Source organism: Peromyscus maniculatus, chromosome 11 (genome assembly GCF_049852395.1).
Source record: "Peromyscus maniculatus bairdii isolate BWxNUB_F1_BW_parent chromosome 11, HU_Pman_BW_mat_3.1, whole genome shotgun sequence".
NCBI lineage: Eukaryota > Metazoa > Chordata > Mammalia > Rodentia > Cricetidae > Peromyscus > Peromyscus maniculatus.
In genome coordinates, this window is record NC_134862.1 from 4,197,121 (window position 1) to 4,269,209 (window position 72,089).

Consider the following 72,089-nt stretch of genomic DNA (forward strand, 5'->3'; position numbering starts at 1 on the left):
GGAACAGATGGGAATGCTATTTGTACTTTGTATGGCCAGAATAGCACAAGTGTGCTGTTCTTAGCCTGAATGAACACTTGCTGCTAGAACTTGAATCTCAACCTGATTCAACTCCGTTTAGGAAGTTTAATTGAACCGTAGTGTGCCAGCAAGAAAAACACTGTTTTAGAGAAAACAGCATTCTTGCACTCTACTGTGTTTTCTATAGACCCCGTACAGTGAGCAAGCTCAGAACAAAAGAACTGTGCTTCCTACACAAACGGGCCATATCTAGTTCAACTCAGTATTGGAAACTGAGTAAAACAGGAGCTTCTTTTCAGTCCAATACACTGTACTGGCTGGGAACAGACGCAAAAGCTTTTTGCACTGTATATGTCTAGAATAGCACATGTGTGCTGTTCTTAGCCTGAATGAACACTTGCTGCAAGAACTGGAATCTCAATGTGATTCAACTCCGTTTAGGAAGTTTAATTGAACCCTAGTGTGCCATGCAAGAAAAACACTCTGTTTTAGAGAAAACAGCATTCTTGCACTCTACTGTGTTTCCTATAGGGCACGTACAGTGAGCTAGCTCAGAACAAAAGAACTGTGCTTCCTACACAAACGGGGCATATCTAGTTCAACTCAGTATTGGAAACTGAAATAAAACAGGAACTTCTCTTCAGTCCAATTCACTGTACTGGCTGGGAACAGACGCGAATGCTATTTGCACTGTATATGGCCAGAATAGCACAGGTGTGCTGTTCTTAGCCTGAATGAACACTTGCTGTTAGAACTTGAAACTCAACGTGATTCAACTCCGTTTAGGAAATCTAATTGATCCCTAGTGTGCCATGCAAAAAAACACTCTGTTTTAGAGAAAATAGCATTCTTGCACTCTACTGTGTTTCCTATAGAGTCCGTACTGTGAGCTAGCTCAGAACAAAAGAACTGTGCGTCCTACACAAACGGGGCATATCTAGTTCAACTCAGTATTGGAAACTGAGTGAAACAGGAGCTTCTCTTCAGTCCAATGCACTGTACTGCCTGGGAACAGACATGAATGCTATTTGCACTGTATATGGCCAGAATAGCAAAAGAGTACTTTTCTTAGCCTGAATGAACACTTGCTGCTAGAACTGGAATCTCAAAGTGATTCAACTCCGTTTAGGAAGTTTCATTGAACCCTAGTGTGCCATGCAAGTAAAACACTCTGTTTTAGAGATAACAGCATTCTTGCACTCTACTATGTCCTATAGGGCCCGTACAGTGAGCAGGCTCAGAATAAAAGAACTGTGTTTCCTACATAAACGGGGAATATCTAGTTCAACTCAGTATTGGAAACTGAGTAAAACAGGAGCTTCTCTTCAGTCCAATACACTGTACTGGCTGGGAACAGACGCGAATGCTATTTGCACTGTATATGGCCAGAATAGCACAAGTGTGCTGTTCTTAGCCTGAATGAACACTTGCTTATAGAACTTGAATCTCAACGTGATTCAACTCCGTTTAGGAAGTTTAATTGAACCCTAGTGTGCCATGCAAGAAAAACACTCTGTTTTAGAGAAAACAGCATTCTTTCCCTCTACTGTGTTTCCTATAGGGCCCGTAAGTGAGCTAGCTCTGAACAAAAGAACTTTGCTTCCTACACAAACGGGGCATATCTAGTTCAACTCAGTATTGGAAACTGCGTGAAACAGGAGCTTCTCTTCAGTCCAATACACTGTACTGGCTGGGAAGAGACACGAATGCTATTTGCACTGTATATGGCCAGAATAGCACAAGTGTGCTGTTCTTAGCCTGAATGAACACTTGCTGCTAGAACTTGAATGTCAACGTGATTCAACTCCGTTTAGCAAGTTTAATTGAACCCTAGTGTGCCATGCAAGAAAAAAACTCTGTTTTAGAGAAAACAGCATTCTTGCACTCTACTGTGTTTCCTATAGAGCCCGTACAGTGAGCTAGCTCATAACAAAACAACTGTGCTTCCTACACAAACGCGGCATATCTAGTTCAAGTCAGTATTGGAAACTGAGTGAAACAGGAGATTCTCTTCAGTCCAATACACTGTAGTGGCTGGGAACCGACGCGAATGCTATTTGCACTGTGTATGGCCAGAATAGTAAAAGAGTACTGTTCTTAGCCTGAATGAACACTTGCTGCTAGAACTTGAATCTCAACGTGATTCAACTCCGTTTAGGAAGTTTAGATGAACCATAGTGTGCCATGCAAGAAAAACACTCTGTTTTAGAGAAAACACCATTCTTGCACTCTACTGTGTTTCCTATAGGGCCCGTACAGTGAGCTAGCTCACAACAAAAGAACTGTGCTTCCTACACAAACGGGGCATATCTAGTTCAACTCAGGATTGGAAACTGAGTAAAACAGGAGCTTCTCTTCAGTCCAATACACTGTACTGGCTGGGAACAGACGTGAATGTTATTTGCTCTGTATATGGCCAGAATAGCACAAGAGTGCTGTTCTTAGCCTGAATGAACACTTGCTGCTAGAACTGGAATCTCAACGTGATTCAACTCCGTTTAGGAAATATAATTGAACCCTAGTGTGCCATGCAAGAAAAACACTCTGTTTTAGAAAACAGCATTCTTGCACTCTACTGTGTTTCCTATAGAGCCCGTTGAATGAGCTAGCTCAGAACAAAAGAACTGTGCTTCGTACACAAACGGGGCATATCTAGTTCAACTCAGTATTGGAAACTGAGTGAAACAGGAGCTTCCTTCAGTCCAATATACTGTACTGACTGGGAACAGAGGCGAATGCTATTTGCACTGTATATGGCCAGAATAGGACAAGTGTGCTGTTCTTAGCCTGAATGAACACTTGCTGCTAGAACTGGAATCTCAACGTGATTCAAATCCGTTTAGGAAGTTTAATTGAACCCTAGTGTGCCATGCAAGAAAAACACTCTGTTTTAGAGAAAACAGTATTCTTGCACTCTACTGTGTTTCCTATACAGCCCGTACAGTGAGCTAGCTCAGAACAAAAGAACTGTGCTTCCTACACAAACGGGGCATATCTAGTTCAACTCCGTATTGGAAACTGAGTGAAACAGGAGCTTCTCTTCAGTCCAATACACTGTACTGGCTGGGAACAGACACGAATGCTATTTGCACTGTATATGGCCAGAATAGCACAAGTGTGCTGTTCTTAGCCTGAATGAACACTTGCTGCTAGAACAGGAATCTCAACGTGATTCAACTCCGTTTAGGAAGTTTCATTGAACCCTAGTGTGCCATGCAAGTAAAACACTCTGTTTTAGAGATAACAGCATTCTTGCACTCTACTATGTCCTATAGGGCCCGTACAGTGAGCAGGCTCAGAATAAAAGAACTGTGTTTCCTACATAAACGGGGAATATCTAGTTCAACTCAGTATTGGAAACTGAGTAAAACAGGAGCTTCTCTTCAGTCCAATACACTGTACTGTCTGGGAACAGACGCGAATGCTATTTGCACTGTATATGGCCAGAATAGCACAAGTTTGCTGTTCTTAGCCTGAATGAACACTTGCTGCTAGAACTGGAATCTCAACGTGATTCAAATCCGTTTAGGAAGTTTAATTGAACCCTAGTGTGCCATGCAATAAACACACTCAGTTTTAGAAAACAGCAGTCTTGCACTCTACTGTGTTTCCTATAGAGCCCGTACAGTGAGCTAGCTCAGAACAAAAGAACTGTGCTTCCTACACAAACGGGGCATATCTAGTTCAACTCAGTATTGGAAACTGAGTGAAACAGGAGCTTCTCTTCAGTCCAATACACTGTACTGGCTGGGAACAGACGCGAATGCTATTTGCACGGTGTATGGCCAGAATAAAAAAAGAGTATTGTTCTTAGCCTGAATGAACACTCGCTGCTAGAACTAGAATCTTAACGTGATTCAACTCCGTTTAGCAACTTTAATTGAATCCTAGTGTGCCATGCAAGAAAAACACTCTGTTTTAGAGAAAACAGCATTCTTGCACTCTTCTGTGTCCTATAGGGCCCGTACAGTGAGCTAGCTCAGAACAAAAGAACTGTGCTTCCTACATAAACGGGGAATATCTAGTTCAACTCTGTATTGGAAACTGAGTAAAACAGGAGCTTCTCTTCAGTCCAATACACTGTACTGGCTGGGACCAGACGCGAATGCTATTTGCACTGTATATGACCAGAATAGCACAAGTGTGCTGTTCTTAGCCTGAATGAACACTTGCTGCTATAACGTGAATCTCAACCTGATTCAACTCTGCTTAGGAAGTTTAATTGAACCCTAGTGTGCCATGCAAGAAAAACTCTCTGTTTTACAGAAAACAGCATTCATGGTCTCTACTGGGTTTCCTATAGAGCCCCCACAGTGAGCTAGCTCAGAACAAAAGAACTGTGCTTCCTACACAAACTGGGCATATCTAGTTCAACTTATTATTGTAAACTGAGTAAAACAGGAGCTTTTCTTCAGTCCAATACACTGTACTGGCTGGAAACAGACGCGAATGCTATTTGCACTGTATATGGCCAGAATAGCACAAGTGTACTGTTCTTAGCCTGAATGAACACTTGCTGCTAGAACTTGAATCTCAACGTGATTCAACTCCGTTTACGAAGTTTAATGGAACCCAGGTGTGCGATGCAAGAAAAACACTCCGTTTTAGAGAAAAGAGCATCTTGCACTCTACTGTGTTTCCTGGAGAGCCCGTATTGTGAGCTAGCTCAGAACAAAAGAACTGTGCTTCCTACACAAACGGGGCATATCTAGTTCAACTCAGTATTGGAAACTGAGTGAAACAGGAGCTTCTCTTCAGTCCAATACACTGTACTGGCTGGGAACAGAGGCGAATGCTATTTGCACTGTATATGGCCAGAATAGCACAAGTGTGCTGTTCTTAGCCTGAATGAACACTTGCTGCTAGAACTGGAACCTCAATGTGATTCTACTCCGTTTAGGAAGTTTAATTGAAGCCTAGTGTGCCATGCAAGAAAAACACTCTGTTTTAGAGAAAACAGCATTCTTGCACTCTACTGTGTTTCCTGTAGATCCCGTACAGTGAGCAAGCACAGAACAAAAGAACTGTGCTTCCTACACAAACGGGGCATATCTAGTTCAACTCAGTATTGGAAACTGAGTAAAGCAGGAGCTTCTCTTCAGTCCAATACACTGTACTAGCTTGGAACAGACGAGAATTCTATTTGCACTGTATATGGCCAGAATAGCACAAGTGTGCTGTTCTTAGCCTGAATGAACACTTGCTGCTAGAACTTGAATCTCAACGTGATTCAACTCCGTTTACGAAGTTTAATTGAACCCTAGTGTGCCATGCTGAAAAACACTCTGTTTTAGAGAAAACAGCATTCTTGCACTCTACTGTGTTTCCTATAGGGCCCGTAGAATGAGCTAGCTCAGAACAAAAGAACTGTGCTTCCTACACAAACGGGGCATATCTAGTTCAACTCAGTATTGGAAACTGAGTAAAACAGGAGCTTCTCTTCAGTCCAATACACTGTACTGGCTGGGAACAGACGCGAATGCTATTTGCACTGTATATGACCAGAATAGCACAAGTGTGCTGTTCTTAGCCTGAATGAACACTTGCTGCTAGAACTTGAATCTCAACGTGATTCAACTCCGTTTAGGAAGTTTAATTGAACGCTAGTGTTCCATGCAAGAAAAACACTCAGTTTTAGAGAAAAGAGCATTCTTGCACTCTACTGTGTTTCCTATAGAGCCCGTAGAGTGAGCTAGCTCAGAACAAAAGAACTGTGCTTCCTACACAAACGGGGCATATCTAGTTCAACTCAGTATTGGAAACTGAGTGAAACAGGAGCTTCTCTTCAGTCCAATACACTGTACTGGCTGGGAACAGACGCGAATGCTATTTGCACTTTGTATGGCCAGAATAGCAAAAGAGTACTATTCTTAGCCTTAATGTACACTCGCTGCTAGAACTTGAATCTCAACGTGATTCAACTCCGTTTAGCAACTTTAATTGAACCCTAGTGTGCCATGCAAGAAAAACACGATGTTTCAGAGAAAACAGCATTCTTGCACTCTACTGTGTTTCCTATAGGGCCAGTACAGTGAGCTAGCTCAGAACAAAAGAACTGTGCTTCCTACACAAACGGGGCATATCTAGTTCAACTCAGTATTGGAAACTGAGTAAAACAGGAGCTTCTCTTCAGTCCAATACACTGTACTGGCTGGGAACAGACTCGAATGCTATTTGCACTGTATATGGCCAGAATAGCACAAGAGTGCTGTACTTAGCCTGAATGAACACTTGCTGCTAGAACTTGAATCTCAACGTGATTCAACTCCGTTTAGGAAGTTTAATTTAACCCTAGAGTGCAATGCAAGAAAAACACTCTGTTTTAGAGAAAAGAGCATTCTTGCACTCTACTGTGTTTCCTATAGAGCCCGTACAGTGAGCTAGCTCAGAACAAAAGAACTGTGCTTCCTACACAAACGGGGCATATCTAGTTCAACTCAGTATTAGAAACTGAGTGAAACAGGAGCTTCTCTTCAGTCGAATACACTGTACTGGCTGGGAACAGACGCGAATACTATTTGCACTGTATATGGCCAGAATAGCACAAGTGTGCTGTTCTTAGCCTGAATGAACACTTGCTGCTATAACTTGAAACTCAACGTGATTCAACTCGGTTTAGGAAGTTTAATTGAACCCTAGTGTGCCTTGCAAGAAAAACACTCTGTTTTAGAGAAAACAGCATTCTTTCACTCTACTGTGTTTCCTATAGGGCCCGTACAGTGAGCTAGCTCAGAACAAAAGAACTGTGCTTCCTACACAAACGGGGCATATCTAGTTCAACTCAGTATTGGAAACTGAATAAAAGGGGAGCTTCTCTTCAGTCCAATACACTGTACTGGCTGGGAACAGACGCGAATACTATTTGCACTGTATATGGCCAAAATAGCACAAGGGTGCTGTTCTTAGCCTGAATGAACACTTGCTGCTAGAACTTCAATCTCAACGTGATTCAACTCCGTTTAGGAAGTTTAATTGAACCCTAGTGTGCCATGCAAGAAAAACACTCTGTTTTAGAGAAAACAGCATTCTTGCACTCTACTGTGTCCTATAGGGTCCGTACAGTGAGCTAGCTCAAAACAAAAGAACTGTGCTTCCTACACAACGGGGCATATCTAGTTCAACTCAGTATTGGAAACTGAGTAAAAGGGGAACTTCTCTTCAGTCCAATACACTGTACTGGCTTTGAACAGACGCGAAAACTATTTGCACTGTATATGGCCAGAATAGCACAAGTGTCCTGTTCTTAGCCTGAAAGAACACTTGCTGCTATAACTTCAATCTCAACGTTATTCAACTCCGTTTAGAAAATTTAATTGAACCCTAGTGTGCCATGCAAGAAAAACACTCTGTTTTAGAGAAAACAGCATTCTTGCACTCTACTGTGTTCCTACAGGGCCTGTACAGTGAGCTAGCTCAGAACAAGAGAACTGTGCTTCCTACACAAACGGGGCATATCTAGTTCAACTCAGTATTGGTAACTGAGTGAAACAGGAGTTTCTCTTCAGTCCAATACACTGTACTGGCTGGGAACAGACGCGAATGCTATTTGCACTGTGTATGGCCAGAATAGCAAAAGAGTACTATTCTTAGCCTGAATGAACACTCGCTGCTAGAACTTGAATCTCAACGTGATTCAACTCCGTTTAGCAACTTTAATTGAACCCGGGTGTGCCATGCAAGAAAAACACTCTGTTTTAGAGAAAACAGCATTCTTGCACTCTCCTGTGTTTCCAATAGGGACCATATCGTGAGCTAGCTCAGAACAAAAGAACTGTGCTTCCTACACAAACGGGGCATATCTAGTTCAACTCAGTATTGGAAACTGAGTGAAACAGGAGCTTCACTTCAGTCGAATACACTGTACTGGCTGGGAACAGACGCATATGCTATTTGCACTGTATATGGCCAGAATAGGACAAGTGTGCTGTTCTTAGCCTGAATGAACACTTGCTGCTAGAACTTAAATCTCAACGTGATTCAACTCCGTTTAGGAAGTTTAATTGAACCCTAGTGTGCCATGCAAGAAAAACACTCTGTTTTAGAGAAAACAGCATTCTTGCACTCTACTGTGTTTCCTATAGAGCCCGTACTGTGAGCTAGCTCAGAACAAAAGAACTGTGCTTCCTACACAAACTAGGCATATCTAGTTCAACTCAGTATTGGTAACTGAGTGAAACAGAAGCTTCTCTTCAGTCCAATACACTGTACTGGCTGGGAACAGACGCGAATGCTATTTGCACTTTGTATGGCCAGAATAGCAAATGAGTACTATTCTTAGCCTTAATGTACACTCGCTGCTAGAACTTGAATCTCAACGTGATTCAACTCCGTTTAGCAACTTTAATTGAACCCTAGTGTGCCAAGCAAGAAAAACACGATGTTTTAGAGAAAACAGCATTCTTGCACTCTACTGTGTTTCCTATAGGGCCAGTACAGTGAGCTAGCTCAGAACAGAAGAACTGTGCTTCCTACACAAACGGGGCATATCTAGTTCAACTCAGTATTGGAAACTGAGTAAAACAAGAGCTTCTCTTCAGTCCAATACACTGTACTGGCTGGCAACAGACTCGAATGCTATTTGCACTGTATATGGCCAGAATAGCACAAGAGTGCTGTTCTTAGCCTGAATGAACACTTGCTGCTAGAACTTGAATCTCAACGTGATTCAACTCCGTTTAGGAAGTTTAATTTAACCCTAGTGTGCAATGCAAGAAAAACACTCTGTTTTAGAGAAAAGAGCATTCTTTCACTCTACTGTGTTTCCTATAGAGCCCGTACAGTGAGCTAGCTCAGAACAAAAGAACTGTGCTTCCTACACAAACGGGGCATATCTAGTTCAACTCAGTATTAGAAACTGAGTGAAACAGGAGCTTCTCTTCAGTCGAATACACTGTACTGGCTGGGAACAGACGCGAATACTATTTGCACTGTATATGGCCAGAATAGCACAAGTGTGCTGTTCTTAGCCTGAATGAACACTTGCTGCTATAACTTGAAACTCAACGTGATTCAACTTGGTTTAGGAAGTTTAATTGAACCCTAGTGTGCCTTGCAAGAAAAACACTCTGTTTTAGAGAAAACAGCATTCTTTCACTCTACTGTGTTTCCTATAGGGCCCGTACAGTGAGCTAGCTCAGAACAAAAGAACTGTGCTTCCTACACAAACGGGGCATATCTAGTTCAACTCAGTATTGGCAACTGAGTAAAAGGGGAGCTTCTCTTCAGTCCAATACACTGTACTGGCTGGGAACAGACGCGAATACTATTTGCAATGTATATGGCCAGAATAGCACAAGTGTGCTGTTCTTAGCCTGAATGAACACTTGCTGCTAGAACTTCAATCTCAACGTGATTCAACTCCGTTTAGGAAGTTTTTTTGAACCTTAGTGTGCCATGCAAGAAAAACACTCTGTTTTAGAGAAAACAGCATTCTTGCACTCTACTGTGTCCTATAGGGCCCGTACAGTGAGCTAGCTCAAAACAAAAGAACTGTGCTTCCTACACAACGGGGCATATCTAGTTCAACTCAGTATTGGAAACTGAGTAAAAGGGGAACTTCTCTTCAGTCCAATACACTGTACTGGCTTTGAACAGACGCGAAAACTATTTGCACTGTATATGGCCAGAATAGAACAAGTGTCCTGTTCTTAGCCTTTATGAACACTTGCTGCTAGAACTTCAATCTCAACGTGATTCAACACCGTTTAGAAAGTTTAATTGAACCCTAGTGTGCCATGCAAGAAAAACACTCTGTTTTAGAGAAAACAGCATTCTTGCACTATACTGTGTTCCTATAGGGCCTGTACAGTGAGCTAGCTCAGAACAAGAGAACTGTGCTTCCTACACAAACGGGGCATATCTAGTTCAACTCAGTATTGGTAACTGAGTGAAACAGGAGTTTCTCTTCAGTCCAATACACTGTATTGGCTGGGAACAGACGCAAATGCTATTTGCACTGTGTAGGGCCAGAATAGCAAAAGAGTACTATTCTTAGCCTGAATGAACACTCGCTGCTAGAACTTGAATCTCAACGTGATTCAACTCCGTTTAGCAACTTTAATTGAACCCGGGTGTGCCATGCAAGAAAAACACTCTGTTTTAGAGAAAACAGCATTCTTGCACTCTCCTGTGTTTCCTATAGGGACCATATCGTGAGCTAGCTCAGAACAAAAGAACTGTGCTTCCTACACAAACGGGGCATATCTAGTTCAACTCAGTATTGGAAACTGAGTGAAACAGGAGCTTCACTTCAGTCGAATACACTGTACTGGCTGGGAACAGACGCGTATGCTATTTGCACTGTATATGGCCAGAATAGCACAAGTGTTCTGTTCATAGCCTGAATGAACACTTGCTCCTAGAACTTAAATCTCAACGTGATTCAACTCCGTTTAGGAAGTTTAATTGAACCCTAGTGTGCCATGCAAGAAAAAAACTCTGTTTTAGAGAAAACAGCATTCTTGCACTCTACTGTGTTTCCTATAGAGCCCGTACTGTGTGCTAGCTCAGAACAAAAGAACTGTGCTTCCTACACAAACTAGGCATATCTAGTTCAACTCAGTATTGGTAACTGAGTGAAACAGGAGCTTCTCTTCAGTCCAATACACTGTACTGGCTGTGAACAGACGCGAATGCTATTTGCACTTTGTATGGACAGAATAGCAAAAGAGTACTATTCTTAGCCTTAATGTACACTCGCTGCTAGAACTTGAATCTCAACGTGATTCAACTCCGTTTAGCAACTTTAATTGAACCCTAGTGTGCCATGCAAGAAAAACACGATGTTTTAGAGAAAACAGCATTCTTGCACTCTACTGTGTTTCCAATAGGGCCAGTACAGTGAGCTAGCTCAGAACAAAAGAACTGTGCTTCCTACACAAACGGGGCATATCTAGTTCAACTCAGTATTGGAAACTGAGTGAAACAGGAGCTTCTCTTCAGTCCAATACACTGTACTGGCTGGGAACAGACGCGAATGCTATTTGCACTGTATATGGCCAGAATAGCACAAGTGTGCTGTTCGTAGCCTGAATGAACACTTGCTGCTAGAACTGGAATCTCAACGTGATTCAACTCCATTTAGGAAGTTTAATTGAACCCTAGTGTGCCATGCAAGAAAAACACTCTGTTTTAGAGAAAACAGCATTCTTGCACTCTACTGTGTCCTATAGGGCCCGTACAGTGAGCTAGCTCAAAACAAAAGAACTGTGCTTCCTACACAACGGGGCATATCTAGTTCAACTCAGTATTGGAAACTGAGTAAAAGGGGAACTTCTCTTCAGTCCAATACACTGTACTGGCTTTGAACAGACGCGAAAACTATTTGCACTGTATATGGCCAGAATAGCACAAGTGTCCTGTTCTTAGCCTGAATGAACACTTGCTGCTAGAACTTGAATCTCAACGTGATTCAACTCCGTTTAGCAACTTTAATTGAACCCGGGTGTGCCATGCAAGAAAAACACTCTGTTTTAGAGAAAACAGCATTCTTGCACTCTACTGTGTTTCCTATAGGGACCATATCGTGAGCTAGCTCAGAACAAAAGAACTGTGCTTCCTACACAAACGGGGCATATCTAGTTCAACTCAGTATTGGAAACTGAGTGAAACAGGAGCTTCACTTCAGTCGAATACACTGTACTGGCTGGGAACAGACGCGTATGCTATTTGCACTGTATATGGCCAGAATAGCACAAGTGTTCTGTTCATAGCCTGAATGAACACTTGCTGCTAGAACTTAAATCTCAACGTGATTCAACTCCGTTTAGGAAGTTTAATTGAACCCTAGTGTGCTATGCAAGAAAAACACGATGTTTTAGAGAAAACAGCATTCTTGCACTCTACTGTGTTTCCTATAGAGCCCGTACTGTGAGCTAGCTCAGAACAAAAGAACTGTGCTTCCTACACAAACTAGGCATATCTAGTTCAACTCAGTATTGGTAACTGAGTGAAACAGGAGCTTCTCTTCAGTCCAATACACTGTACTGGCTGGGAACAGACGCGAATGCTATTTGCACTTTGTATGGCCAGAATATCAAAAGAGTACTATTCTTAGCCTTAATGTACACTCGCTGCTAGAACTTGAATCTCAACGTGATTCAACTCCGTTTAGCAACTTTAATTGAACCCTAGTGTGCCATGCAAGAAAAACACGATGTTTTAGAGAAAACAGCATTCTTGCACTCTACTGTGTTTCCTATAGGACCATTACAGTGAGCTAGCTCAGAACAAAAGAACTGTGCTTCCTACACAAACGGGGCATATCTAGTTCAACTCAGTATTGGAAACTGAGTAAAACAGGAGCTTCTCTTCAGTCCAATACACTGTACTGGCTGGGAACAGACTCGAATGCTATTTGCACTGTATATGGCCAGAATAGCACAAGAGTGCTGTTCTTAGCCTGAATGAACACTTGCTGCTAGAACTTGAATCTCAACGTAATTCCACTCCGTTTAGGAAGTTTAATTTAACCCTAGTGTGCAATGCAAGAAAAACACTCTGTTTTAGAGAAAAGAGCATTCTTGCACTCTACTGTGTTCCTATAGGGCCCGTACAGTGAGCTAGCTCAGAACAAAAGAACTGTGCTTCCTACACAAACGGGGCATATCTAGTTCAACTCAGTATTGGAAACTGAGTAAAACAGGAGCTTCTCTTCAGTCCAATACACTGTACTGGCTGGGAACAGACGCGAATGCTATTTGCACTGTATATGGCCAGAATAGCAAAAGACTACTGTTCTTAGCCTGAATTAACACTCGCTGCTAGAACTTGAATCTCAATGTGATTCAACTCCGTTTAGGAAGTTTAATTGAACCCTAGTGTGCCAAGCAAGAAAAACACTCTGTTTTAGAGAAAACAGCATTCTTGCACTCTACTGTGTTTCCTATAGAGCCCGTACAGTGAGCTAGCTCAGAACAAAAGAACTGTGCTTCCTCCACAAACGGGGCATATCTAGTTCAACTCAGTATTGGAAACTGAGTGAAACAGGAGCTTCTCTTCAGTCCAATACACTGTACTGGCTGGGAACAGACGCGAATGCTATTTGCACTGTATATGGCCAGAATAGCACAAGTGTGCTGTTCTTAGCCTGAATGAACACTTGCTGCTAGAACTGGAATCTCAACGTGATTCAACTCCATTTAGGAAGTTTAATTGAACCCTAGTGTGCCATGCAAGAAAAACACTCTGTTTTAGAGAAAACAGCATTCTTGCACTCTACTGTGTCCTATAGGGCCCGTACAGTGAGCTAGCTCAAAACAAAAGAACTGTGCTTCCTACACAACGGGGCATATCTAGTTCAACTCAGTATTGGAAACTGAGTAAAAGGGGAACTTTTCTTCAGTCCAATACACTGTACTGGCTTTGAACAGACGCGAAAACTATTTGCACTGTATATGGCCAGAATAGCACAAGTGTCCTGTTCTTAGCCTGAATGAACACTTGTTGCTAGAACTTCAATCTCAACGTGATTCAACTCCGTTTAGAAAGTTTAATTGAACCCTAGTGTGCCATGCAAGAAAAACAATCTGTTTTAGAGAAAACAGCATTCTTGCACTCTACTGTGTTCCTATAGGGCCCGTACAGTGAGCTAGCTCAGAACAAGAGAACTGTGCTTCCTACACAAAGGGGGCATATCTAGTTCAACTCAGTATTGGTAACTGAGTGAAACAGGAGTTTCTCTTCAGTCCAATACACTGTACTGGCTGGGAACAGACGCGAATGCTATTTGCACTGTGTATGGCCAGAATAGCAAAAGAGTACTATTCTTAGCCTGAATGAACACTCGCTGCTAGAACTTGAATCTCAACGTGATTCAACTCCGTTTAGCAACTTTAATTGAACCCGGGTATGCCATGCAAGAAAAACACTCTGTTTTAGAGAAAACAGCATTCTTGCACTCTACTGTGTTTCCTATAGGGACCATATCGTGAGCTAGCTCAGAACAAAAGAACTGTGCTTCCTACACAAACGGGGCATATCTAGTTCAACTCAGTATTGGAAACTGAGTGAAACAGGAGCTTCACTTCAGTCGAATACACTGTACTGGCTGGGAACAGACGCGTATGCTATTTGCACTGTATATGGCCAGAATAGCACAAGTGTTCTGTTCATAGCCTGAATGAACACTTGCTGCTAGAACTTAAATCTCAACGTGATTCAACTCCGTTTAGGAAGTTTAATTGAACCCTAGTGTGCTATGCAAGAAAAACACGATGTTTTAGAGAAAACAGCATTCTTGCACTCTACTGTGTTTCCTATAGAGCCCGTACTGTGAGCTAGCTCAGAACAAAAGAACTGTGCTTCCTACACAAACTAGGCATATCTAGTTCAACTCAGTATTGGTAACTGAGTGAAACAGGAGCTTCTCTTCAGTCCAATACACTGTACTGGCTGGGAACAGACGCGAATGCTATTTGCACTTTGTATGGCCAGAATATCAAAAGAGTACTATTCTTAGCCTTAATGTACACTCGCTGCTAGAACTTGAATCTCAACGTGATTCAACTCCGTTTAGCAACTTTAATTGAACCCTAGTGTGCCATGCAAGAAAAACACGATGTTTTAGAGAAAACAGCATTCTTGCACTCTACTGTGTTTCCTATAGGGCCAGTACAGTGAGCTAGCTCAGAACAAAAGAACTGTGCTTCCTACACAAACGGGGCACATCTACTTCAACTCAGTATTGGAAAATGAGTAAAACAGGAGCTTCTCTTCAGTCCAATACACTGTACTGGCTGGGAACAGACGCGAATACTATTTGCACTGTATATGGCCAGAATAGCACAAGTGTGCTGTTCTTAGCCTGAATGAACACTTGCTGCTATAACTTGAAACTCAACGTGATTCAACTCGGTTTAGGAAGTTTAATTGAACCCTAGTGTGCCTTGCAAGAAAAACACTCTGTTTTAGAGAAAACAGCATTCTTTCACTCTACTGTGTTTCCTATAGGGCCCGTACAGTGAACTAGCTCAGAACAAAAGAACTGTGCTTCCTACACAAACGGGGCATGTCTAGTTAAACTCAGTATTGGAAACTGAGTAAAACAGGAGCTTCTCTTCAGTCCAATACACTGTACTGGCTGGGAACAGACGCGAATGCTATTTGCACTGTGTATGGCCAGAATAGCAAAAGACTACTGTTCTTAGCCTGAATTAACACTCGCTGCTAGAACTTGAATCTCTTTTGGATTCAACTCCGTTTAGGAAGTTTAATTGAACCCTAGTGTGCCAAGCAAGAAAAACACTCTGTTTTAGAGAAAACAGCATTCTTGCACTCTACTGTGTTTCCTATAGAGCCCGTACAGTGAGCTAGCTCAGAACAAAAGAACTGTGCTTCCTACACAAACGGGGCATATCTAGTTCAACTCAGTATTGGTAACTGAGTAAAAGGGGAGCTTCTCTTCAGTCCAATACACTGTACTGGCTGGGAACAGATGCAAATACTATTTGTACTGTATAAGGCCAGAATAGCACAAGTGTCCTGTTCTTAGCCTGAATGAACACTCGCTGCTAGAACTTGAATCTCAACGTGATTCAACTCCGTTTAGCAACTTTAATTGAACCCGGGTGTCCCATGCAAGAAAAACACTCTGTTTTAGAGAAAACAGCATTCTTGCACTCTACTGTGTTTCATATAGGGCCCATATCGTGAGCTAGCTCAGAACAAAAGAACTGTGCTTCCTACACAAACGGGGCATATCTAGTTCAACTCAGTATTGGAAACTGAGTGAAACAGGAGCTTCACTTCAGTCGAATACACTGTACTGGCTGGGAACAGACGTGAATGCTATTTGCACTGTGTATGGCCAGAATAGCAAAAGAGTACTGTTCTTAGCCTGAATTATCACTCGCTGCTAGAACTTGAATCTCAACGTGATTCAACTCCGTTTAGGAAGTTTAATTGAACCCTAGTGTGCCATGTAAGAAAAACACTCTGTTTTAGAGAAAACAGCATTCTTGCACTCTACTGTGTTTCCTATAGAGCCCGTACTGTGAGCTAGCTCAGAACAAAAGAACTGTGCTTCCTACACAAACTGGGCATATCTAGTTCAACTCAGTATTGGTAACTGAGTGAAACAGGAGCTTCTCTTCAGTCCAATACACTGTACTGCCTGGGAACAGACGCGAATGCTATTTGCACTGTGTATGGCCAGAATAGCAAAAGAGTACTGTTCTTAGCCTGAATTAACACTCGCTGCTAGAACTTGAATCTCAACGTGATTCAACTCCGTTTAGGAAGTTTAATTGAACCCTAGTGTGCCATGCAAGAAAAACACTCTGTTTTAGAGAAAACAGCATTCTTGCACTCTACTGTGTCCTATAGGGCCCGGACAGTGAGCTAGCTCAAAACAAAAGAACTGTGCTTCCTACATAAACAGGGAATATCTAGTTCAACTCAGTATTGGAAACTGAGTAAAACAGGAGCTTCTCTTCAGTCCAATACACTGTAGTGGCTGGGAACAGACGTGAATGCTATTTGCACTGTATATGGCCAGAATAGCACAAGTGTGCTGTTCTTAGCCTGAATGAACACTTGCTGCTATAACTTGAAACTCAACGTGATTCAATTCGGTTTAGGAAGTTTAATTGAACCCTAGTGTGCCTTGCAAGAAAAACACTCTGTTTAAGAGAAAACAGCATTCTTTCACTCTACTGTGTTCCTATAGGGCCCTACAATGAGCTAGGTCAGAACAAAAGAACTGTGCTTCCTACACAAACGGGGCATATCTAGTTCAACTCAGTATTGGAAACTGAGTAAAACAGGAGCTTCTCTTCAGTCCAATACACTGTACTGGCTGGGAACAGACGCGAATGCTATTTGCACTGTATATGGCCAGAATAGCACAAGTGTGCTGTTCTTAACCTGAATGAACACTTGCTGCTAGAACTTGAATTTCAACGTGATTCAACTCCGTTTTTGAAGTTTAATTGAACCATAGTGTGCCATGCAAGAAAAACACTCCGTTTTAGAGAAAACAGCATTCTTGAACTCTACTGTGTTTCCTATAGGGCCCGTACAGTGAACTAGCTAGAACAAAAGAACTGTGCTTCCTACACAAACGGGGCATGTCTAGTTAAACTCAGTGTTGGAAACTGAGTAAAACAGGAGCTTCTCTTCAGTCCAATACACTGTACTGGCTGGGAACAGACGCGAATGCTATTTGCACTGTGTATGGCCAGAATAGCAAAAGAGTACTGTTCTTAGCCTGAATTAACACTCGCTGCTAGAACTTGAATCTCAATGTGATTCAACTCCGTTTAGGAAGTTTAATTGAACCCTAGTGTGCCAAGCAAGAAAAACACTCTGTTTTAGAGAAAACAGCATTCTTGCACTCTACTGTGTTTCCTATAGAGCCCGTAGAGTGAGCTAGCTCAGAACAAAAGAACTGTGCTTCCTCCACAAACGGGGCATATCTAGTTCAACTCAGTATTGGTAACTGAGTAAAAGGGGAGCTTCTCTTCAGTCCAATACACTGTACTGGCTGGGAACAGATGCAAATACTATTTGCACTGTATAAGGCCAGAATAGCACAAGTGTCCTGTTCTTAGCCTGAATGAACACTCGCTGCTAGAACTTGAATCTCAACGTGATTCAACTCCGTTTAGCAACTTTAATTGAACCCGGGTGTGCCATGCAAGAAAAACACTCTGTTTTAGAGAAAACAGCATTCTTGCACTCTACTGTGTTTCCTATAGGGCCCATATCGTGAGCTAGCTCAGAACAAAAGAACTGTGCTTCCTACACAAACGGGGCATATCTAGTTCAACTCAGTATTGGAAACTGAGTGAAACAGGAGCTTCACTTCAGTCGAATACACTGTACTGGCTGGGAACAGACGCGAATGCTATTTGCACTATGTATGGCCAGAATAGCAAAAGAGTACTGTTTTTAGCCTGAATTAACACTCGCTGCTAGAACTTGAATCTCAATGTGATTCAACTCCGTTTAGGAAGTTTAATTGAACCCTAGTGTGCCAAGCAAGAAAAACACTCTGTTTTAGAGAAAACAGCATTCTTGCACTCTACTGTGTTTCCTAGAGCCCGTATAGTGAGCTAGCTCAGAACAAAAGAACTGTGCTTCCTCCACAACCGGGGCATATCTAGTTCAACTCAGTATTGGAAACTGAGTAAAAGGGGAGCTTCTCTTCAGTCCAATACACTGTACTGGCTGGGAACAGACGCAAATACTATTTGTACTGTATAAGGCCAGAATAGCACAAGTGTCCTGTTCTTAGCCTGAATGAACACTTGCTGCTAGAACTTGAATCTCAACGTGATTCAACTCCGTTTAGGAAGTTTAATTGAACCCTAGTGTGCCATGCAGAAAAACACTCTGTTTTAGAGAAAACAGCATTCTTGCACTCTACTGTGTTCCTATAGGGCCCGTACAGTGAGCTAGCTCAGAACAAAAGAACTGTGCTTCCTACACAAACGGGGCATATCTAGTTAAACTCAGTATTGGAAACTGAGTGAAACAGGCGCTTCTCTTCAGTCCAATACACTGTACTGGCGGGGAACAGAGGCGAAAGCTTTTTGCACTGTGTATGGCCAGAATAACACAAGTGTGCTGTTCTTACCCTGAATGAACACTTGTTGCTAGAACTGGAATCTCAACGTGATTCAACTCTGTTTAGGAAGTTTAATTGAACCCTAGTGTGCCATGCAAGAAAAAAACTCCGTTTTAGAGAAAACAGCATTCTTGCACTCTACTGTGTTTCCTATATGGCCTGTACAGTGAACTAGCTCAGAACAAAAGAACTCTGCTTCCTAAACAAACGGGGCATGTCTAGTTAAACTCAGTATTGGAAACTGAGTAAAACAGGAGCTTCTCTTCAGTCCAATACACTGTACTGGCTGGGAACAGACGCGAATGCTATTAGCACTGTTTATGGCCAGAATAGCAAAAGAGTACTGTTCTTAGCCTGAATTAACACTCGCTGCTAGAACTTGAATCTCAACGTGATTCAACTCCGTTTAGGAAGTTTAATTGAACCCTAGTGTGCCAAGGAAGAAAAACACTCTGTTTTAGAGAAAACAGCATTCTTGCACTCTACTGTGTTTCCTATAGAGCCCGTACAGTGAGCTTGCTCAGAACAAAAGAACTGTGCTTCCTCCACAAACGGGGCAAATCTAGTTCAACTCAATATTGGAAACTGAGTAAAAGGGGAGCTTCTCTTCAGTCCAATACACTGTACTGGCTGGGAACAGACGCGAATACTATTTGCACTGTATATGGCCAGAATAGCACAAGTGTCCTGTTCTTAGCCTGAATGAACACTTGCTGCTAGAACTTCAATCTCAACGTGATTCAACTCCGTTTAGGAAGTTTAATTGAACCTTAGTGTGCCATGCAAGAAAAACACTCTGTTTTAGAGAAAACAGCATTCTTGCACTCTACTGTGTTTCCTATAGAGCCCGTACAGTGAGCTAGCTCAAAACAAAAGAACTGTGCTTCCGACACAACGGGGCATATCTAGTTCAACTCAGTATTGGAAACTGAGTAAAAGGGGAACTTCTCTTCAGTCCAATACACTGTACTGGCTTTGAACAGACGCGAAAACTATTTGCACTGTATATGGCCAGAATAGCACAAGTGTCCTGTTCTTAGCCTTTATGAACACTTGCTGCTAGAACTTCAATCTCAACGTGATTCAACACCGTTTAGAAAGTTTAATTGAACCCTAGTGTGCCATGCAAGAAAAACACTCTGTTTTAGAGAAAACAGCATTCTTGCACTATACTGTGTTCCTATAGGGCCTGTACAGTGAGCTAGCTCAGAACAAGAGAACTGTGCTTCCTACACAAACGGGGCATATCTAGTTCAACTCAGTATTGGTAACTGAGTGAAACAGGAGTTTCTCTTCAGTCCAATACACTGTATTGGCTGGGAACAGACGCAAATGCTATTTGCACTGTGTAGGGCCAGAATAGCAAAAGAGTACTATTCTTAGCCTGAATGAACACTCGCTGCTAGAACTTGAATCTCAACGTGATTCAACTCCGTTTAGCAACTTTAATTGAACCCGGGTGTGCCATGCAAGAAAAACACTCTGTTTTAGAGAAAACAGCATTCTTGCACTCTCCTGTGTTTCCTATAGGGACCATATCGTGAGCTAGCTCAGAACAAAAGAACTGTGCTTCCTACACAAACGGGGCATATCTAGTTCAACTCAGTATTGGAAACTGAGTGAAACAGGAGCTTCACTTCAGTCGAATACACTGTACTGGCTGGGAACAGACGCGTATGCTATTTGCACTGTATATGGCCAGAATAGCACAAGTGTTCTGTTCATAGCCTGAATGAACACTTGCTGCTAGAACTTAAATCTCAACGTGATTCAACTCCGTTTAGGAAGTTTAATTGAACCCTAGTGTGCCATGCAAGAAAAAAACTCTGTTTTAGAGAAAACAGCATTCTTGCACTCTACTGTGTTTCCTATAGAGCCCGTACTGTGAGCTAGCTCAGAACAAAAGAACTGTGCTTCCTACACAAACTAGGCATATCTAGTTCAACTCAGTATTGGTAACTGAGTGAAACAGGAGCTTCTCTTCAGTCCAATACACTGTACTGGCTGTGAACAGACGCGAATGCTATTTGCACTTTGTATGGACAGAATAGCAAAAGAGTACTATTCTTAGCCTTAATGTACACTCGCTGCTAGAACTTGAATCTCAACGTGATTCAACTCCGTTTAGCAACTTTAATTGAACCCTAGTGTGCCATGCAAGAAAAACACGATGTTTTAGAGAAAACAGCATTCTTGCACTCTACTGTGTTTCCAATAGGGCCAGTACAGTGAGCTAGCTCAGAACAAAAGAACTGTGCTTCCTACACAAACGGGGCATATCTAGTTCAACTCAGTATTGGAAACTGAGTGAAACAGGAGCTTCTCTTCAGTCCAATACACTGTACTGGCTGGGAACAGACTCGAATGCTATTTGCACTGTATATGGCCAGAATAGCACAAGTGTGCTGTTTTTAGCCTGAATGAACACTTGCTGCTAGAACTGGAATCTCAACGTGATTCAACTCCATTTAGGAAGTTTAATTGAACCCTAGTGTGCCATGCAAGAAAAACACTCTGTTTTAGAGAAAACAGCATTCTTGCACTCTACTGTGTCCTATAGGGCCCGTACAGTGAGCTAGCTCAAAACAAAAGAACTGTGCTTCCTACACAACGGGGCATATCTAGTTCAACTCAGTATTGGAAACTGAGTAAAAGGGGAACTTCTCTTCAGTCCAATACACTGTACTGGCTTTGAACAGACGCGAAAACTATTTGCACTGTATATGGCCAGAATAGCACAAGTGTCCTGTTCTTAGCCTGAATGAACACTTGCTGCTAGAACTTCAATCTCAACGTGATTCAACTCCGTTTAGAAAGTTTAATTGAACCCTAGTGTGCCATGCAAGAAAAACAATCTGTTTTAGAGAAAACAGCATTCTTGCACTCTACTGTGTTCCTATAGGGCCCGTACAGTGAGCTAGCTCAGAACAAGAGAACTGTGCTTCCTACACAAACGGGGAATATCTAGTTCAACTCAGTATTGGTAACTGAGTGAAACAGGAGTTTCTCTTCAGTCCAATACACTGTACTGGCTGGGAACAGACGCGAATGCTATTTGCACTGTGTATGGCCAGAATAGCAAAAGAGTACTATTCTTAGCCTGAATGAACACTCGCTGCTAGAACTTGAATCTCAACGTGATTCAACTCCGTTTAGCAACTTTAATTGAACCCGGGTGTGCCATGCAAGAAAAACACTCTGTTTTAGAGAAAACAGCATTCTTGCACTCTACTGTGTTTCCTATAGGGACCATATCGTGAGCTAGCTCAGAACAAAAGAACTGTGCTTCCTACACAAACGGGGCATATCTAGTTCAACTCAGTATTGGAAACTGAGTGAAACAGGAGCTTCACTTCAGTCGAATACACTGTACTGGCTGGGAACAGACGCGTATGCTATTTGCACTGTATATGGCCAGAATAGCACAAGTGTTCTGTTCATAGCCTGAATGAACACTTGCTGCTAGAACTTAAATCTCAACGTGATTCAACTCCGTTTAGGAAGTTTAATTGAACCCTAGTGTGCTATGCAAGAAAAACACGATGTTTTAGAGAAAACAGCATTCTTGCACTCTACTGTGTTTCCTATAGAGCCCGTACTGTGAGCTAGCTCAGAACAAAAGAACTGTGCTTCCTACACAAACTAGGCATATCTAGTTCAACTCAGTATTGGTAACTGAGTGAAACAGGAGCTTCTCTTCAGTCCAATACACTGTACTGGCTGGGAACAGACGCGAATGCTATTTGCACTTTGTATGGCCAGAATATCAAAAGAGTACTATTCTTAGCCTTAATGTACACTCGCTGCTAGAACTTGAATCTCAACGTGATTCAACTCCGTTTAGCAACTTTAATTGAACCCTAGTGTGCCATGCAAGAAAAACACAATGTTTTAGAGAAAACAGCATTCTTGCACTCTACTGTGTTTCCTATAGGGCCAGTACAGTGAGCTAGCTCAGAACAAAAGAACTGTGCTTCCTACACAAACGGGGCATATCTAGTTCAACTCAGTATTGGAAACTGAGTAAAACAGGAGCTTCTCTTCAGTCCAATACACTGTACTGGCTGGGAACAGACTCGAATGCTATTTGCACTGTATATGGCCAGAATAGCACAAGAGTGCTGTTCTTAGCCTGAATTAACACTTGCTGCTAGAACTTGAATCTCAACGTGATTCCACTCCGTTTAGGAAGTTTAATTTAACCCTAGTGTGCAATGCAAGAAAAACACTCTGTTTTAGAGAAAAGAGCATTCTTGCACTCTACTGCGTTTCCTATAGAGCCCGTACAGTGAGCTAGCTCAGAACAAAAGAACTGTGCTTCCTACACAAACGGGGCATATCTAGTTCAACTCAGTATTAGAAACTGAGTGAAACAGGAGCTTCTCTTCAGTCCAATACACTGTACTGGCTGGGAACAGACGCGAATACTATTTGCACTGTATATGGCCAGAATAGCACAAGTGTGCTGTTCTTAGCCTGAATGAACACTTGCTGCTATAACTTGAAACTCAACGTGATTCAACTCGGTTTAGGAAGTTTAATTGAACCCTAGTGTGCCTTGCAAGAAAAACACTCTGTTTTAGAGAAAACAGCATTCTTTCACTCTACTGTGTTTCCTATAGGGCCCGTACAGTGAGCTAGCTCAGAACAAAAGAACTGTGCTTCCTACACAAACGGGGCATATCTAGTTCAACTCAGTATTGGAAACTGAGTAAAAGGGGAGCTTCTCTTCAATCCAATACACTGTACTGGCTGGGAACAGACGCGAATACTATTTGCACTGTATATGGCCAGAATAGCACAAGTGTGCTGTTCTTAGCCTGAATGAACACTTGCTGCTAGAACTTCAATCTCAACGTGATTCAACTCCGTTTAGGAAGTTTAATTGAACCCTAGTGTTCCATGCAAGAAAAACACTCTGTTTTAGAGAAAACAGCATTCTTGCACTCTACTGTGTTCCTATAGGGCCCGTACAGTGAGCTAGCTCAGAACAAAAGAACTGTGCTTCCTACACAAACGGGGCATATCTAGTTCAACTCAGTATTGGAAACTGAGTAAAACAGGAGCTTCTCTTCAGTCCAATACACTGTACTGGCTGGGAACAGATGCGAATGCTATTTGCACTGTATATGCCCAGAATAGCACAAGTGTGCTGTTCTTAGCCTGAATGAACACTTGCTGCTAGAACTTGAATTTCAATGTGATTCAACTCCGTTTTTGAAGTTTAATTGAACCATAGTGTGCCATGCAAGAAAAACACTCCGTTTTAGAGAAAACAGCATTCTTGCACTCTACTGTGTTTCCTATAGGGCCCGTACAGTGAACTAGCTCAGAACAAAAGAACTGTGCTTCCTACACAACGGGGAATTATCTAGTTCAACTCAGTATTGGAAACTGAGTAAAAGGGGAACTTCTCTTCAGTCCAATACACTGTACTGGCTTTGAACAGACGCGAAAACTATTTGCACTGTATATGGCCAGAATAGCACAAGTGTCCTGTTCTTAGCCTGAATGAACACTTGTTGCTAGAACTTCAATCTCAACGTGATTCAACTCCGTTTAGAAAGTTTAATTGAACCCTAGTGTGCCATGCAAGAAAAACAATCTGTTTTAGAGAAAACAGCATTCTTGCACTCTACTGTGTTCCTATAGGGCCCGTACAGTGAGCTAGCTCAGAACAAGAGAACTGTGCTTCCTACACAAAGGGGGCATATCTAGTTCAACTCAGTATTGGTAACTGAGTGAAACAGGAGTTTCTCTTCAGTCCAATACACTGTACTGGCTGGGAACAGACGCGAATGCTATTTGCACTGTGTATGGCCAGAATAGCAAAAGAGTACTATTCTTAGCCTGAATGAACACTCGCTGCTAGAACTTGAATCTCAACGTGATTCAACTCCGTTTAGCAACTTTAATTGAACCCGGGTGTGCCATGCAAGAAAAACACTCTGTTTTAGAGAAAACAGCATTCTTGCACTCTACTGTGTTTCCTATAGGGACCATATCGTGAGCTAGCTCAGAACAAAAGAACTGTTCTTCCTACACAAACGGGGCATATCTAGTTCAACTCAGTATTGGAAACTGAGTGAAACAGGAGCTTCACTTCAGTCGAATACACTGTACTGGCTGGGAACAGACGCGTATGCTATTTGCACTGTATATGGCCAGAATAGCACAAGTGTTCTGTTCATAGCCTGAATGAACACTTGCTGCTAGAACTTAAATCTCAACGTGATTCAACTCCGTTTAGGAAGTTTAATTGAACCCTAGTGTGCTATGCAAGAAAAACACGATGTTTTAGAGAAAACAGCATTCTTGCACTCTACTGTGTTTCCTATAGAGCCCGTACTGTGAGCTAGCTCAGAACAAAAGAACTGTGCTTCCTACACAAACTAGGCATATCTAGTTCAACTCAGTATTGGTAACTGAGTGAAACAGGAGCTTCTCTTCAGTCCAATACACTGTACTGGCTGGGAACAGACGCGAATGCTATTTGCACTTTGTATGGCCAGAATATCAAAAGAGTACTATTCTTAGCCTTAATGTACACTCGCTGCTAGAACTTGAATCTCAACGTGATTCAACTCCGTTTAGCAACTTTAATTGAACCCTAGTGTGCCATGCAAGAAAAACACGATGTTTTAGAGAAAACAGCATTCTTGCACTCTACTGTGTTTCCTATAGGGCCAGTACAGTGAGCTAGCTCAGAACAAAAGAACTGTGCTTCCTACACAAACGGGGCATATCTAGTTCAACTCAGTATTGGAAACTGAGTAAAACAGGAGCTTCTCTTAAGTCCAATACACTGTACTGGCTGGGAACAGACTCGAATGCTATTTGCACTGTATATGGCCAGAATAGCACAAGAGTGCTGTTCTTAGCCTGAATGAACACTTGCTGCTAGAACTTGAATATCAACGTGATTCCACTCCGTTTAGGAAGTTTAATTTAACCCTAGTGTGCAATGCAAGAAAAACACTCTGTTTTAGAGAAAAGAGCATTCTTGCACTCTACTGTGTTTCCTATAGAGCCCGTACAGTGAGCTAGCTCAGAACAAAAGAACTGTGCTTCCTACACAAACGGGGCATATCTAGTTCAACTCAGTATTAGAAACTGAGTGAAACAGGAGCTTCTCTTCAGTCCAATACACTGTACTGGCTGGGAACAGACGCGAATACTATTTGCACTGTATATGGCCAGAATAGCACAAGTGTGCTGTTCTTAGCCTGAATTAACACTCGCTGCTAGAACTTGAATCTCAATGTGATTCAACTCCGTTTAGGAAGTTTAATTGAACCCTAGTGTGCCAAGCAAGAAAAACACTCTGTTTTAGAGAAAACAGCATTCTTGCACTCTACTGTGTTTCCTATAGAGCCCGTACAGTGAGCTAGCTCAGAACAAAAGAACTGTGCTTCCTCCACAAACGGGGCATATCTAGTTCAACTCAGTATTGGAAACTGAGTGAAACAGGAGCTTCTCTTCAGTCCAATACACTGTACTGGCTGGGAACAGACGCGAATGCTATTTGCACTGTATATGGCCAGAATAGCACAAGTGTGCTGTTCTTAGCCTGAATGAACACTTGCTGCTAGAACTGGAATCTCAACGTGATTCAACTCCATTTAGGAAGTTTAATTGAACCCTAGTGTGCCATGCAAGAAAAACACTCTGTTTTAGAGAAAACAGCATTCTTGCACTCTACTGTGTCCTATAGGGCCCGTACAGTGAGCTAGCTCAAAACAAAAGAACTGTGCTTCCTACACAACGGGGCATATCTAGTTCAACTCAGTATTGGAAACTGAGTAAAAGGGGAACTTCTCTTCAGTCCAATACACTGTACTGGCTTTGAACAGACGTGAAAACTATTTGCACTGTATATGGCCAGAATAGCACAAGTGTCCTGTTCTTAGCCTGAATGAACACTTGTTGCTAGAACTTCAATCTCAACGTGATTCAACTCCGTTTAGAAAGTTTAATTGAACCCTAGTGTGCCATGCAAGAAAAACAATCTGTTTTAGAGAAAACAGCATTCTTGCACTCTACTGTGTTCCTATAGGGCCCGTACAGTGAGCTAGCTCAGAACAAGAGAACTGTGCTTCCTACACAAAGGGGGCATATCTAGTTCAACTCAGTATTGGTAACTGAGTGAAACAGGAGTTTCTCTTCAGTCCAATACACTGTACTGGCTGGGAACAGACGCGAATGCTATTTGCACTGTGTATGGCCAGAATAGCAAAAGAGTACTATTCTTAGCCTGAATGAACACTCGCTGCTAGAACTTGAATCTCAACGTGATTCAACTCCATTTAGCAACTTTAATTGAACCCGGGTATGCCATGCAAAAAAAACACTCTGTTTTAGAGAAAACAGCATTCTTGCACTCTACTGTGTTTCCTATAGGGACCATATCGTGAGCTAGCTCAGAACAAAAGAACTGTGCTTCCTACACAAACGGGGCATATCTAGTTCAACTCAGTATTGGAAACTGAGTGAAACAGGAGCTTCACTTCAGTCGAATACACTGTACTGGCTGGGAACAGACGCGTATGCTATTTGCACTGTATATGGCCAGAATAGCACAAGTGTTCTGTTCATAGCCTGAATGAACACTTGCTGCTAGAACTTAAATCTCAACGTGATTCAACTCCGTTTAGGAAGTTTAATTGAACCCTAGTGTGCTATGCAAGAAAAACACGATGTTTTAGAGAAAACAGCATTCTTGCACTCTACTGTGTTTCCTATAGAGCCCGTACTGTGAGCTAGCTCAGAACAAAAGAACTGTGCTTCCTACACAAACTAGGCATATCTACTTCAACTCAGTATTGGTAACTGAGTGAAACAGGAGCTTCTCTTCAGTCCAATACACTGTACTGGCTGGGAACAGACGCGAATGCTATTTGCACTTTGTATGGCCAGAATATCAAAAGAGTACTATTCTTAGCCTTAATGTACACTCGCTGCTAGAACTTGAATCTCAACGTGATTCAACTCCGTTTAGCAACTTTAATTGTACCCTAGTGTGCCATGCAAGAAAAACACGATGTTTTAGAGAAAACAGCATTCTTGCACTCTACTGTGTTTCCTATAGGGCCAGTACAGTGAGCTAGCTCAGAACAAAAGAACTGTGCTTCCTACACAAACGGGGCACATCTACTTCAACTCAGTATTGGAAAATGAGTAAAACAGGAGCTTCTCTTCAGTCCAATACACTGTACTGGCTGGGAACAGACGCGAATACTATTTGCACTGTATATGGCCAGAATAGCACAAGTGTGCTGTTCTTAGCCTGAATGAACACTTGCTGCTATAACTTGAAACTCAACGTGATTCAACTCGGTTTAGGAAGTTTAATTGAACCCTAGTGTGCCTTGCAAGAAAAACACTCTGTTTTAGAGAAAACAGCATTCTTTCACTCTACTGTGTTTCCTATAGGGCCCGTACAGTGAGCTAGCTCAGAACAAAAGAACTGTGCTTCCTACACAAACGGGGCATATCTAGTTCAACTCAGTATTGGAAACTGAGTAAAAGGGGAGCTTCTCTTCAGTCCAATACACTGTACTGGCTGGGAACAGACGCGAATACTATTTGCACTGTATATGGCCAGAATAGCACAAGTGTGCTGTTCTTAGCCTGAATGAACACTTGCTGCTAGAACTTCAATCTCAACGTGATTCAACTCCGTTTAGGAAGGTTAATTGAACCCTAGTGTGCCATGCAAGAAAAACACTCTGTTTTAGAGAAAACAGCATTCTTGCACTCTACTGTGTTCCTATAGGGCCCGTACAGTGAGCTAGCTCAGAACAAAAGAACTGTGCTTCCTACACAAACGGGGCACATCTACTTCAACTCAGTATTGGAAACTGAGTTAAACAGGAGCTTCTCTTCAGTCCAATACACTGTACTGGCTGGGAACAGATGCGAATGCTATTTGCACTGTATATGGCCAGAATAGCACAAGTGTGCTGTTCTTAGCCTGAATGAACACTTGCTGCTAGAACTTGAATTTCAATGTGATTCAACTCCGTTTTTGAAGTTTAATTGAACCATAGTGTGCCATGCAAGAAAAACACTCCGTTTTAGAGAAAACAGCATTCTTGCACTCTACTGTGTTTCCTATAGGGCCCGTACAGTGAACTAGCTCAGAACAAAAGAACTGTGCTTCCTACACAAACGGGGCATGTCTAGTTAAACTCAGTATTGGAAACTGAGTAAAACAGGAGCTTCTCTTCAGTCCAATACACTGTACTGGCTGGGAACAGACGCGAATGCTATTTGCACTGTGTATGGCCAGAATAGCAAAAGACTACTGTTCTAAGCCTGAATTAACACTCGCTGCTAGAACTTGAATCTCTTTTGGATTCAACTCCGTTTAGGAAGTTTAATTGAACCCTAGTGTGCCAAGCAAGAAAAACACTCTGTTTTAGAGAAAACAGCATTCTTGCACTCTACTGTGTTTCCTATAGAGCCCGTACAGTGAGCTAGCTCAGAACAAAAGAACTGTGCTTCCTACACAAACGGGGCATATCTAGTTCAACTCAGTATTGGTAACTGAGTAAAAGGGGAGCTTCTCTTCAGTCCAATACACTGTACTGGCTGGGAACAGATGCAAATACTATTTGCACTGTATAAGGCCAGAATAGCACAAGTGTCCTGTTCTTAGCCTGAATGAACACTCGCTGCTAGAACTTGAATCTCAACGTGATTCAACTCCGTTTAGCAACTTTAATTGAACCCGGGTGTCCCATGCAAGAAAAACACTCTGTTTTAGAGAAAACAGCATTCTTGCACTCTACTGTGTTTCATATAGGGCCCATATCGTGAGCTAGCTCAGAACAAAAGAACTGTGCTTCCTACACAAACGGGGCATATCTAGTTCAACTCAGTATTGGAAACTGAGTGAAACAGGAGCTTCACTTCAGTCGAATACACTGTACTGGCTGGGAACAGACGTGAATGCTATTTGCACTGTGTATGGCCAGAATAGCAAAAGAGTACTGTTCTTAGCCTGAATTAACACTCGCTGCTAGAACTTGAATCTCAACGTGATTCAACTCCGTTTAGGAAGTTTAATTGAACCCTAGTGTGCCATGTAAGAAAAACACTCTGTTTTAGAGAAAACAGCATTCTTGCACTCTACTGTGTTTCCTATAGAGCCCGTACTGTGAGCTAGCTCAGAACAAAAGAACTGTGCTTCCTACACAAACTGGGCATATCTAGTTCAACTCAGTATTGGTAACTGAGTGAAACAGGAGCTTCTCTTCAGTCCAATCCACTGTACTGCCTGGGAACAGACGCGAATGCTATTTGCACTGTGTATGGCCAGAATAGCAAAAGAGTATTATTCTTAGCCTTAATGTACACTCGCGGCTTGAACTGGAATCTCAACGTGATTCAACTCCATTTAGGAAGTTTAATTGAACCCTAGTGTGCCATGCAAGAAAAACACTCTGTTTTAGAGAAAACAGCATTCTTGCACTCTACTGTGTCCTATAGGGCCCGGACAGTGAGCTAGCTCAAAACAAAAGAACTGTGCTTCCTACATAAACAGGGAATATCTAGTTCAACTCAGTATTGGAAACTGAGTAAAACAGGAGCTTCTCTTCAGTCCAATACACTGTAGTGGCTGGGAACAGACGCGAATGCTATTTGCACTGTATATGACCAGAATAGCACAAGTGTGCTGTTCTTAGCCTGAATGAACACTTGCTGCTATAACTTGAAACTCAACGTGATTCAATTCGGTTTAGGAAGTTTAATTGAACCCTAGTGTGCCTTGCAAGAAAAACACTCTGTTTTAGAGAAAACAGCATTCTTTCACTCTACTGTGTTCCTATAGGGCCCTACAATGAGCTAGGTCAGAACAAAAGAACTGTGCTTCCTACACAAACGGGGCATATCTAGTTCAACTCAGTATTGGAAACTGAGTAAAACAGGAGCTTCTCTTCAGTCCAATACACTGTACTGGCTGGGAACAGACGCGAATGCTATTTGCACTGTATATGGCCAGAATAGCACAAGTGTGCTGTTCTTAGCCTGAATGAACACTTGCTGCTAGAACTTGAATTTCAACGTGATTCAACTCTGTTTTTGAAGTTTAATTGAACCATAGTGTGCCATGCAAGAAAAACACTCCGTTTTAGAGAAAACAGCATTCTTGAACTCTACTGTGTTTCCTATAGGGCCCGTACAGTAAACTAGCTAGAACAAAAGAACTGTGCTTCCTACACAAACGGGGCATGTCTAGTTAAACTCAGTGTTGGAAACTGAGTAAAACAGGAGCTTCTCTTCAGTCCAATACACTGCACTGGCTGGGAACAGACGCGAATGCTATTTGCACTGTGTATGGCCAGAATAGCAAAAGAGTACTGTTCTTAGCCTGAATTAACACTCGCTGCTAGAACTTGAATCTCAATGTGATTCAACTCCGTTTAGGAAGTTTAATTGAACCCTAGTGTGCCAAGCAAGAAAAACCCTCTGTTTTAGAGAAAACAGCATTTTTGCACTCTACTGTGTTTCCTATAGAGCCCGTAGAGTGAGCTAGCTCAGAACAAAAGAACTGTGCTTCCTCCACAAACGGGGCATATCTAGTTCAACTCAGTATTGGTAACTGAGTAAAAGGGGAGCTTCTCTTCAGTCCAATACACTGTACTGGCTGGGAACAGATGCAAATACTATTTGCACTGTATAAGGCCAGAATAGCACAAGTGTCCTGTTCTTAGCCTGAATGAACACTTGCTGCTAGAACTTGAATCTCAACGTGATTCAACTCCGTTTAGCAACTTTAATTGAACCCGGGTGTGCCATGCAAGAAAAACACTCTGTTTTAGAGAAAACAGCATTCTTGCACTCTACTGTGTTTCCTATAAGGCCCATATCGTGAGCTAGCTCAGAACAAAAGAACTGTGCTTCCTACACAAACGGGGCATATCTAGTTCAACTCAGTATTGGAAACTGAGTGAAACAGGAGCTTCACTTCAGTCGAATACACTGTACTGGCTGGGAACAGACGCGAATGCTATTTGCACTATGTATGGCCAGAATAGCAAAAGAGTACTGTTCTTAGCCTGAATTAACACTCGCTGCTAGAACTTGAATCTCAATGTGATTCAACTCCGTTTAGGAAGTTTAATTGAACCCTAGTGTGCCAAGCAAGAAAAACACTCTGTTTTAGAGAAAACAGCATTCTTGCACTCTACTGTGTTTCCTATAGGGCACGTACAGTGAGCTAGCTCAGAACAAAAGAACTGTGCTTCCTACACAAACGGGCCATATCTAGTTCAACTCAGTATTGGAAACTGAGTAAAAGGGGAGCTTCTCTTCAGTCCAATACACTGTACTGGCTGGGAACAGACGCAAATACTATTTGTACTGTATAAGGCCAGAATAGCACAAGTGTCCTGTTCTTAGCCTGAATGAACACTTGCTGCTAGAACTTGAATCTCAACGTGATTCAACTCCGTTTAGGAAGTTTAATTGAACCCTAGTGTGCCATGCAGAAAAACACTCTGTTTTAGAGAAAACAGCATTCTTGCACTCTACTGTGTTCCTATAGGGCCCGTACAGTGAGCTAGCTCAGAACAAAAGAACTGTGCTTCCTACACAAACGGGGCATATCTAGTTAAACTCAGTATTGGAAACTGAGTGAAACAGGCGCTTCTCTTCAGTCCAATACACTGTACTGGCGGGGAACAGAGGCGAAAGCTTTTTGCACTGTGTATGGCCAGAATAACACAAGTGTGCTGTTCTTACCCTGAATGAACACTTGTTGCTAGAACTGGAATCTCAACGTGATTCAACTCTGTTTAGGAAGTTTAATTGAACCCTAGTGTGCCATGCAAGAAAAACACTCCGTTTTAGAGAAAACAGCATTCTTGCACTCTACTGTGTTTCCTATGGGGCCTGTACAGTGAACTAGCTCAGAACAAAAGAACTCTGCTTCCTAAACAAACGGGGCATGTCTAGTTAAACTCAGTATTGGAAACTGAGTAAAACAGGAGCTTCTCTTCAGTCCAATACACTGTACTGGCTGGGAACAGACGCGAATGCTATTAGCACTGTTTATGGCCAGAATAGCAAAAGAGTACTGTTCTTAGCCTGAATTAACACTCGCTGCTAGAACTTGAATCTCAACGTGATTCAACTCCGTTTAGGAAGTTTAATTGAACCCTAGTGTGCCAAGGAAGAAAAACACTCTGTTTTAGAGAAAACAGAATTCTTGCACTCTACTGTGTTTCCTATAGAGCCCGTACAGTGAGCTTGCTCAGAACAAAAGAACTGTGCTTCCTCCACAAACGGGGCAAATCTAGTTCAACTCAATATTGGAAACTGAGTAAAAGGGGAGCTTCTCTTCAGTCCAATACACTGTACTGGCTGGGAACAGACGCGAATACTATTTGCACTGTATATGGCCAGAATAGCACAAGTGTCCTGTTCTTAGCCTGAATGAACACTTGAAGCTAGAACTTGAATCTCAACGTGATTCAACTCCGTTTAGGAAGTTTAATTGAACCCTAGTGTGCCATGCAAGAAAAACACTCTGTTTTAGAGAAAACAGCATTCTTGCACTCTACTGTGTTCCTATAGGGCCCGTACAGTGAGCTATCTCAGAACAAAGAACTGTGCTTCCTACACAAACGGGGTATATCTAGTTCAACTCAGTATTGGAAACTGAGTATAACAGGAGCTTCTCTTCAGTCCAATACACTGTACTGGCGGGGAACAGAGGCGAAAGCTTTTTGCACTGTGTATGGCCAGAATAACACAAGTGTGCTGTTCTTAGCCTGAATGAACACTTGATGCTAGAACTGGAATCTCAACGTGATTCAACTCTGTTTAGGAAGTTTAATTGAACCCTAGTGTGCCATGCATGAAAAACACTCTGTTTTAGAGAAAAGAGCATTCTTGCACTCTACTGTGTTTCCTATAGGGCCCATTTCGTGAGCTGGCTCAGAACAAAAGGACTGTGCTTCCTACACAAACGGGGCATATCTAGTTAAACTCAGTATTGGAATCTGAGTAAAACAGGAGCCTCTCTTCAGTCCAATACACTGTACTGGCTGGGAACAGACGCGAATGCTATTTGCACTGTGTATGGCCAGAATAGCAAAAGAGTACTGTTCTTAGCCTGAATGAACACTTACTGCTAGAACTTGAATCTCAATGTGATTCAACTCCGATTAGGAGGTTTAATTGAACCATAGTGTGCCATGTAAGAAAAACACTCCGTTTTAGAGAAAACAGCATTCTTGCACTCTACTGTGTTTCATATAGGGCCCGTACAGTGAACTAGCTCAGAACAAAGAACTGTGCTTCCTACACAAACGAGGCATATCTAGTTCAACTCAGTATTGGAAACTGAGTAAAACAGGACCTTCTCTTCAGTCCAATACACTTTATTGGCTGGGAACAGAGGCGAATGCTATTTGCCCTGTACATGGCCAGAATAGCACAAGTGTGCTGTTCTTAGCCTGAATGAACACATGCTGCTAGAACTTGAATCTCAACGTGATTCAACTCCGTTTAGGAAGTTTAATTGAACCCTACTGTGCCATGCAAGAAAAACACTCTGTTTTAGAGAAAACAGCATTCTTTCCCTCTACTGTGTTTCCTATAGGGCCCGAAAGTGAGGTAGCTCAGAACAAAAGAACTTTGCTTCCTACACAAACGGGGCATATCTAGTTCAACTCAGTATTGGAAACTAAGTAAAACAGGAGCTTCTCTTCAGTACAATAAACTGTACTAGCTGGGAACAGACGTGAATTCTAATTGCACTGTATATGCCCGAAGAGCACAAGAGTGGTGTTCTTAGTCTGAATGTACCCTTGCTCCTAGAACTTGAAACTGAACGTGATTCAACTCCGGTTAGGAAGTTTATTTGAACCCTAGTGTGCGACTCAAGAGAAACACTCTGCCTTTGAGAAACTGGCATTTTTGTACTGTACTGTGTTTCCTATAGGGCCAAACATTGATCTAGCTCAGAACAAAAGAACTGTGCTTCCTACAAAAACGGGCCATATCTAGTTCAACTCAGTATTGGAAACTAAGTAAAACAGTTGCTTCTCTTCAGTCCTTGACACTGTACTCGCTGGGAACAGACACGAATGCTATTTGTACTATGTATGGCCAGAACAGCATAAGAGTGGTGTTCTTAGCCCGAATGAACCCTTGCTGCTAGAACTTGAAACTGAACGTGATTCAATTCCGTTTAGGAAGTTTAATTGAACCCTAGAGAGTCATTCAAGAGAAATACTCTGATTTGAGAAACGGACATGCTTGCACTCTACTGTGTTTCCCATGAGGCCAGTAGAGTGAGCTAGCTGAGAACAAAAGAACTGTGCTTTCTACCCAAACGGGGCAATATAGTACAACTGAGTATTGGAAACTAAGTAAAACAGGAGAATCCCTTCAGTCCAATACACTGTACTCGCTGGGAACAAACGCGAATGCTATTTGCATTGTGTATGGCCAAAATAGCACAAGAGTGGTGTTCTAAGCCTGAATGTACCCTTGCTGCTAGAACTTGAAACTTAATGTGATACAACTCCGGTTAGGAAGTTTATTTGAAACCCAGTGTGCCACTCAAGAGAAACACTCTGCCTTTGAGAAACAGGCATTTTTGCACTGTACTATGTTTCCTACAGGGGCCAAACAGTGAGCTAGCTCATAACAAAAGGACTGTGCATTCTACACAAACAGGGCATATCTAGTTCAACTCAGTATTGGAAACTAAGTAAAACAGGAGCTTCTCTTCAGTCCAATACACTGTAATAGCTGGGAACATACGCAAATGCTATTTGCACTGTGTATGTCCAGAATAGCACAAGAGTTGTGTTCTTAGCCTGAATGAACCCTTGCTGTTAGAACTTGAAACTGATCGTGATTCAACTCCGTTTAGGAAGTTTAATTGAACCCTAATGTGCGATGGAAAATAAACACTCTGCTTTTGACAAACAGCATTCTTGCACTCTACTGTGTTTCCTATCGGGCCAGTACAGTGAGCTAGCTCATAACAAAAGTACTGTGCTTTCTACACAAACGGGGCATATCTACTTCAACTCAGTATTGGAACTAAGTAAAACAGGAGCTTCTCTTCAGTCCAATACACTGTACTCGCTGGAAACAGACGTGAATGCTATTTGCACTGTGTATGGCCATAATAGCACAAGAGTGGTGTTCTTAGCCTGAATGAACCCTTGTTGCTAGAAATTGAAACTGAACGTGATTCAACTCCATTTAGGAAGTTTAATTAACCCTAGTGTGCCATACAAGAAAAAAAATCTGCTTTTGAAAAACGTGCATTCTTGCCCTCTACTGTGTTTCCTACAGTGCCAGTACAATGAGCTTGCTGTGAACAAAAGAACTGTGCTTACTACACAAACGGTGCATATCTAGTTCAACTCACTATTGGAAACTAAGTAAAACAGGAGCTTCTCTTCAGTCCAATAAACTGTACTCGCTGGGTACAGACGCGAATTCTATTTGCACTGTGTATGGCCAGAATATCACAGAGTGCTGTTCTTAGCCTGAAAGAACCCTTGCTGCTAAAACTTGAAAATAAACGTGATTCCATTCCGTTTAGGAAGTTTAATTGAACCTTAGTGTCCCATGCAAGAGATACACTCTACTTTTGAGAAACTGGCATTCTTACTCCACACCGTGTTTTCTATAAGGCCAGTACAGTGAGATAGCTCAGAACAAAAGAAGTGTGCTTCCTACAAAAACGGGGCATATCTAGTTCAACTCAGTATTGGAAACTAAGAAAAACAGGAGCTTCTCTTCAGTACAATAACTGTACTAGCTGGGAACAGACGTGAATGCTATTTGCACTGTGTATGCCCAGAAGAGCACAAGAGTGGTGTTCTTAGCCTGAATGAACCCTTGCTGCTAGAACTTGAAACTGAACGTGATTCAACTCCGGTTAGGAAGTTTATTTGAACCCTAGTGTGCCACTGAAGAGAAATACTCTGCCTTTCAGAAACTGGCATTTTTGCACTCTACTGTGTTTCCTATAGGAATGAACCCTTGCTGCTAGAACTTGAAACTGAACGTGATTCAACTCCGCTTAGGAAGTTTAATTGAACCCTAGTGTGCCATGCAAGAGATACACTCTGCTTTGGAGAAACTGGCATTCTTGCACTACACTGTGTTTCATATAGGGCCAGTACAGTGAGCTTGCTCAGAACAAAAGAACTGTGCTTCGTACACAAACGGGGCTTATCTAGTTCAACTAAGTATTGGAAAATAAGTAAAACAGGAGCTTCTCTTCAGTCCAATACACTGTACTCGCTGGGAACAGACGCGAATGCTATTTGCACTGTGTATGGTCAGAATAGCACAAGAGTGGTGTTCTTAGCCTGAATGAACCCTTGCTGCTAAAACACGAAACTGAACGTTATTCAATTCCGTTTTGCATGTTTAATTGAACTCTAGTGTGCCATGCGAGAGAAACACTCTGCTTTTGAGAAATGGGCATTCTTGCACTTTGCTGTGTTTCTTATAGGGCCAGTACAGTGAGCTAGCTCAGAAAAAAAGAAATGTGCTTCCTACACAAACGGGGCATATCTAGTTCAACTCAGTATTGGAAACTGAGTAAAATAGGAGCTTCTCTTCATTCCAATACACTGTACTTGCTGGGAACACACGGGAATGCTATTTGCACTGTGTATGGCCAGAATAGCACAAGAGTGGTGGTCTTAGCCTGAATGAACCCTTGCTGCTAGAACTTGAAACTGAACGTGATTCAACTATGTTTAGGTAGTTTAATTGAACCCTAGTGTGCCATGCAAGAGAAACAGTCTGCTTTTGAGAAACGGGCATTCTTGCACTCTACTGTGTTTCCTATAGGGCCAGTACAGTGAGCTAGCTCAGAACAAAAGAACTGTGCTTCCTATACAAATGGGGCATATCTAGTTCAACTCAGTATTGGAAACTAATTAAAACAGGATTCTCTTCAGTCCAATACACTGTACTGGCTGGGAACAGACGGGAATGCTAGTTGCACTGTGTATGGCCAGAATAGCACAAGAGTCGTGGTCTTAGCCTAAATGAACCCTTGCTTGTAGAACTTGAAACTGAACGTTATTCAACTAAGTTTAGGTAGTTTAATTGAACCCTAGTGTGCCATGCAAGAGAAACAATCTGCTTTTGAGAAACGGGCATTCTTGCACTCTACTGTGTTTCCTATAGGGCCAGTACAGTGAGCTAGCTCAGAACAAAAGAACTGTGCTTCCTATACAAATGGGGCATATCTAGTTCAACTCAGTATTGGAAACTAAGTAAAACAGGAGCTTCTCTTCAGTCCAATAAACTCGCTGGGAACAGACGCGAATGCTATTTGCAATGTGTATGGCCAGAATATCAAAGAGTGGTGTTCTTAGCCTGAAAGAACCCTTGCTGCTAAAACTTGAAAATGCACGTGATTCAATTCCGTTTAGGAAGTTTAATTGAACCTTAGTGTCCCATGCAAGAGATACACTCTGCTTTTGAGAAACTGGCATTCTTACACCACACCGTGTTTTCTATAAGGCCAGTACAGTGAGTTAGCTCAGAACAAAAGAACTGTGCTTCCTACAAAAATGGGGCATATCTAGTTCAACTCAGTTATGGAAACTAAGTAAAACAGGAGCTTCTCTTCAGTCCAATAAACTGTACTAGATGGGAACAGACGTGAATGCTATTTGCACTGTGTATGGCCAGAAGAGCACAAGAATGGTGTTCTTTGCCTGAATGAACCCTTGCTGCTAGAATTTGAAACTGAACGTGATTCAACTCCATATAGGAAGTTTAATTGAACCCTAGTGTTCCATGCAAGAGAAACACTCTGCTTTTGAGAAATGGGCATTCTTCCACTATACTGTGTTTTCGATAGGGCCAGTACAGTAAGCTAGCTCAGAACAAAAGAACAGTGCTTCCTACAAAAACGGGGCATATCTAGTTCAACTCAGTATTGCAAACTAAGTAAAATAGGAGGTTCCCTTCAGTCCAATATACTGGACTCGCTGGGAACTGACGCGAATGCTATTTGCACTGTGTATGGCCAGAATTACAGAAGAGAGGTGTTCTAAGTTGAATGAACCCTTGCTGCTAGAACTTGAAACTGAACGTGATTCAACTCCCGTTAGTAAGTTTATTTGAAACCTAGTGTGCCACTCAAGAGAAACACTCTGTCTTTGAGAAACTGGCATTTTTGCACTCTACTGTGTTTCCTATAGGAATGAACCCTTGCTGCTAGAACTTGAAACTGAACATGATTCACCTCCGCTTAGGAAGTTTAATTGAACCCTAGTGTGCCATGCAAGAGACAACCTCTGCTTTGGAGAAACTGGCATTCTTGCACTACACTGTGTTTCCTATAGGGCCAGTACAGTGAGCTAGCTCAGAACAAAAGAACTGTGCTTCCTACACTAACGGGGCGTATTTGGTTCAAATAAGTATTGGAATCGAAGTAAAAAAGGAGCTTCTCTTCTTTCCAATACACTGTTCTCCCTGGGCACAGACGCGAATGCTATTTGCACTGTGTATGGCCAGAATAGCACAAGAGTGGTGTTCTTAGCCTGAATGAACCCTTGCTGCTATAACTTGAAACTGAACGCGATTCAACTCCGTTTATGAAGTTTAATTGAACCCTAGTTGGCCATGCAATAGAAACACTCTGCTTTTGAGAAACGGGCATTCTTGCACTCTACTGTATTTCCTATAGGGCCAGTACAGTGAGCTAGCTCAGAACAAAAGAACTGTGCTTCCTACACAAACGGGGCATATCTAGTTCAACTCATTATTGGAAACTGAGTAAAACAGGAGCTTCTCTTCAGTCCAATATACTGTACTTGCAGGGAAAAGACGCGAATGTTATTGGCACTGTGTATGGCCAGAATAGCACAAGAGTGGTGTTCTAACCTGAATGAACCCTTGCTGCTAGAACTTGAAACTGAACGTGATTCAACTCTGTTTAGGAAGTTTAATTGAACCCTAGTGTGCCATGCAAGAGAAACACTCTGCTTTTTGAGAAACGGGCATTCTTGCACTCTACTGTGTTTCCTATAGGGCCAGTACAGTGAGCTAGCTCAGAACAAAAGAACTGTGCTTCCTACACAAACGGGGCATATCTAGTTCAACTCAGTATTGGAAACTAAGTGAAACAGGAGCTTCTCTTCAGTCCAATACACTGTACTCGCTGGGAAGAGACGCGAATGCTATTTGCACTGTGTATGGCCAGAATAGCATAAGAGTGGTGTTTTTAGCCTGAATGAACCCCTGATGCTAGAACTTGAAACTGAACGCGATTCAACTCCATTTAGGAAGTTTAATTGAACCCTAGTGTGCCATGCAAGAGAAACACTCTGCTTTTGAGAAACGGGCATTCTTGCACTCTACTGTGTTTCCTATAGGGCCAGTAGAGTGAGCTTGCTCAGAACAAAAGAACTGTGCTTCCTACACAAACGGGGCATACCTAGGTCAACTCAGGATTGGAAACTGAGTAAAACAGGAGCTTCTCTTCAGTCCAAAAGACTGTACTCGCTGTGAAAAGACACGAATGCTATTTGCACTGTGTATAGCCAGAATAGCACAAGAGTGGTGTTCTTAGCCTGAATAAACCCTTGCTGCTAGAACTTGAAACTGAACGCGATTCAACTCCGTTTTTGAAGTTTAATTGAACCATAGTTGGCCATGCAATAGAAACACTCTGCTTTTGAGAAACGGGCATTCTTGCACTCTACTGTATTTCCTATAGGGCCAGTACAGTGAGCTAGCTCAGAACAAAAGAACTGTGCTTCCTACACAAACGGGGCATATCTAGTTCAACTCAGTATTGGAAACTGAGTAAAACAGGAGCTTCTCTTCAGTCCAATACACTGTACTGGCTGGGAACAGACCGGAATGCTATTTGCTCTGTGTATGGCCAGAATAGCACAAGAGTGGTGTTCTTAGCCTGAATGAACCCTTGCTGCTAGAACATGAAACTGAACGAGATTCAACTACGTTTAGGAAGTTTAATTGAAACCTAGTGTGCCATGCAAGAGAAACACTCCGCTTTTGAGAAACGGGCATTCTTGCTCTCTACTGTGTTTCCTATAGGGCCAGTACAGTGAGCTAGCTCAGAACAAAAGAACTGTGCTTCCTACATAAAGAGGGCATACCTAGTTCAACTCAGGATTGGAAACTGAGTAAAACAGGAGCTTCCCTTCAGTCCAATAGACTGTACTTGCAGGGAAAAGACGTGAATGTTATTTGCACTCTGTATGGCCAGAATAGCACAAGAGTTGTGTTCTAACCTGAATGAACCCTTGCTGCTAGAACTTGAAACTGAACGTGATTCAACTCTGTTTAGGAAGTTTAATTGAACCCTAGTGTGCCATGCAAGAGAAACAATCTGCTTTTGAGAAACGGGCATTCTTGCACTCTACTGTGTTTCCTATAGGGCCAGTACAGTGAGCTAGCTCTGAACAAAAGAACTGTGCTTCCTACACAAACGGGGCATATCTAGTTCAACTCAGTATTGGAAACTAAGTAAAACAGGAGCTTCTCTTCAGTCTAATACACTGTACTCGCAGGGAAGAGACGCGAATGCCATTTGCACTGTGTATGGCCAGAATAGCACAAGAGTGGTGTTCTTATCCTGAATGAACCCTTGATGCTAGAACTTGAAACTGAACGCGATTCAACTCCATTTAGGAAGTTTAATTGAACCCTAGTGTGCCATGCAAGAGAAACACTCTGCTTTTGAGAAACGGGCATTCTTGCACTCTACTGTGTTTCCTATATTGCCAGTACAGTGAGCTAGCTCAGAACAAAAGAACTGTGCTTCCTACACAAACGGGGCATACCTAGTTCAACTCAGGATTGGAAACTGAGTAAAACATGAGCTTCTCTTCAGACCAATACACTGTACTGGCTGGGAACAGAGGGGAATGCTATTTGTACTGTGTATGGCCAGAATAGCACATGAGTGGTGTTCTTAGCCTGAATGAACCCTTGCTGCTAGAACATGAAACTGAACGAGATTCAACTACGTTTAGGAAGTTTAATTGAACCCTAGTGTGCCATGCAAGAGAAAAACTCTCCTTTTGAGAAACGGGCATTCTTGCACTCTACTGTGTTTCCTATAGGGCCAGTACAGTGAGCTAGCTCAGAACAAAAGAACTGTGCTTCCTACACAAACGGGGCATATCTAGTTCAACTCAGTTTTGGAAACTAAGTAAAACAGGAGCTTCTCTTTAGTCCAATAGACTGTACTCGCTGTGAACAGACGCGAATGCTATTTGCCCTGTGTATGGCCAGAATAGCACAAGAGTGGTGTTCTTAGCCTGAATGAACCCTTGCTTGTAGAACTTGAAACTGAACGTGATTCAACTACGTTTAGGTAGTTTAATTGAACTCTAGTGTGCTATGCAAGAGAAACACTCCTCTTTTGAGAAATGGGCATTCTTCCACTCTACTGTGTTTCCTATAGGGCCAGTACAGTTAGCTAGCTCAGAACAAAATTACTGTGCTTCCTATACAAATGGGGCATATCTAGTTCAAATCAGTATTACAAACTGAGTAAAACAGGATCTTCTCTTCAGTCCAATACACTGTACTGGCTGGGAACAGACAGGAATGCTATGTGCACTGTGTATGGCCAGAATAGCACATGAGTGGTGTTCTTAGTCTGAATGAACCCTTGCTGCTAGAACTTGAAACTGGATGCGATTCAACTCCGTTTATGAAGTTTAATTGAACCCTAGTTGGCCATGCAAGAGAAACACTCTGCTTTTGAAAAACGGGCATTCTTGCACTCTACTGTATTTCCTATAGGGCCAGTACAGTGAGCTAGCTCAGAACAAAAGAACTGTGCTTACTACCAAACGGGGCGTATTTGGTTCAAATAATTATTGGAAACGAAGTAAAACAGGAGCTTGTCTTCAATGCAATACACTGTACTCACTGGGAACAGACGCGAATGCTATTTGCACTGTGTATGGCCAGAATAGGACAAGAGTGGTGTTGTTAGCCTGAATGAACCCTTGCTGCTAGAACTTGAAACTGAACGCGATTCAACTCTGTTTATGAAGTTTAATTGAACCCTAGTTGGCCATGCAATAGAAACACTCTGCTTTTGAAAAACGGGCATTCTTGCACTCTACTGTATTTCCTATAGGGCCAGTACAGTGAGCTAGCTCAGAACAAAAGAACTGTGCTTCCTACACAAACGGGGCATATCTAGTTCAACTCAGTATTGGAAACTGAGTAAAACAGGAGCTTCTCTTCAGTCCAATACACTGTACTGGCTGGGAACAGACGCGAATGCTATTGGCACTGTGTATGACCAGAATAGAACATGAGTGGTGTTCTTAGCCTGAATGAACCCTTGTTGCTAGAACATGAAACTGAACGAGATTCAACTCCGTTTAGGAAGTTTAATTGAACCCTAGTGTGCCATGCAAGAGAAACACTCTGCTTTTGAGAAACGGGCATTCTTGCACTCTACTGTGTTTCCTATAGGGCCAGTACAGTGAGCTAGCTCAGAACAAAAGAACTGTGCTTCCTACACAAACGGGGCATATCTAGTTCAACTCAGTTTTGGAAACTAAGTAAAACAGGAGCTTCTCTTCAGTCCAGTAGACTGTACTCGCTGTGAACAGACACGAATGCTATTTGCACTGTGTATGGCCAGAATAGCACAAGAGTGGTGTTTTAGCCTGAATGAACCCTTGCTGCTAGAATTTGAAACTGAACCTGATTCAATTCCGTTTAAGAACTTATTTGAATCTTAGTTGGCCATGCAGGAGTAGCACTCTGCTTTTGAGAAACGGGCATTTTTGCACTCTACTGTGTTTCCTGTAGGGACAGTACAGTGAGGTAGCTCAGAACAAAAGAACTATGATTCCTAAAAAAACGGGGCATATCTAGTTCAACTCAGTATTGGAAACTAAGTAAAACAGGAGCTTCTCTTCAGTCCAATACACTGTACTCACTGGGAACAGACGCGAATGCTATTTTCACTGTGTATGGCCAGAATAGCACAAGAGTGGTGTTCTTAGCCTGAATGAACCCTTGCTGCTAGAACTTGAAACTGAACGCGATTCAACTCCGTTTAAGAAGTTTAATTGAACCCTAGTTGGCCATGCAATAGAAACACTCTGCTTTTGAAAAAGGGGCATTCATGCACTCTACTTTTTTTCCTATAGGGCCAGTACAGTGAGCTAGCTCAGAACAAAAGAACTGTGCTTCCTACACAAAAGGGGCATATGTAGTTCAACTCAGTATTGGAAACTAAGTAAAACAGGAGCTTCTGTTCTGTCCAATAGACTGTACTCGCTGTGAACAGACACGATTGCTATTTGTACTGGACATTGCCAGAATAGCACAAGAGTGGTGTTCTAGCCTGAATGAACCCTTGCTGCTAGAATTTGAAACTGAACCTGATTCAATTCCGTTTAGGAACTTTAATTGAAACTCAGTGGGCCATGCAGGAGAAACCTTCTGGTTTTGAGAAACGGGCATTCTTGCACTCTACTGTGTTTCCTATAGGGCCAGTACAGTGAGCAAGCTCAGAACAAAAGAACTGTGCTTCCTACACAAACGGGGCATATCTAGTTCAACTCAGTATTGGAAACTCAGTAAAACAAGAGCTTCTCTTCAGTCCAATACACTGTACTCACTGGGAACAGACGCGAATGCTATTTGCACTGTGTATGGCCAGAATAGCACAAGAGTGGTGTTCTTAGCCTGAATGAACCCTTGCTTGTAGAACTTGAAACTGAACGTGATTCAACTACGTTTAGGTAGTTTAATTGAACTCTAGTGTGCTATGCAAGAGAAACACTCCTCTTTTGAGAAACGGGCATTCTTGCACTCTACTGTGTTTCCTATAGGGCCAGTACAGTGAGCTAGCTCAGAACAAAAGAACTGTGTTTCCTACACAAACGGGGCATATCTAGTTCAACTGAGTATTGGAAACTAAGTAAAACAGGAGCTTCTCTTCAGTCCAATACACTGTACTCGCTTTGAACAGACACGAATGCTATTTGTACTGGATATGGCGAGAATAACACAAGAGTGGTGTTCTAGCCTGAATGAACCCTTGCTGCTAGAACTTGAAACTGAACCGGATTCAATTCCGTTTGGAACTTTAATTGTAACTTAGTGGGCCATGCAGGAGAAACACTCTCCTTTTGAGAAACGGGCATTCTTGCACTCTACTGTGTTTCCTATAGGGCCAGTAGAGTGAGCTAGGTCAGAACAAAGAACTTTGCTTCCTACACAAACGGGGCATATTTAGTTCAACTCAGTATTGGAAACTAAGTAAAACAGGAGTTTCTCTTCTGTCCAATACACTGTTCTCCTTGGGAACAGTCGCGAATGCTATTTGCACTGTGTATGGCCAGAATAGCACAAGAGTGGTATTCTTAGCCTGAATGAACCCTTGCTGCTAGAACTTGAAACTGAACGCGATTCAACTCCGTTTATGAAGTTTAATTGAACCCTAGTTGGCCATGCAATAGAAACACTCTGCTTTTGAGAAACGGGCATTCTTGCACTCTACTGTATTTCCTATAGGGCCAGTACAGTGAGCTAGATCAGAACAAAAGAACTGTGCTTCCTACACAAACGGGGCATATCTAGTTCAAGTCAGTATTTGAAACTGAGTAAAACAGGAGCTTCTCTTCAGTCCAATACACTGTACTGGCTGGGAACAGACGGGAATTCTATTTGCACTGTGTATGGCCAGAATAGCACATGAGTGGTGTTCTTAGCCTGAATGAACTCTTGCTGCTAGAACATGAAACTGAACGAGATTCAACTCCGTTTAGGAAGTTTAATTGAACACTAGTGTGCCATGCAAGAGAAACACTCTGCTTTTGAGAATCGGGCATTCTTGCACTCTACTGTGTTTCCTATAGGGCCAGTACAGTGAGCTAGCTCAGAACAAAAGAACTGTGCTTCCTACACAAACGGGGCATATCTAGTTCAACTCAGTATTGGAAATTAAGTAAAACAGGGGCTTTGCTTCAGTCCAATACACTGTACTCACAGAAAAGAGACGCGAATGCTATTTGCACTGTGTATGGCCAGAATAGCACAAGAGTGGTATTCTTAGCCTGAATGAACTCTTGGTGCTAGAACTTGAATCTGAACGTGATTCAACTCCGTTTATGAAGTTTAATTGAACCCTAGTGTGCCATGCAAGAGAAACACTCTGCTTTTGAGAAACGGGCATTCTTGCACTCTACTGTGTTTCCTATATGGCCAGTACAGTGAGCTGGCTCAGAAAAAAAGAACTGTGCTTCCTACACAAACGGGGCGTATTTGGTTCAAATAAGTATTGGAAACGAAGTAAAACAGGAGCTTCTCTTCAATCCAATACACTGTACTCGCTGGGAACAGACGCGAATGCTATTTTCACTGTGTATGGCCAGAATAGGACAAGAGTGGTATTCTTAGCCTGAATGAACCCTTGCTGCTAAAATATTCAACTGAATGTGATTCTATTCCATTTAGGAAGTTTAATTGAACCCTGGTGTGCCATGCAAGAGAAACACTCTGCTTTTGAGAAACGGGCATTCTTGCACTCTACTGTGTTTCCTATAGGGCCAGTACAGTGAGCTAGCTCAGAACAAAAGAATTGTGCTTCCTACACAAACGGGGCATATCTAGTTCAACTCATTATTGGAAATTAAGTAAAACAGGCTCTACTCTTCTGTCCAATACACTGTTCTCGCTGGGAACAGACGCGAATGCTATTTGCACTGGGTATGGCCAGAATAGCACAAGAGTGGTGTTCTTAGCCTGAATGAACCCTTGCTGCTAGAACTTGAAACCGAACGCGATTCAACTCCGTTTATGAAGTTTAATTGAACCCTTGTTGGCCATGCAATAGAAACACTCTGCTTTTGAATAACGAGCATTCTTGCACTCTACTGTATTTCCTATAGGGCCAGTACAGTGACCTAGCTCAGAACAAAAGAACTGTGCTTCTTACACAAACGGGGTATATCTAGTTCAACTCAGTATTGGAAACTGAGTAAAACAGGAGCTTCTCTTCAGTCCAATACACTGTACTTGCTGGGAAAAGACGCGAATGTTATTGGCACTGTGTATGGCCAGAATAGCACAAGAGTGGTGTTCTAACCTGAATGAACCCTTGCTGCTAGAACTTGAAACTGAACGTGATTCAACTCTATTTAGGAAGTTTAATTGAACCCTAGTGTGCCATGCAAGAGAAACACTCGGCTTTTGAGAAACGGGCATTCTTGCACTCTACTGTGTTTCCTATAGGGCCAGTACAGTGAACTAGCTCTGAACAAAGAACTGTGCTTCCTACACAAACGGGGCATATCTAGTTCAACTCAGTATTGGAAACTGAGTAAAACAGGAGCTTCTCTTCAGTCCAATACACTGTACTGGCTGGGAACAGACGGGAATGCTATTTGCACTGTGTATGGCCAGAATAGCACATGAGTGGTGTTCTTAGCCTGAATGAACCCTTGCTGCTAGAACATGAAACGGAACAAGATTCAACTCCGTTTAGGAAGTTTAATTGAACACTAGTGTGCCATGCAAGAGAAACACTCTGCTTTTGAGAAACGGGCATTCTTGCACTCTACTGTGTTTCCTATATGGCCAGTACAGTGAGCTGGCTCAGAAAAAAAGAACTGTGCTTCCTACACAAACGGGGCGTATTTGGTTCAAATAAGTATTGGAAACGAAGTAAAACAGGAGCTTCTCTTCAATCCAATACACTGTACTCGCTGGGAACAGACGCGAATGCTATTTTCACTGTGTATGGCCAGAATAGGACAAGAGTGGTATTCTTAGCCTGAATGAACCCTTGCTGCTAAAATATTCAACTGAATGTGATTCTATTCCATTTAGGAAGTTTAATTGAACCCTGGTGTGCCATGCAAGAGAAACACTCTGCTTTTGAGAAACGGGCATTCTTGCACTCTACTGTGTTTCCTATAGGGCCAGTACAGTGAGCTAGCTCAGAACAAAAGAATTGTGCTTCCTACACAAACGGGGCATATCTAGTTCAACTCATTATTGGAAACTAAGTAAAACAGGCGCTACTCTTCTGTCCAATACACTGTTCTCGCTGGGAACAGACGCGAATGCTATTTGCACTGTGTATGGCCAGAATAGCACAAGAGTGGTGTTGTTAGCCTGAATGAACCCTTGCTGCTAGAACTTGAAACCGAACGCGATTCAACTCCGTTTATGAAGTTTAATTGAACCCTTGTTGGCCATGCAATAGAAACACTCGGCTTTTGAGAAACGGGCATTCTTGCACTCTACTGTGTTTCCTATAGAGCCCGTACAGTGAGCTAGCTCAGAACAAAAGAACTGTGCTTCCTACACAAACGGCGCATATCTAGTTCAACTCAGTATTGGAAACTGAGTAAAACAGGAGCTTCTCTTCAGTCCAATACACTGTACTGGCTGGGAACAGACGGGAATGCTATTTGCACTGTGTATGGCCAGAATAGCACATGAGTGGTGTTCTTAGCCTGAATGAACCCTTGCTGCTAGAACATGAAACGGAACAAGATTCAACTCCGTTTAGGAAGTTTAATTGAACACTAGTGTGCCATGCAAAAGAAACACTGTGCTTTTGAGAAACGGGCATTCTTGCACTCTACTGTGTTTCCTATAGGGCCAGTACAGTGAGCTAGCTCTGAACAAAAGAACTGTGCTTCCTACACAAACGGAGCAGAAGTAGTTCAACTCAGTATTGGAAACTAAGTAAAACAGGAGCTTTGCTTCAGTCCAATACACTGTACTCGCTGGGAACAGACGCGAATGCTATTTGTACTGTGTATGGCCAGAATAGCACGAGAGTGGTATTCTCAGCCTGAATGAACTCTTGCTGCTAGAACTTGAATCTGAACGTGATTCAACTCCGTTTAGGAAGTTTAATTGAACCCTAATGTGCCATGCAAGAGAAACACTCTGCTTGTGAGAATCGGGCATTCTTGCACTCTACTGTGTTTCCTATAGGGCCAGTACAGTGTGTTACCTCAGAACAAAAGAACTGTGATTTCTACACAAATGGAGCAGATCTAGTTCAACTTATTATTGGAAACTAAGTAAAACAGGAGCTTGGCTTCAGTCCAATATACTGTACTGGCTGGGCACACACTCAAATTCTATTTGCACTGTGTACGGCCAGAATAACACAAGAGTGGTGTTCTTAGCCAAAATGAACCCTTGCTGCCAGAACTGAAACTCAACGTGATTCAACTCCGTTTAGGAAGTTTAATTGAACCCTAGTGAGCCATACAAGAAAAACACTCTGCTTTTGAAAACGGGCATTCTTGCACTCTACCCTGTTTCCAAAGGGCTAGTACAGTGAGCTAGCTCAGAACAAAAGAACTTTGCTTCCTACATCAACGGGGCATATCTAGTTCAACTCAGTACTGGAAACTAGGTAAAACAGGAGCTTCTCTTCAGTCCAATACACTTTACTTGCTGGGAACAGAGACGAATGCTATTTGCACTGTGTTTGGCCAGAATAGCACAAGACTTGTGTTCTTAGCCTGAATGAACCCTTGATGCTAGAACTTGAAACTGAACGTGATTCAACTCCGTTTAGGAAGTTAATTGAACCCTAGTGTGCCATGCAAGAGAAACACTCTGCTTTTGAGAAACGGGCATTCTTGCACTCTACTGTGTTTCGTATAGGTCCAGTACAGTGAGATAGCTCAGAACTAAAGAACTGTGCTTCCTACACAAACGGGGCATATCTAGTTCAACTCATAATTGGAAACTAATTAAAACAGGAGCTTCTCTTCAGTCCCATACACTGTACTCGCTGGGAACAGACACGAATGGTATTTGCACTGTGTATGGCGAGAATGTCACAAGAGTGGTGTTCTTAGCCTGAATGAACCCTTGCTGCTAGTACTTGAAACTGAACGTGATTCAACTCCGTTTAGGATGTTTATTTGAACCCTAATGTGCCATGCAAGAGAAACACTCTGCTTTTGACAAACGGACATTCTTGCACTATACATTGTTTCCTATATGGCCAGTACAGTGAGCTAGCTCAGAACAAAAGAACTGTGCTTCCTAAACAAACGGGGCATATCTAGTTCAAATCAGTATTGGAAACTAAGTAAAACAGTTGCTTCTCTTCAGTCCAATATACTGTACTCGCTGGGAACAGACGCGAGTGCTATTTGCACTGTTTTTGGCCAGAATAGCATAAGAGTGGTGTTCCTAGCCTGAATGAACCCTTGCTGCTAGAACTTGAAACTCAATGTGAATCAACTCCGTTTAGGAGGTTTAATTGAATCCCAGTGTGCCATGCAAAAGACACACTCTGCTTTTCAAAAAACTGGCATTCTTGCACTACACTGTGTTTCCAATAGGGCCAGTACAGTGAGCTAGCTCAGAACAAAACAACTGTGCTTCCCCACACAAACGGGGCATATTTAGTTCAACTCAGTATTTGAAACTGAGTAAAACAGGAGCTTCTCTTCAGTCCAATACACTCTATTTGCTGGGAACCGACGCGAGTGCTATTTGCACTGTTTATGGCCAGAAGAGCACAATAGTGGTGTTCTTACCCTGAATTAACACTTAATGCTAGAACTAGAAACTCAATGTGAATCAACTCCGTTTAGGAAGTTGTATTGAACCCCAGTCGGCCTTACAAGAAAAACACTCTGCTTTTGAGAAACAGGCACTCTTGCACTCTACTGTGTATTCTATAGGGCCAGTACAGTGAGCTAGCTCAGAAAAAAAGAACTGTGCTTCCTACACAAACGGGGCATATCTAGTTCAACTCAGTATTGGAAACTGAGTAAAACAGGAGCTTCTCTTCAGTCCAATACACTGTATTTGCTGGGAACAGACGCGAGTGCTATTTGCACTGTTTATGGTCAGAATAGCACAATAGTGGTGTTCTTACCCTGAATTAACACTTAATGCTAGAATTTGAAACTAAATGTGAATCAACTCCGTTTAGGAAGTTGTATTGAACCCCAGTCGTCCTTACAAGAAAAACACTCTGCTTTTGAGAAACAGGCACTCTTGCACTCTACTGTGTTTCCTATAGGGCCAGTACAGAGAGCTAGCTCAGAACAAAAGAACTGTGCTTCCTACACAAACGGGGCATATCTAGTTCAACTCAGTATTGGAAACTGAGTAAAACAGGAGCTTCTCTTCAGTCCAATACACTGTATTTGCTGGGAACAGACACGAGTGCTATTTGCACTGTTTATGGCCAGAATAGCACAATAGTGGTGTTCTTACCCTGAATGAACACTTAATGCTAGAACTTGAAACTCAATGTGAATCAACTCCGTTTAGGAAGTTGTATTGAACCCCAGTCGGCCTTACAAGAAAAACACTCTGCTTTTGAGAAACAGGCACTCTTGAAATCTACTGTGTTTCCTATAGGGCCTGTACAGTGAGCTAGCTCAGAACAAAAGAACTGTGCTTCCTACACAAACGGGGCATATCTAGTTCAACTCACTATTGCAAACTGAGTAAAACAGGAGCTTCTCTTCAGTCCAATACAGTGTATTTGCTGGGAACAGACGCGAGTGCTATTTGCACTGTTTATGGCCAGAATAGCACAATAGTGGTGTTCTTACCCTGAATTAACACTAAATGCTAGAACTTGAAACTCAATGTGAATCAACTCCGTTTAGGAAGTTGTATTGAACCCCAGTCGGCCTTACAAGAAAAACACTCTGCTTTTGAGAAACAGGCACTCTTGCACTCTACTGTGTTTCCTATAGGACCAGTACAGAGAGCTAGCTCAGAAAAAAAGAACTGTGCTTCCTACACAAACGGGGCATATCTAGTTCAACTCAGTATTGGAAACTGAGTAAAACAGGAGCTTCTCTTCAGTCCAATACACTGTATTTGCTGGGAACAGACACGAGTGCTATTTGTACTGTTTATGGCCAGAATAGCACAATAGTGGTGTTCTTACCCTGAATGAACACTTAATGCTAGAACTTGAAACTCAATGTGAATCAACTCCGTTTAGGAAGTTGTATTGAACCCGAGTCGGCCTTACAAGAAAAACACTCTGCTTTTGAGAAACAGGCACTCTTGAAATCTACTGTGTTTCCTATAGGGCCTGTACAGTGAGCTAGCTCAGAACAAAAGAACTGTGCTTCCTACACAAACGGGGCATATCTAGTTCAACTCACTATTGCAAACTGAGTAAAACAGGAGCTTCTCTTCAGTCCAATACAGTGTATTTGCTGGGAACAGACGCGAGTGCTATTTGCACTGTTTATGGCCAGAATAGCACAATAGTGGTGTTCTTACCCTGAATTAACACTTAATGCTAGAACTTGAAACTCAATGTGAATCAACTCCGTTTAGGAAGTTGTATTGAACCCCAGTCGGCCTTACAAGAAAAACACTCTGCTTTTGAGAAACAGGCACTCTTGCACTCTACTGTGTTTCCTATAGGGCCAGTACAGTGAGCTAGCTCAGAACAAAACAACTGTGCTTCCTACACAAACGGGGCATATCTAGTTCATCTCAGTATTGGAAACTGAGTAAAACAGGAGCTTCTCTTCAGTCCAATACACTGTATTTGCTGGGAACATACGCGAGTGCTATTTGCACTGTTTATGGCCAAAATAGCACAATAGTGGTGTTCTTACCCTGAATTAACACTTAATGCTAGAATTTGAAACTCAATGTGAATCAACTCCGTTTAGGAAGTTGTATTGAACCCCAGTCAGCCTTACAAGAAAAACACTCTGCTTTTGAGAAACAGGCACTCTTGCACTCTACTGTGTTTTCTATAGGGCCAGTACAGTGAGCTAGCCCAGAACAAAAGAACTGTGCTTCCTACACAAACGGGGCATATCTAGATCAACTCAGTATTGGAAACTGAGTAAAACAGGAGCTTCTCTTCAGTCCAATACACTGTATTTGCTGGGAACAGACGCGAGTGCTATTTGCACTGTTTATGGCCAGAATAGCACAATAGTGGTGTTCTTACCCTGAATTAACACTTAATGCTAGAAGTTGAAACTCAATGTGAATCAACTCTGTTTAGGAAGTTGTATTGAACCCCAGTCGGCCTTACAAGAAAAACACTCTGCTTTTGAGAAACAGGCACTCTTGCACTCTACTGTGTTTCCTATAGGGCCAGTACAGTGAGCTAGCTCAGAACAAAAGAACTGTGCTTTCTACACAAACGGGGCATATCTAGTTCAACTCAGTATTGGAAACTGAGTAAAACAGGAGCTTCTCTTCAGTCCAATACACTGTATTTGCTGGGAACAGACGCGAGTGCTATTTGCACTGTTTATGGCCAGAATAGCACAATAGTGGTGTTCTTACCCTGAATTAACAATTAATGCTAGAACTTGAAACTGAATGTGAATCAACTACGTTTAGGAAGTTGTTTTGAACCCCAGTCGGCCTTACATGAAAAACACTCTGCTTTTGAGAAACAGGCACTCTTGCACTCTACTGTGTTTTCTATAGGGCCAGGACAGTGAGCTAGCTCAGAACAAAAGAACTGTGCTTCCTACACAAACGGGGCATATCTAGCTCAACTCAGTATTGGAAACTGAGTAAAACAGGAGCTTCTCTTCATTCCAATACACTGTATTTGCTGGGAACAGACGCGAGTGCTATTTGCACTGTTTTTGGCAAGAATAGCACAATAGTTGTGTTCTTACCCTGAAATAACACTTAATGCTAGAACTTGAAACTCAATGTGAATCAACTCCATTTAGGAAGTTGTATTGAACTCCAGTCGGCCCTACAAGAAAAACACTCTGCTTTTGAGAAACAGGCACTCTTGCACTCTACTGTGTTTCCTATAGGGCCATTACAGTGAGCTAGCTCAGAACAAAACAACTGTGCTTCCCCACACAAACGGGGCATATTTAGTTCACCTCAGTATTGGAAACTGAGTAAAACAGGAGCTTCTCTTCAGTCCAATACACTGTATTTGCTGGGAACAGACGCGAGTGCTATTTGCACTGTTTATGGCCACAATAGCACAATAGTGGTGTTCTTACCCTGAATTAACACTTAATGCTAGAACTTGAAACTCAATGTGAATCAACTCCGTTTAGGAAGTTGTATTGAACCCCAGTCGGCCTTACAAGACAAACACTCTGCTTTTGAGAAACAGGCACTCTTGCACTCTACTGTATTTCTTATAGGGCCAGTACAGTGAGCTAGCTCAGAACAAAACAACTGTGCTTGCTACACAAACGGGGCATATCTAGTTCAACTCATTATTGGAAACTGAGTAAAACAGGAGCTTCTCTTCAGTCCAATACACTGTATTTGCTGGGAACAGACGCAAGTGCTATTTGCACTGTTTAGGGCCAGAATAGCACAATAGTGGTGTTCTTACTCTGGAATAACACTTAATGCTAGAACTTGAAACTCAATGTGAATCAACTCCGTTTAGGAAGTTGTATTGAACCCCAGTCGGCCTTACAAGAAAAACACTCTGCTTTTGAGAAACAGGCACTCTTGCACTCTACTGTGTTTCCTATAGGGCCAGTACAGTGAGCTAGCTCAGAACAAAAGAACTGTGCTTACTACACAAACGGGGCACATCTAGTTCAACTCAGTATTGGAAACTGAGTAAAACTGGAGCTTCTCTTCTGTCCAATACACTGTATTTGCTGGGAACAGACGCGAGTGCTATTTGCACTGTTTATGGCCAGAATAGCACAATAGTGGTGTTCTTACCCAGAATTAACACTTAATGATAGAACTTGAAACTGAATGTGAATCAACTGCGTTTAGGAAGTTGTATTGAACTGCAGTCGGCCTTACAAGAAAAACACTCTGCTTTTGAGAAACAGGCACTCTTGCACTCTACTGTGTTTGCTATAGGGCCAGTACAGTGAGCTAGCTCAGAACAAAACAACTGTGCTTCCCCACACAAACGGGGCATATCTAGTTCAACTCAGTATTTTGAAACTGAGTAAAACAGGAGCTTCTCTTCAGTCCAATACACTGTATTTGATGGGAACAGACGCAGGTGCTATATGCACTGTTTATGGCCAGAATAGCACAATAGTGGTGTTCTTACCCTGAATTTACACTTAATGCTAGAACTTGAAACTCAATGTGAATCAACTCCATTTAGGAAGTTGTATTGAACTCCAGTCGGCCCTACAAGAAAAACAGTCTGCTTTTGAGAAACAGGCACTCTTGCACTCTACTGTGTTTCCTATAGGGCCAGTACAGTGAGCTAGCTCAGAACAAAACAACTGTGCTTCCTACACAAACGGGGCATATCTAGTTCAACTCAGTATTGGAAACTGAGTAAAACAGGAGCTTCTCTTCAGTCCAATACACTGTATTTGCTGGGAACAGACGCGAGTGCTATTTGCACTGTTTATGGCCACAATAGCACAATAGTGGTGTTCTTACCCTGAATTAACACTTAATGCTAGAACTTGAAACTCAATGTGAATCAACTCCGTTTAGGAAGTTGTATTGAACCCCAGTCGGCCTTACAAGAAAAACACTCTGCTTTTGAGAAACAGGCACTCTTGCACTCTACTGTGTTTTCTATAGGGCCAGTACAGTGAGCTAGCTCAGAACAAAAGAACTGTGCTTCCTACACAAACGGGGCATATCTAGTTCAACTCAGTATTGGAAACTGAGTAAAACAGGAGCTTCTCTTCAGTCCAATACACTGTATTTGCTGGGAACAGACGCGAGTGCTATTTGCACTGTTTATGGTCAGAATAGCACAATAGTGGTGTTCTTACCCTGAATTAACACTTAATGCTAGAACTTGAAACTCAATGTGAATCAACTCCGTTTAGGAAGTTGTATTGATCCCCAGTCGGCCTTACAAGAAAAACACTCTGCTTTTGAGAAACAGGCACTCTTGCAATCTACTGTGTTTCCTATATGGGCCAGTACAGTGAGCTAGCTCAGAACAAAAGAACTGTGCTTCCTACACAAACGGGGCATATCTAGTTCAACTCAGTATTGGAAACTGAGTAAAACAGGAGCTTCTCTTCAGTCCAATACACTGTATTTGCTGGGAACAGACGCGAGTGCTAAATGCACTGTTTACGGCCAGAATAGCACAATAGTGGTGTTCTTATCCTGAATTAACACTTAATGCTAGAAGTTGAAACTCAATGTGAATCAACTCCGTTTAGGAAGTTGTATTGAACCCCAGTCGGCCTTACAAGAAAAACACACTGCTTTTGAGAAACAGGCACTCTTGCACTCTACTGTGTTTCCTATCGGGCCAGTACAGTGAGCTAGGTCAGAACAAAACAACTGTGCATCCTACACAACCGGGCATATCTAGTTCAACTCAGTATTGGAAACTGAGTAAAACAGGAGCTTCTCTTCAGTCCAATACACTGTATTTGCTGGGAACAGACGCTAGTGCTATTTGCACTGTTTATGGCCAGAATATCACAATAGTGGTATTCTTACCCTGAATTAACACTTAATGCTAGAATTTGAAACTCAATGTGAATCAACTCCGTTTAGGAAGTTGTATTGAACCCCAGTCGGCCTTACAAAAAAAACACTCTGCTTTTGAGAAACAGGCACTCTTGCACTCTACTGTGTTTCCTATAGGGCCAGTACAGAGAGCTAGCTCAGAACAAAAGAACTGTGCTTTCTACACAAACGGGGCATATCTAGTTCAACTCAGTATTGGAAACTGAGTAAAACAGGAACTTCTCTTCAGTCCAATACACTGTATTTGCTGGGAACAGACGCGAGTGCTATTTGCACTGTTTATGGCCACAATAGCACAATAGTGGTGTTCTTACCCTGAATTAACACTTAATGGTAGAACTTGAAACTCAATGTGAATCAACTCTGTTTAGGAAGTTGTATTGAACCCCAGTCGGCCTTACAAGAAAAACACTCTGCTTTTGAGAAACAGGCACTCTTGCACTCTACTGTGTTTCCTATAGGGCCAGTACAGTGAGCTAGCTCAGAAAAAAAGAACTGTGCTTCCTACACAAACGGGGCATATCTAGTTCAACTCAGTATTGGAAACTGAGTAAAACAGGAGCTTCTCTTCAGTCCAATACACTGTATTTGCTGGGAACAGACGCGAGTGCTATTTGCACTGTTTATGGCCACAATAGCACAATAGTGGTGTTCTTACCCTGAATTAACACTTAATGCTAGAACTTGAAACTGAATGTGAATCAACTCCGTTTAGGAAGTTGTATTGAACCCCAGTCGTCCTTACAAGAAAAACACTCTGCTTTTGAAAAACAGGCACTCTTGCAATCTACTGTGTTTCCTATAGGGCCAGTACAGTGAGCTAGCTCAGAACAAAAGAACTGTGCTTCCTACACAAACGGGGCATATCTAGCTCAACTCAGTATTGGAAACTGAGTAAAACAGGAGCTTCTCTTCATTCCAATACACTGTATTTGCTGGGAACAGACGCGAGTGCTATTTGCACTGTTTTTGGCAAGAATAGCACAATAGTTGTGTTCTTACCCTGAAATAACACTTAATGCTAGAACTTGAAACTCAATGTGAATCAACTCCATTTAGGAAGTTGTATTGAACTCCAGTCGGCCCTACAAGAAAAACACTCTGCTTTTGAGAAACAGGCACTCTTGCACTCTACTGTGTTTCCTATAGGGCCATTACAGTGAGCTAGCTCAGAACAAAACAACTGTGCTTCCCCACACAAACGGGGCATATTTAGTTCACCTCAGTATTGGAAACTGAGTAAAACAGGAGCTTCTCTTCAGTCCAATACACTGTATTTGCTGGGAACAGACGCGAGTGCTATTTGCACTGTTTATGGCCACAATAGCACAATAGTGGTGTTCTAACCCTGAATTAACACTTAATGCTAGAACTTGAAACTCAATGTGAATCAACTCCATTTAGGAAGTTGTATTGAACTCCAGTCGGCCCTACAAGAAAAACACTCTGCTTTTGAGAAACAGGCACTCTTGCACTCTACTGTGTTTCCTATAGGGCCATTACAGTGAGCTAGCTCAGAACAAAACAACTGTGCTTCCCCACACAAACGGGGCATATTTAGTTCACCTCAGTATTGGAAACTGAGTAAAACAGGAGCTTCTCTTCAGTCCAATACACTGTATTTGCTGGGAACAGACGCGAGTGCTATTTGCACTGTTTATGGCCACAATAGCACAATAGTGGTGTTCTTACCCTGAATTAACACTTAATGCTAGAACTTGAAACTCAATGTGAATCAACTCCGTTTAGGAAGTTGTATTGAACCCCAGTCGGCCTTACAAGACAAACACTCTGCTTTTGAGAAACAGGCACTCTTGCACTCTACTGTATTTCTTATAGGGCCAGTACAGTGAGCTAGCTCAGAACAAAACAACTGTGCTTCCTACACAACCGGGCATATCTAGTTCAACTCAGTATTGGAAACTGAGTAAAACAGGAGCTTCTCTTCAGTCCAATACACTGTATTTGCTGGGAACAGACGCTAGTGCTATTTGCACTGTTTATGGCCAGAATATCACAATAGTGGTATTCTTACCCTGAATTAACACTTAATGCTAGAATTTGAAACTCAATGTGAATCAACTCCGTTTAGGAAGTTGTATTGAACCCCAGTCGGCCTTACAAAAAAAACACTCTGCTTTTGAGAAACAGGCACTCTTGCACTCTACTGTGTTTCCTATAGGGCCAGTACAGAGAGCTAGCTCAGAACAAAAGAACTGTGCTTTCTACACAAACGGGGCATATCTAGTTCAACTCAGTATTGGAAACTGAGTAAAACAGGAACTTCTCTTCAGTCCAATACACTGTATTTGCTGGGAACAGACGCGAGTGCTATTTGCACTGTTTATGGCCAGAATAGCACAATAGTGGTGTTCTTACCCTGAATTAACACTTAATGCTAGAACTTGAAACTGAATGTGAATCAACTACGTTTAGGAAGTTGTTTTGAACCCCAGTCGGCCTTACAAGAAAAACACTCTGCTTTTGAGAAACAGGCACTCTTGCACTCTACTGTGTTTCCTATAGGGCCAGTACAGTGAGCTAGCTCAGAACAAAAGAACTGTGCTTCCTACACAAACGGGGCATATCTAGTTCAACTCAGTATTGGAAACTGAGTAAAACAGGAGCTTCTCTTCAGTCCAATACACTGTTTTTGCTGGGAACAGACGCGAGTGCTATTTGCACTGTTTATGGCCACAATAGCACAATAGTGGTGTTCTTACCCTGAATTAACACTTAATGCTAGAACATGAAACTCAATGTGAATCAACTCCGTTTAGGAAGTTGTATTGAACCCCAGTCGGCCTTACAAGAAAAACACTCTGCTTTTGAGAAACAGGCACTCTTGCACTCTACTGTGTTTCCTATCGGGCCAGTACAGTGAGCTAGGTCAGAACAAAACAACTGTGCATCCTACACAACCGGGCATATCTAGTTCAACTCAGTATTGGAAACTGAGTAAAACAGGAGCTTCTCTTCAGTCCAATACACTGTATTTGCTGGGAACAGACGCTAGTGCTATTTGCACTGTTTATGGCCAGAATATCACAATAGTGGTATTCTTACCCTGAATTAACACTTAATGCTAGAATTTGAAACTCAATGTGAATCAACTCCGTTTAGGAAGTTGTATTGAACCCCAGTCGGCCTTACAAAAAAAACACTCTGCTTTTGAGAAACAGGCACTCTTGCACTCTACTGTGTTTCCTATAGGGCCAGTACAGAGAGCTAGCTCAGAACAAAAGAACTGTGCTTTCTACACAAACGGGGCATATCTAGTTCAACTCAGTATTGGAAACTGAGTAAAACAGGAACTTCTCTTCAGTCCAATACACTGTATTTGCTGGGAACAGACGCGAGTGCTATTTGCACTGTTTATGGCCACAATAGCACAATAGTGGTGTTCTTACCCTGAATTAACACTTAATGGTAGAACTTGAAACTCAATGTGAATCAACTCTGTTTAGGAAGTTGTATTGAACCCCAGTCGGCCTTACAAGAAAAACACTCTGCTTTTGAGAAACAGGCACTCTTGCACTCTACTGTGTTTCCTATAGGGCCAGTACAGTGAGCTAGCTCAGAAAAAAAGAACTGTGCTTCCTACACAAACGGGGCATATCTAGTTCAACTCAGTATTGGAAACTGAGTAAAACAGGAGCTTCTCTTCAGTCCAATACACTGTATTTGCTGGGAACAGACGCGAGTGCTATTTGCACTGTTTATGGCCACAATAGCACAATAGTGGTGTTCTTACCCTGAATTAACACTTAATGCTAGAACTTGAAACTGAATGTGAATCAACTCCGTTTAGGAAGTTGTATTGAACCCCAGTCGTCCTTACAAGAAAAACACTCTGCTTTTGAAAAACAGGCACTCTTGCAATCTACTGTGTTTCCTATAGGGCCAGTACAGTGAGCTAGCTCAGAACAAAAGAACTGTGCTTCCTACACAAACGGGGCATATCTAGCTCAACTCAGTATTGGAAACTGAGTAAAACAGGAGCTTCTCTTCATTCCAATACACTGTATTTGCTGGGAACAGACGCGAGTGCTATTTGCACTGTTTTTGGCAAGAATAGCACAATAGTTGTGTTCTTACCCTGAAATAACACTTAATGCTAGAACTTGAAACTCAATGTGAATCAACTCCATTTAGGAAGTTGTATTGAACTCCAGTCGGCCCTACAAGAAAAACACTCTGCTTTTGAGAAACAGGCACTCTTGCACTCTACTGTGTTTCCTATAGGGCCATTACAGTGAGCTAGCTCAGAACAAAACAACTGTGCTTCCCCACACAAACGGGGCATATTTAGTTCACCTCAGTATTGGAAACTGAGTAAAACAGGAGCTTCTCTTCAGTCCAATACACTGTATTTGCTGGGAACAGACGCGAGTGCTATTTGCACTGTTTATGGCCACAATAGCACAATAGTGGTGTTCTTACCCTGAATTAACACTTAATGCTAGAACTTGAAACTCAATGTGAATCAACTCCGTTTAGGAAGTTGTATTGAACCCCAGTCGGCCTTACAAGACAAACACTCTGCTTTTGAGAAACAGGCACTCTTGCCCTCTACTGTATTTCTTATAGGGCCAGTACAGTGAGCTAGCTCAGAACAAAACAACTGTGCTTCCTACACAACCGGGCATATCTAGTTCAACTCAGTATTGGAAACTGAGTAAAACAGGAGCTTCTCTTCAGTCCAATACACTGTATTTGCTGGGAACAGACGCTAGTGCTATTTGCACTGTTTATGGCCAGAATATCACAATAGTGGTATTCTTACCCTGAATTAACACTTAATGCTAGAATTTGAAACTCAATGTGAATCAACTCCGTTTAGGAAGTTGTATTGAACCCCAGTCGGCCTTACAAAAAAAACACTCTGCTTTTGAGAAACAGGCACTCTTGCACTCTACTGTGTTTCCTATAGGGCCAGTACAGAGAGCTAGCTCAGAACAAAAGAACTGTGCTTTCTACACAAACGGGGCATATCTAGTTCAACTCAGTATTGGAAACTGAGTAAAACAGGAACTTCTCTTCAGTCCAATACACTGTATTTGCTGGGAACAGACGCGAGTGCTATTTGCACTGTTTATGGCCAGAATAGCACAATAGTGGTGTTCTTACCCTGAATTAACACTTAATGCTAGAACTTGAAACTGAATGTGAATCAACTACGTTTAGGAAGTTGTTTTGAACCCCAGTCGGCCTTACAAGAAAAACACTCTGCTTTTGAGAAACAGGCACTCTTGCACTCTACTGTGTTTCCTATAGGGCCAGTACAGTGAGCTAGCTCAGAACAAAAGAACTGTGCTTCCTACACAAACGGGGCATATCTAGTTCAACTCAGTATTGGAAACTGAGTAAAACAGGAGCTTCTCTTCAGTCCAATACACTGTTTTTGCTGGGAACAGACGCGAGTGCTATTTGCACTGTTTATGGCCACAATAGCACAATAGTGGTGTTCTTACCCTGAATTAACACTTAATGCTAGAACTTGAAACTCAATGTGAATCAACTCCGTTTAGGAAGTTGTATTGAACCCCAGTCGGCCTTACAAGAAAAACACTCTGCTTTTGAGAAACAGGCACTCTTGCACTCTACTGTTTTTCCTATAGGGCCAATACAGTGAGCTAGCTCAGAACAAAAGAACTGTGCTTCCTACACAAACGGGGCATATCTAGTTCATCTCAGTATTGGAATCTGAGTAAAACAGGAGCTTCTCTTCAGTCCAATACACTGTATTTGCTGGGAACATACGCGAGTGCTATTTGCACTGTTTATGGCCAAAATAGCACAATAGTGGTGTTCTTACCCTGAATTAACACTTAATGCTAGAATTTGAAACTAAATGTGAATCAACTCCGTTTAGGAAGTTGTATTGAACCCCAGTCAGCCTTACAAGAAAAACACTCTGCTTTTGAGAAACAGGCACTCTTGCACTCTACTGTGTTATCTATAGGGCCAGTACAGTGAGCTAGCTCAGAACAAAAGAACTGTGCTTCCTACACAAACGGGGCATATCTAGCTCAACTCAGTATTGGAAACTGAGTAAAACAGGAGCTTCTCTTCAGTCCAATACACTGTATTTGCTGGGAGCAGACGCGAGTGCTATTTGCACTGTTTTTGGCAAGAATAGCACAATAGTTGTGTTCTTACCCTGAATTAACACTTAATGCTAGAACTTGAAACTCAATGTGAGTCAACTCCATTTAGGAAGTTGTATTGAACTCCAGTCGGCCCTACAAGAAAAACACTCTGCTTTTGAGAAACAGGCACTCTTGCACTCTACTGTGTTTCCTATAGGGCCATTACAGTGAGCTAGCTCAGAACAAAACAACTGTGCTTCCCCACACAAACGGGGCATATTTAGTTCACCTCAGTATTGGAAACTGAGTAAAACAGGAGCTTCTCTTCAGTCCAATACAGTGTATTTGCTGGGAACAGACGCGAGTGCTATTTGCACTGTTTATGGCCACAATAGCACAATAGTGGTGTTCTTACCCTGAATTAACACTTAATGCTAGAACTTGAAACTCAATGTGAATCAACTCCGTTTAGGAAGTTGTATTGAACCCCAGTCGGCCTTACAAGACAAACACTCTGCTTTTGAGAAACAGGCACTCTTGCACTCTACTGTATTTCTTATAGGGCCAGTACAGTGAGCTAGCTCAGAACAAAACAACTGTGCTTGCTACACAAACGGGGTATATCTAGTTCAACTCAGTATTGGAAACTGAGTAAAACAGGAGCTTCTCTTCAGTCCAATACACTGTATTTGCTGGGAACAGACGCGAGTGCTATTTGCAGTGTTTATGGCCACAATAGCACAATAGTGGTGTTCTTACCCTGAATTAACACTTAATGCTAGAACTTGAAACTCAATGTGAATCAACTCCGTTTAGGAAGTTGTATTGAACCCCAGTCATCCTTACAAGAAAAAAACTCTGCTTTTGAAAAACAGGCACTCTTGCAATCTACTGTATTTCCTATAGGGCCAGTACAGTGAGCTAGCTCAGAACAAAAGAACTGTGCTTCCTACACAAACGGGGCATATCTAGTTCAACTCAGTATTGGAAACTGAGTAAAACAGGAGCTTCTCTTCAGTCCAATACACTGTATTTGCTGGGAACAGACGCGAGTGCTATTTGCACTGTTTATGGACAGAATAGCACAATAGTGGTGTTCTTACCCTGAATTAACTCTTAATGCTAGAAGTTGAAACTCAATGTGAATCAACTCTGTTTAGGAAGTTGTATTGAACCCCAGTCGGCCTTACAAGAAAAACACTCTGCTTTTGAGAAACAGGCACTCTTGCACTCTACTGTGTTTCCTATAGGGCCAGTACAGTGAGCTAGCTCCGAACAAAAGAACTGTGCTTTCTACACAAACGGGGCATATCTAGTTCAACTCAGTATTGGAAACTGAGTAAAACAGGAGCTTCTCTTCAGTCCAATACACTGTATTTGCTGGGAACAGACGCGAGTGCTATTTGCACTGTTTATGGCCAGAATAGCACAATAGTGGTGTTCTTACCCTGAATTAACAATTAATGCTAGAACTTGAAACTGAATGTGAATCAACTACGTTTAGGAAGTTGTTTTGAACCCCAGTCGGCCTTACATGAAAAACACTCTGCTTTTGAGAAACAGGCACTCTTGCACTCTACTGTGTTTTCTATAGGGCCAGTACAGTGAGCTAGCTCAGAACAAAAGAACTGTGCTTCCTACACAAACGGGGCATATCTAGCTCAACTCAGTATTGGAAACTGAGTAAAACAGGAGCTTCTCTTCATTCCAATACACTGTATTTGCTGGGAAAAGACGCGAGTGCTATTTGCACTGTTTTTGGCAAGAATAGCACAATAGTTGTGTTCTTACCCTGAATTAACACTTAATGCTAGAACTTGAAACTCAATGTGAATCAACTCCATTTAGGAAGTTGTATTGAACTCCAGTCGGCCCTACAAGAAAAACACTCTGCTTTTGAGAAACAGGCACTCTTGCACTCTACTGTGTTTCCTATAGGGCCATTACAGTGAGCTAGCTCAGAACAAAACAACTGTGCTTCCCCACACAAACGGGGCATATTTAGTTCACCTCAGTATTGGAAACTGAGTAAAACAGGAGCTTCTCTTCAGTCCAATACAGTGTATTTGCTGGGAACAGACGCGAGTGCTATTTGCACTGTTTATGGCCACAATAGCACAATAGTGGTGTTCTTACCCTGAATTAACACTTAATGCTAGAACTTGAAACTCAATGTGAATCAACTCCGTTTAGGAAGTTGTATTGAACCCCAGTCGGCCTTACAAGACAAACACTCTGCTTTTGAGAAACAGGCACTCTTGCACTCTACTGTATTTCTTATAGGGCCAGTACAGTGAGCTAGCTCAGAACAAAACAACTGTGCTTGCTACACAAACGGGGTATATCTAGTTCAACTCATTATTGGAAACTGAGTAAAACAGGAGCTTCTCTTCAGTCCAATACACTGTATTTTCTGGGAACAGACGCAAGTGCTATTTGCACTGTTTAGGGCCAGAATAGCACAATAGTGGTGTTCTTACCCTGGATTAACACTTAATGCTAGAACTTGAAACTCAATGTGAATCAACTCCGTTTAGGAAGTTGTATTGAACCCCAGTCGGCCTTACAAGAAAAACACTCTGCTTTTGAGAAACAGGCACTCTTGCACTCTACTGTGTTTTCTATAGGGCCAGTACAGTGAGCTAGCTCAGAACAAAAGAACTGTGCTTACTACACAAACGGGGCACATCTAGTTCAACTCAGTATTGGAAACTGAGTAAAACTGGAGCTTCTCTTCTGTCCAATACACTGTATTTGCTGGGAACAGACGCGAGTGCTATTTGCACTGTTTATGGCCAGAATAGCACAATAGTGGTGTTCTTACCCAGAATTAACACTTAATGATAGAACTTGAAACTGAATGTGAATCAACTGCGTTTAGGAAGTTGTATTGAACTGCAGTCGGCCTTACAAGATAAACACTCTGCTTTTGAGAAACAGGCACTCTTGCACTCTACTGTGTTTGCTATAGGGCCAGTACAGTGAGCTAGCTCAGAACAAAACAACTGTGCTTCCCCACACAAACGGGGCATATCTAGTTCAACTCAGTATTTTGAAATTGAGTAAAACAGGAGCTTCTCTTCAGTCCAATACACTGTATTTGCTGGGAACAGACGCAGGTGCTATATGCACTGTTTATGGCCAGAATAGCACAATAGTGGTGTTCTTACCCTGAATTTACACTTAATGCTAGAACTTGAAACTCAATGTGAATCAACTCCATTTATGAAGTTGTATTGAACTCCAGTCGGCCCTACAAGAAAAACAGTCTGCTTTTGAGAAACAGGCACTCTTGCACTCTACTGTGTTTCCTATAGGGCCAGTACAGTGAGCTAGCTCAGAACAAAACAACTGTGCTTCCTACACAAACGGGGCATATCTAGTTCAACTCAGTATTGGAAACTGAGTAAAACAGGAGCTTCTCTTCAGTCCAATACACTGTATTTGCTGGGAACAGACCCGAGTGCTATTTGCACTGTTTATGGCCACAATAGCACAATAGTGGTGTTCTTACCCTGAATTAACACTTAATGCTAGAATTTGAAACTCAATGTGAATCAACTCCTTTTAGGAAGTTGTATTGAACCCCAGTCGGCCTTACAAGAAAAACACTCTGCTTTTGAGAAACAGGCACTCTTGCACTCTACTGTGTTTCCTATAGGGCCAGTACAGTGAGCTAGCTCAGAACAAAAGAACTGTGCTTCCTACACAAACGGGGCATATCTAGTTCAACTCAGTACTGGAAACTGAGTAAAACAGGAGCTTCTCTTCAGTCCAATACACTGTATTTGCTGGGAACAGACGCGAGTGCTATTTGCACTGTTTATGGCCACAATAGCACAATAGTGGTGTTCTTACCCTGAATTAACACTTAATGCTAGAACTTGAAACTCAATGTGAATCAACTCCGTTTAGGAAGTTGTATTGAACCCCAGTCGGCCTTACAAGAAAAACACTCTGCTTTTGAGAAACAGGCACTCTTGCACTCTACTGTGTTTTCTATAGGGCCAGTACAGTGAGCTAGCTCAGAACAAAAGAACTGTGCTTCCTACACAAACGGGGCATATCTAGTTCAACTCAATATTGGAAACTGAGTAAAACAGGAGCTTCTCTTCAGTCCAATACACTGTATTTGCTGGGAACAGACGCGAGTGCTATTTGCACTGTTTATGGTCAGAATAGCACAATAGTGGTGTTCTTACCCTGAATTAACACTTAATGCTAGAACTTGAAACTCAATGTGAATCAACTCCGTTTAGGAAGTTGTATTGATCCCCAGTCGGCCTTACAAGAAAAACACTCTGCTTTTGAGAAACAGGCACTCTTGCAATCTACTGTGTTTCCTATATGGGCCAGTACAGTGAGCTAGCTCAGAACAAAACAACTGTGCTTCCTACACAAACGGGGCATATCTAGTTCAACTCAGTATTGGAAACTGAGTAAAACAGGAGCTTCTCTTCAGTCCAATACACTGTATTTGCTGGGAACAGACGCGATTGCTAAATGCACTGTTTACGGCCAGAATAGCACAATAGTGGTGTTCTTACCCTGAATTAACACTTAATGCTAGAACTTGAAACTGAATGTGAATCAACTACGTTTAGGAAGTTGTTTTGAACCCCAGTCGGCCTTACAAGAAAAACACTCTGCTTTTGAGAAACAGGCACTCTTGCACTCTACTGTGTTTCCTATAGGGCCAGTACAGTGAGCTAGCTCAGAACAAAACAACTGTGCTTCCTACACAAACGGGGCATATCTAGTTCAACTCAGTATTGGAAACTGAGTAAAACAGGAGCTTCTCTTCAGTCCAATACACTGTATTTGCAGGGAACAGACGCGAGTGCTATTTGCACTGTTTATGGCCACAATAGCACAATAGTGGTGTTCTTACCCTGAATTAACACTTAATGCTAGAATTTGAAACTCAATGTGAATCAACTCCTTTTAGGAAGTTGTATTGAACCCCAGTCGGCCTTACAAGAAAAACACTCTGCTTTTGAGAAACAGGCACTCTTGCACTCTACTGTGTTTCCTATAGGGCCAGTACAATGAGCTAGCTCAGAACAAAACAACTGTGCTTCCTACACAAACGGGGCATATCTAGTTCAACTCAGTATTGGAAACTGAGTAAAACAGGAGCTTCTCTTCAGTCCAATACACTGTATTTGCTGGGAACAGACGCGAGTGCTATTTGCACTGTTTATGGCCACAATAGCACAATAGTGGTGTTCTTACCCTGAATTAACACTTAATGCTAGAACTTGAAACTCAATGTGAATCAACTCCGTTTAGGAAGTTGTATTGAACCCCAGTCGGCCTTACAAGAAAAACACTCTGCTTTTGAGAAACAGGCACTCTTGCACTCTACTGTGTTTTCTATAGGGCCAGTACAGTGAGCTAGCTCAGAACAAAAGAACTGTGCTTCCTACACAAACGGGGCATATCTAGTTCAACTCAATATTGGAAACTGAGTAAAACAGGAGCTTCTCTTCAGTCCAATACACTGTATTTGCTGGGAACAGACGCGAGTGCTATTTGCACTGTTTATGGTCAGAATAGCACAATAGTGGTGTTCTTACCCTGAATTAACACTTAATGCTAGAACTTGAAACTCAATGTGAATCAACTCCGTTTAGGAAGTTGTATTGATCCCCAGTCGGCCTTACAAGAAAAACACTCTGCTTTTGAGAAACAGGCACTCTTGCAATCTACTGTGTTTCCTATATGGGCCAGTACAGTGAGCGAGCTCAGAACAAAACAACTGTGCTTCCTACACAAACGGGGCATATCTAGTTCAACTCAGTATTGGAAACTGAGTAAAACAGGAGCTTCTCTTCAGTCCAATACACTGTATTTGCTGGGAACAGACGCGATTGCTAAATGCACTGTTTACGGCCAGAATAGCACAATAGTGGTGTTCTTATCCTGAATTAACACTTAATGCTAGAAGTTGAAACTCAATGTGAATCAACTCCGTTTAGGAAGTTGTATTGAACCCCAGTCGGCCTTACAAGAAAAACACACTGCTTTTGAGAAACAGGCACTCTTGCACTCTACTGTGTTTCCTATCGGGCCAGTACAGTGAGCTAGGTCAGAACAAAACAACTGTGCTTCCTACACAACCGGGCATATCTAGTTCAACTCAGTATTGGAAACTGAGTAAAACAGGAGCTTCTCTTCAGTCCAATACACTGTATTTGCTGGGAACAGACGCTAGTGCTATTTGCACTGTTTATGGCCAGAATATCACAATAGTGGTATTCTTACCCTGAATTAACACTTAATGCTAGAATTTGAAACTCAATGTGAATCAACTCCGTTTAGGAAGTTGTATTGAACCCCAGTCGGCCTTACAAAAAATACACTCTGCTTTTGAGAAACAGGCACTCTTGCACTCTACTGTGTTTCCTATAGGGCCAGTACAGAGAGCTAGCTCAGAACAAAAGAACTGTGCTTCCTACACAAACGGGGCATATCTAGTTCAACTCAGTATTGGAAACTGAGTAAAACAGGAACTTCTCTTCAGTCCAATACACTGTATTTGCTGGGAACAGACGCGAGTGCTATTTGCACTGTTTATGGCCAGAATAGCACAATAGTGGTGTTCTTACCCTGAATTAACACTTAATGCTAGAACTTGAAACTGAATGTGAATCAACTACGTTTAGGAAGTTGTTTTGAACCCCAGTCGGCCTTACAAGAAAAACACTCTGCTTTTGAGAAACAGGCACTCTTGCACTCTACTGTGTTTCCTATAGGGCCAGTACAGTGAGCTAGCTCAGAACAAAAGAACTGTGCTTCCTACACAAACGGGGCATATCTAGTTCAACTCAGTATTGGAAACTGAGTAAAACAGGAGCTTCTCTTCAGTCCAATACACTGTATTTGCAGGGAACAGACGCGAGTGCTATTTGCACTGTTTATGGCCAGAATAGCACAATAGTGGTGTTCTTACCCTGAATTAACACTTAATGCTAGAATTTGAAACTCAATGTGAATCAACTCCTTTTAGGAAGTTGTATTGAACCCCAGTCGGCCTTACAAGAAAAACACTCTGCTTTTGAGAAACAGGCACTCTTGCACTCTACTGTGTTTCCTATAGGGCCAGTACAATGAGCTAGCTCAGAACAAAACAACTGTGCTTCCTACACAAACGGGGCATATCTAGTTCAACTCAGTATTGGAAACTGAGTAAAACAGGAGCTTCTCTTCAGTCCAATACACTGTATTTGCTGGGAACAGACGCGAGTGCTATTTGCACTGTTTATGGCCACAATAGCACAATAGTGGTGTTCTTACCCTGAATTAACACTTAATGCTAGAACTTGAACCTCAATGTGAATCAACTCCGTTTAGGAAGTTGTATTGAACCCCAGTCGGCCTTAAAAGAAAAACACTCTGCTTTTGAGAAACAGGCACTCTTGCACTCTACTGTGTTTCCTATATGGGCCAGTACAGTGAGCTAGCTCAGAACAAAAGAACTGTGCTTCCTACACAAACGGGGCATATCTAGTTCAACTCAGTATTGGAAACTGAGTACAACAGGAGCTTCTCTTCAGTCCAATACACTGTATTTGCTGGGAACAGACGCAAGTGCTATTTGCACTGTTTATGGTCAGAATAGCACAATAGTGGTGTTCTTACCCTGAATTAACACTTAATGCTAGAACTTGAAACGCAATGTGAATCAACTCCGTTTAGGAAGTTGTATTGATCCCCAGTCGGCCTTACAAGAAAAACACTCTGCTTTTGAGAAACAGGCACTCTTGCAATCTACTGTGTTTCCTATATGGGCCAGTACAGTGAGCTAGCTCAGAACAAAAGAACTGTGCTTCCTACACAAACGGGGCATATCTAGTTCAACTCATTATTGGAAACTGAGTAAAACAGGAGCTTCTCTTCAGTCCAATACACTGTATTTGCTGGGAACAGATGCGAGTGCTAAATTCCCTGTTTACGGCCAGAATAGCACAATAGTGGTGTTCTTACCTTGAATTAACACTTAATGCTAGAACTTGAAACTCAATGTGAATCAACTCCGTTTAGGAAGTTGTATTGAACCCCAGTCGGCCTTACAAGAAAAACACTCTGCTTTTGAGAAACAGGCACTCTTGCACTCTACTGTGTTTTCTATAGGGCCAGTACAGTGAGCTAGCTCAGAACAAAAGAAGTGTGCTTCCTACACAAACGGGCATATCTAGTTCAACTCAGTATTGGAAACTGAGTAAAACAGGAGCTTCTCTTCAGTCCAATACACTGTATTTGCTGGGAACAGACGCTAGTGCTATTTGCACTGTTTATGGCCAGAATATCACAATAGTGGTATTCTTACCCTGAATTAACACTTAATGCTAGAATTTGAAACTCAATGTGAATCAACTCCGTTTAGGAAGTTGTATTGAACCCCAGTCGGCCTTACAAGAAAAACACTCTGCTTTTGAGAAACAGGCACTCTTGCACTCTACTGTGTTTTCTATAGGGCCAGTACAGTGAGCTAACTCAGAACAAAAGAACTGTGCTTCCTACACAAACGGGGCATATCTAGTTCAACTCAGTATTTGAAACTGAGTAAAACAGGAGCTTCTCTTCAGTCCAATACACTGTATTTGCTGGGAACCGACGCGAGTGCTATTTGCACTGTTTATGGTCAGAATAGCACAATAGTGGTGTTCTTACCCTGAATTAACACTTAATGCTAGAACTTGAAACTCAATGTGAATCAACTCCGTTTAGGAAGTTGTATTGATCCCCAGTCGGCCTTACAAGAAAAACACTCTGCTTTTGAGAAACAGGCACTCTTGCAATCTACTGTGTTGCCTATAGGGCCAGTACAGTGAGCTAGCTCAGAACAAAACAACTGTGCTTCCTACACAAACGGGGCATATCTAGTTCAACTCAGTATTGGAAACTGAGTAAAACAGGAGCCTCTCTTCAGTCCAATACACTGTATTTGCTGGGAACAGACGCGAGTGCTAAATGCACTGTTTACGGCCAGAATAGCACAATAGTGGTGTTCTTATCCTGAATTAACACTTAATGCTATAAGTTGAAACTAAATGTGAATCAACTCCGTTTAGGAAGTTGTATTGAACCCCAGTCGGCCTTACAAGAAAAACACTCTGCTTTTGAGAAACAGGCACTCTTGCACTCTAATGTGTTTCCTATCGGGCCAGTACAGTGAGCTAGGTCAGAACAAAACAACTGTGCTTCCTGCACAACCGGGCATATCTAGTTCAACTCAGTATTGGAAACTGAGTAAAACAGGAGCTTCTCTTCAGTCCAATACACTGTATTTGCTGGGAACAGACGCTAGTGCTATTTGCACTGTTTATGGCCAGAATATCACAATAGTGGTATTCTTACCCTGAATTAACACTTAATGCTAGAATTTGAAACTCAATGTGAATCAACTCCATTTAGGAAGTTGTATTGAACCCCAGTCGGCCTTACAAGAAAAACACTCTGCTTTTGAGAAACAGGCACTCTTGCACTCTACTGTTTTTCCTATAGGGCCAGTACAGTGAGCTAGCTCAGAACAAAAGAACTGTGCTTTCTACACAAACGGAGCATATCTAGTTCAACTCAGTATTGGAAACTGAGTAAAACAGGAACTTCTCTTCAGTCCAATACACTGTATTTGCTGGGAACAGACGCGAGTGCTATTTGCACTGTTTATGGCCAGAATAGCACAATAGTGGTGTTCTTACCCTGAATTAACACTTAATGCTAGAACTTGAAACTGAATGTGAATCAACTACGTTTAGGAAGTTGTTTTGAACCCCAGAAGGCCTTACAAGAAAAACACTCTGCTTTTGAGAAACAGGCACTCTTGCACTCTACTGTGTTTCCTATAGGGCCAGTACAGTGAGCTAGCTCAGAACAAAAGAACTGTGCTTCCTACACAAACGGGGCATATCTAGTTCAACTGAGTATTGGAAACTGAGTAAAACAGGAGCTTCTCTTCAGTCCAATACACTGTA